This window comes from Papaver somniferum, unplaced genomic scaffold (assembly GCF_003573695.1).
Source record: "Papaver somniferum cultivar HN1 unplaced genomic scaffold, ASM357369v1 unplaced-scaffold_133, whole genome shotgun sequence".
Classification (NCBI taxonomy): Eukaryota; Viridiplantae; Streptophyta; class Magnoliopsida; order Ranunculales; family Papaveraceae; genus Papaver; species Papaver somniferum.
The window spans coordinates 19,575,339-19,647,427 of NW_020622492.1; positions in this window are offsets into that span (position 1 = coordinate 19,575,339).

Genomic DNA, 72,089 nt, shown 5'->3' on the forward strand with positions numbered 1-72,089 from the left:
TATTTTCTTGAATCAACGTACATAGAAATGCAATTTTTACTAGACGTATTGCCTTATAACATTTTAATTGTAATTACAATACATTTTTCAAACTTTTTATGTTAAAGATGAGTTTATCTAGTTTACAATTTAGTCTCAGAAATCAATTTCCGACTTATAACGAAATGTGTAGACTTTTTTGAGTTAACGTATATAAAATTCAGCATTTTTATGAACTCTTTCTTTTTGTGTTAGCTTTGTCTTTCTATTTGATTCAAGATAGATGAAATTTGTTAGGATTTGGATTAGTTCTGCATGGTCTTTCATCCTTCTTCTATTGTGAAATTTGACTTCCTTCATATTTTCTTGAATCAACGTACATAGAAAATGCAATTTTTACTAGACGTATTGCCTTAGAACATATTAATTGTAATTACAATAAATTTTTCAAACTTTTCTGTTAAAGATGAGTTTATCTAGTTTACAATTTAGTCTCAGAAATCAATTTCCGACGTATAACGAAATGTGTAGACTTTTTTGAGTTAACGTATATAAAATTCAACATTTTAATGAACTCTTTATTTTTATATTGGCTTTGTCTTTCTATTTGATTCAAGATAGATGAAATTTGTTAGGATTTAGATTAGTTTTGCATGGTATTTCATCTTTCTTATATTGTGAAATTTGACTTCCTTCATATTTTCTTGAATCAACGTACATAGAAATGCAATTTTTACTAGACGTATTGCCTTATAACATTTTAATTGTAATTACAATACATTTTTCAAACTTTTTCTGTTAAAGATGAGTTTATCTAGTTTACAATTTAGTCTCAGAAATCAATTTCCGACTTATAACGAAATGTGTAGACTTTTTTTAGTTAACGTATATAAAATTCAACATTTTTATGAACTCTTTCTTTTTGTGTTGGCTTTGTCTTTCTATTTGATTCAAGATAGATGAAATTTGTTAGGATTTGGATTAGTTCTGCATGGTCTTTCATCCTTCTTCTATTGTGAAATTTGACTTCGTTCATATTTTCTTGAATCAACGTACATAGAAATGCAATTTTTACTAAACGTATTGCCTAAGAACATATTAATTATAATTACAATACATTTTTCAAACATTTTCTTTTAAAGATGAGTTTATCTAGTTTACAATTTAGCCTCAGAAATCAATTTCCGACTTATAACGAAATGTGTAGACTTTTTTGAGTTAACGTATATAAAATTCAACATTTTTATGAACTCTTTCTTTTTGTGTTGGCTTTGTCTTTCTATTTGATTCAAGATAGATGAAATTTGTTAGGATTTGGATTAGTTCTGCATGGTCTTTCATCCTTCTTCTATTGTGAAATTTGACTTCCTTCATATTTTCCTTAATCAACTTACATAGAAATGCAATTTTTACTAGACGTATTGCCTTAGAATATTTTAATTGTAATTACAATACATTTTTCAAACTTTTTCTGTTAAAGATGAGTTTATCTAGTTTACAATTTAGTCTCAGAAATCAATTTCCGACTTATAACGAAATGTGTAGACTTTTTTGAGTTAACGTATATAAAATTCAACATTTTTATGAACACTTTCTTTTTGTGTTGGCTTTGCCTTTCTATTTGATTCAAGATAGATGAAATTTGTTAGGATTTGGATTAGTTTTGCATGGTCTTTCATCCTTCTTCTATTGTGAAATTTGACTTCCTTCATATTTTCCTTAATCAACTTACATAGAAATGCAATTTTTACTAGACGTATTGCCTTAGAATATTTTAATTGTAATTACAATACATTTTTCAAACTTTTTCTGTTAAAGATGAGTTTATCTAGTTTACAATTTAGTCTCAGAAATCAATTTCCGACTTATAACGAAATGTGTAGACTTTTTTGAGTTAACGTATATAAAATTCAACATTTTTATGAACTCTTTCTTTTTGTGTTAGCTTTGTCTTTCTATTTGATTCAAGATAGATGAAATTTGTTAGGATTTGGATTAGTTGTGCATGGTCTTTCATCCTTCTTCTATTGTGAAATTTGACTTCCTTCATATTTTCTTGAATCAACGTACATAGAAATGCAATTTTTACTAGACATATTGCCTTATAACATATTAATTGTAATTACAATACATTTTTCAAACTTTTTCTGTTAAAGATGAGTTTATCTAGTTTACAATTTAGTCTCAGAAATCAATTTCCGACTTATAACGAAATGTGTATACTTTTTTGAGTTAAAGTATATAAAATTCAACATATTTATGAACTCTTTCTTTTTGTGGTGGCTTTGTCTTTCTATTTGATTCAAGATAGATGAAATTTGTTAGGATTTGGATTAGTAGTGCATGATCTTTCATCCTTCTTCTATTGTGAATTTTGACTTCCTTCATATTTTCTTGAATCAACGTACATAGAAATGCAATTTTTACTAGACATATTGCCTTATAACATATTAATTGTAATTACAATACATTTTTCAAACTTTTTCTGTTAAATATGAGTTTATATAATTTACAATTTAGTCTCAGAAATCAATTTCCGGCGTATAACGAAATGTGTAGACTTTTTTGAGTTAACGTATATAAAATTCAACATATTTATGAACTCTTTCTTTTTGTGTTGTCTTTGTCTTTCTATTTGATTCAAGATAGATGAAATTTGTTAGGATTTGGATTAGTTGTGCATGGTCTTTCATCCTTCTTCTATTGTGAATTTTTACTTCCTTCATATTTTCTTGAATCAACGTACATAGAAATGCAATTTTTACTAGACGTATTGCCTTAGAACATATTAATTGTAATAACAATACATTTTTCAAACTTTTTCTGTTAAACATGAGTTTATCTAGTTTAGAATTTAGTCTCAGAAATCAATTTCCGACTTATAACGAAATGTGTAGACTTTTTTGAGTTAACGTATATAAAATTCAACATTTTTATGAACTCTTTCTTTTTGTGTTAGCTTTGTCTTTCTATTTGATTCAAGATAGATGAAATTTGTTAGGATTTGGATTAGTTATGCATGATATTTCATCCTTCTTCTATTGTGAATTTTTACTTCCTTCATATTTTCTTGAATCAACGTACATAGAAATGCAATTTTTACTAGACGTATTGCCTTAGAACATATTAATTGTAATTACAATACATTTTTCAAACTTTTTCTGTTAAACATGAGTTTATCTAGTTTAGAATTTAGTCTCAGAAATAAATTTCCGACTTATAACGAAATGTGTAGACTTTTTTGAGTTAACGTATATAAAATTCAACATTTTTATGAACTCTTTCTTTTTGTGTTGTCTTTGTCTTTCTATTTGATTCAAGATAGATGAATTTTGTTAGGATTTGGATTAGTTCTGCATGGTCTTTCATCCTTCTTCTATTGTGAAATTTGACTTCCTTCATATTTTCTTGAATCAACGTACATAGAAATGCAATTTTCACTAGACGTATTGCCTTAGAACATATTAATTGTAATTACAATACATTTTCAAACTTTTTCTGTTAAAGATGAGTTTATCTAGTTTATAATTTAGTCTCAGAAATCAATTTCCGACTTATAACGAAATGTATAGACTTTTTTGAGTTAACGTATATAAAATTTAACATTTTTATGAACTCTTTCTTTTTGTGTTGGATTTGTCTTTCTATTTGATTCAAGATAGATGAAATTTGTTAGGATTTGGATTAGTTCTGCATGGTCTTTCATCCTTCTTCTATTGTGAAATTTGACTTCCTTCATATTCTCTTGAATCAACCTACATAAAAATGCAATTTTTACTAGACGTATTGCCTTAGAACATATTAATTGTAATTTCAAAACATTTATCAAACTTTTTCTGTTAAAGATGAGTTTATCTAGTTTACAATTTAGTCTCAGAAATCAATTTCCGACTTATAACCAAATGTGTAGACTTTTTTGAGTTAACGTATATAAAATTCAACATTTTTATGAACTCTTTCTTTTTGTGTTGGCTTTGTCTTTCTATTTGATTCAATATAGATGAAATTTGTTAGGATTTGGATTAGTTTTGCATTGTCATTCATCCTTCTTCTATTGTGAAATTAAACTTCCTTTTATATTTTCTTAAATCAACGTACATAGAAATGCAATTTTTACTAGACGTATTGCCTTAGAACATATTAATTGTAATTACAATACATTTTTCAAACTTTTTCTGTTAAATATGAGTTTATCTAGTTTACAATTTAGTCTCAGAAATCAATTTCCAACTTATAACGAAATGTGTAGACTTTTTTGAGTTAACGTATATAAAATTCAACATTTTAATGAACTCTTTCTTATTATATAGGCTTTGTCTTTCTATTTGATTCAAGATAGATGAAATTTGTTAGGATTTGGATTAGTTTTGCATGGTATTTCATCTTTCTTATATTGTGAAATTTGACATCCTTCATATTTTCTTGAATCAACGTACATAGTGCAATTTTTACTAGACGTATTGCCTTATAACATTTTAATTGTAATTACAATACATTTTTCAAACTTTTTCTGTTAAAGATGAGTTTATCTAGTTTACAATTTAGTCTCAGAAATCAATTTCCGACTTATAACGAAATGTGTAGACTTTTTTGAGTTAACGTATATAAAATTCAACATATTTATGAACTCTTTCTTTTTGTGGTGGCTTTGTCTTTCTATTTGATTCAAGATAGATGAAATTTGTTAGGATTTGGATTAGTTGTGCATGGTCTTTCATCCTTCTTCTATTGTGAATTTTGACTTCCTTCATATTTTCTTGAATCAACGTACATAGAAATGCAATTTTTACTAGACGTATTGCCTTAGAACATATTAATTCCAATTACAATACATTTTTCAAACTTTTTCTGTTAAATATGAGTTTATCTAGTTTACAATTTAGTCTCAGAAATCAATTTCCGACTAATAACGAAATGTGTAGACTTTTTTGAGTTAAGGTAAATTCAAAATTTTTATGAACTCTTTCTTTTTATGTTAGCTTTGTCTTTCTATTTGATTCAAGATAGATGAAATTTGTTAGGATTTGGATTAGTTCTGCATGGTCTTTCATCTTTCTTCTATTGTGAAATTTGACTTCGTTCATATTTTCTTGAATCAAAGTACATGGAAATGCAATTTTTACTAGACATATTGCCTTATAACATATTAATTGTAATTACAATACATTTTTCAAACTTTTTCTGTTAAAGATGAGTTTATCTAGTTTACAATTTAGTCTCAGAAATCAATTTCCGACTTATAAGGAAATGTGTAGACTTTTTTGAGTTAACGTATATAAAATTCAACATATTTATGAACTCTTTCTTTTTGTGGTGGCTTTGTCTTTCTATTTGATTCAAGATAGATGAAATTTGGTAGGATTTGGATTAGTTGTGCATGGTCTTTCATCCTTCTTCTATTGTGAATTTTGACTTCCTTCATATTTTCTTGAATCAACGTACATAGAAAAGCAATTTTTACTAGACATATTGCCTTAGAACATATTAATTGTAATTACAATACATTTTTCAAACTTTTTCTGTTAAAGATGAGTTTATCTAGTTTACAATTTAGTCTCAGAAATCAATTTCCGACTTATAACGAAATGTGTAGACTTTTTTGAGTTAACGTATATAAAATTCAACATTTTTATGAACTCTTTCTTTTTGTGCTAGCTTTGTCTTTCTATTTGATTCAAGATAGATGAAATTTGTTAGGATTTGGATTAGTTCTGCATGGTCTTTCATCTTTCTTCTATTGTGAAATTTGACTTCCTTCATATTTTCTTGAATCAAAGTACATAGAAATGCAATTTTTACTAGACATATTGCCTTATAACATATTAATTGTAATTACAATACATTTTTCAAACTTTTTCTGTTAAAGATGAGTTTATCTAGTTTACAATTTAGTCTCAGAAATCAATTTCCGACTTATAACGAAATGTGTAGACTTTTTTGAGTTAACGTATATAAAATTCAACATTTTAATGAACTCTTTCTTTTTATATTGGCTTTGTCTTTCTATTTGATTCAAGATAGATGAAATTTGTTAGGATTTAGATTAGTTTTGCATGGTATTTCATCTTTCTTATATTGTGAAATTTGACTTCCTTCATATTTTCTTGAATCAACGTACATTGAAATGCAATTTTTACTAGACGTATTGCCTTATAACATATTAATTGTAATTACAATACATTTTTCAAACTTTTTCTGTTAAAGATGATTTTATCTAGTTTACAATTTAGTCTCAAAAATCAATTTCCGACTTATAACGAAATGTTTAGACTTTTTTTGAGTTAAAGTATATAAAATTCAACATATTTATGAACTCTTTCTTTTTGTGGTGGCTTTGTCTTTCTATTTGATTCAAGATAGATGAAATTTGTTAGGATTTGGATTAGTTGTACATGGTCTTTCTTCCTTCTTCTATTGTGAATTTTGACTTCCTTCATATTTTCTTGAATCAACGTACATAGAAATGCAATTTTTACTAGACGTATTGCCTTAGAACATATTAATTGTAATTACAATACATTTTTCAAACTTTTTCTGTTAAATATGAGTTTATCTAGTTTACAATTTAGTCTCAGAAATCAATTCCCGACTTATAACGAAATGTGTAGACTTTTTTGAGTTAACGTATATAAAATTCAACATTTTAATGAACTCTTTCTTTTTATATAGGCTTTGTCTTTCTATTTGATTCAAGATAGATGAAATTTGTTAGGATTTGGATTAGTTTTGCATGGTATTTCATCTTTCTTATATTGTGAAATTTGACATCCTTCATATTTTCTTGAATCAACGTACATAGAAATGCAATTTTTACTAGACGTATTGCCTTATAACATTTTAATTGTAATTACAATACATTTTTCAAACTTTTTCTGTTAAAGATGAGTTTATCTAGTTTACAATTTAGTCTCAGAAATCAATTTCCGACTTGTAACGAAATGTGTAGACTTTTTTGAGTTAATGTATATAAAATTCAACATTTTTATGAACTCTTTCTTTTTGTGTTAGCTTTGTCTTTCTATTTGATTCAAGATAGATGAAATTTGTTAGGATTTGGATTAGTTCTGCATGGTCTTTCATCCTTCTTCTATTGTGAAATTTGACTTCCTTCATATTTTCTTGAATCAACGTACATAGAAAATGCAATTTTTACTAGACGTATTGCCTTAGAACATATTAATTGTAATTACAATAAATTTTTCAAACTTTTTCTGTTAAAGATGAGTTTATCGAGTTTACAATTTAGTCTCAGAAATCAATTTCCGACGTATAACGAAATGTGTAGACTTTTTTGAGTTAACGTATATAAAATTCAACATTTTAATGAACTCTTTCTTTTTATATTGGCTTTGTCTTTCTATTTGATTCAAGATAGATGAAATTTGTTAGGATTTAGATTAGTTTTGCATGGTATTTCATCTTTCTTATATTGTGAAATTTGACTTCCTTCATATTTTCTTGAATCAACGTACATAGAAATGCAATTTTTACTAGACGTATTGCCTTATAACATTTTAATTGTAATTACAATACATTTTTCAAACTTTTTCTGTTAAAGATGAGTTTATCTAGTTTACAATTTAGTCTCAGAAATCAATTTCCGACTTATAACGAAATGTGTAGACTTTTTTAGTTAACGTATATAAAATTCACATTTTAATGAACTCTTATTGTTTTTATATTGGCTTTGCCTTTCTATTTGATTCAAGATATATGAAATTTGTTAGGATTTGGATTAGTTTTCCATGGTATTTAATCTTTCTTATATTGTGAAATTTGACTTCCTTCATATTTGCTTGAATCAACGTACATAGAAATGCAATTTTTACTAGACGTATTGCCTTATAACATATTAATTGTAATTACAATACATTTTTCAAACTTTTTCTGTTAAAAATGAGTTTATTTAGTTTACAATTTAGTCTCAGAAATCAATTTCCGACTTATAACGAAATGTGTAGACTTTTTCGAGTTAACGTATATAAAATTCAACATTTTAATGAACTCTTTCTTTTTATATTGGCTTTGTCTTTCTATTTGATTCAAGATAGATGAAATTTGTTAGGATTTAGATTAGTTTTGCATGGTATTTCATCTTTCTTATATTGTGAAATTTGACTTCCTTCATATTTTCTTGAATCAACGTACATAGAAATGCAATTTTTACTAGACGTATTGCCTTATAACATATTAATTGTAATTACAATACATTTTTCAAACTTTTTCTGTTAAAAATGAGTTTATCTAGTTTACAATTTAGTCTCAGAAATCAATTTCCGACTTATAACGAAATGTGTAGACTTTTTTGAGTTAACGTATATAAAATTCAACATATTTATGAACTCTTTCTTTTTGTGGTGGCTTTGTCTTTCTATTTGATTCAAGATAGATGAAATTTGTTAGGATTTGGATTAGTTTTGCATGGTATTTCATCTTTCTTATATTGTGAAATTCGACTTCCTACATATTTTCTTGAATCAACGTACATAGAAATGCAATTTTTACTAGACGTATTGCCTTATAACATATTAATTGTAATTAAAATACATTTTTCAAACTTTTTCTGTTAAAGATGAGTTTATCTAGTTTACAATTTAGTCTTAGAAATCAATTTCTGACTTATAACGAAATGTGTAGACTTTTTTTAGTTAACTTATATAAAATTCACATTTTAATGAACTCTTTTTGTTTTTATATTGGCTTTGCCTTTCTATTTGATTCAAGATATATGAAATTTGTTAGGATTTGGATTAGTTTTGCATGGTATTTAATCTTTCTTATATTGTGAAATTTGACTTCCTTCATATTTGCTTGAATCAACGTACATAGAAATTCAATTTTTACTAGACGTATTGCCTTAGAACATATTAATTGTAATTACAATACATTTATCAAACTTTTTCTGTTAAAGATGAGTTTATCTAGTTTACAATTTAGTCTCAGAAATCAATTTCCGACTTATAACGAAATGTGTAGACTTTTTTGAGTTAACGTATATAAAATTCAACATATTTATGAACACTTTCTTTTTGTGGTGGCTTTGTCTTTCTATTTGATTCAAGATAGATGAAATTTGTTAGGGTTTGGATTAGTTGTGCATGGTCTTTCATCCTTCTTCTATTGTGAATTTTTACTTCCTTCATATTTTCTTGAATCAACGTACATAGAAATGCAATTTTTACTAGACGTATTGCCTTAGAACATATTAATTGCAATTACAATACATTTTTCAAACTTTTTCTGTTAAATATGAGTTTATCTAGTATACAATTTAGTCTCAGAAATCAATTTCCGACTTATAACGAAATGTGTAGACTTTTTTGAGTTAACGTATATAAAATTCAACATTTTTATGAACTCTTTCTTTTTGTGTTAGCTTTGTCTTTCTATTTGATTCAAGATAGATGAAATTTGTTAGGATTTGGATTAGTTCTGCATGGTCTTTCATCCTTCTTCTATTGTGAAATTTGACTTCCTTCATATTTTCTTGAATCAAAGTACATAGAAATGCAATTTTTACTAGACATATTGCCTTATAACATATTAATTGTAATTACAATACATTTTTCAAACTTTTTCTGTTAAAGATGAGTTTATCTAGTTTACAATTTAGTCTCAGAAATCAATTTCCGACTTATAACGAAATGTGTAGACTTTTTTGAGTTAACGTATATAAAATTCAACATTTTTATGAACACTTTCTTTTTGTGTTGGCTTTGCCTTTCTATTTGATTCAAGATATATGAAATTTGTTAGTATTTGGATTAGTTCTGCATGGTCTTTCATCCTTCTTCTATTGTGAAATTTGACTTCCTTCATATTTTCTTGAATCAACGTACATAGAAATGCAATTTTTACTAGACGCGTTGCCTTAGAACATATTATTTGTGATTACAATACATTTTTCAAACTTTTTCTGTTAAAGATGAGTTTATCTAGTTTACAATTTAGTCTCAGAAATCAATTTCCGACTTATAACGAAATGTGTAGACTTTTTTGAGTTAACGTATATAAAATTCAACATTTTTATGAACTCTTTCTTTTTGTGTTGGCTCTGTCTTTCTATTTGATTCAAGATAGATGAAATTTGTTAGGATTTGGATTAGTTCTGCATGGTCTTTCATCCTTCTTCTATTGTGAAATTTGACTTCCTTCATATTTTCCTTAATCAACTTACATAGAAATGCAATTTTTACTAGACGTATTGCCTTAGAACATATTAATTGTAATTACAATACATTTTTCAAACTTTTTCTGTTAAATATGAGTTTATCTAGTTTACAATTTAGTCTCAGAAATCAATTTCCGACTTATAACGAAATGTGTAGACTTTTTTGAGTTAACGTATATAAAATTCAACATATTTATGAACTCTTTCTTTTTGTGGTGGCTTTGTCTTTCTATTTGATTCAAGATAGATGAAATTTGTTAGGATTTGGATTAGTTTTGCATGGTATTTCATCTTTCTTATATTGTGAAATTTGACTTCCTTCATATTTTCTTGAATCAACGTACATAGAAATGCAATTTTTACTAGACGTATTGCCTTATAACATATTAATAGTAATTAAAATACATTTTCAAACTTTTTCTGTTAAAGATGAGTTTATCTAGTTTACAATTTAGTCTGAGAAATCAATTTCCAACTTATAACGAAATGTGTAGACTTTTTGAGTTAACGTATATAAAATTCAACATTTTAATGAACTCTTTCTTTTTATATTGGCTTTGTCTTTCTATTTAATTCAAGATATATGAAATTTGTTAGGATTCGGATTAGTTTTGCATGGTATTTAATCTTTCTTATATTGTGAAATTTGACTTCCTTCATATTTGCTTGAATCAACGTACATAGAAATGCAATTTTTACTAGACGTATTTCCTTATAACATATTAATTGTAATTACAATACATTTTTCAAACTTTTTCTGTTAAAAATGAGTTTATCTAGTTTACAATTTAGTCTCAGAAATCAATTTCCGACTTATAACGAAATGTGTAGACTTTTTTGAGTTAACGTATATAAAATTCAACATATTTATGAACTCTTTCTTTTTGTGGTGGCTTTGTCTTTCTATTTGATTCAAGATAGATGAAATTTGTTAGGATTTGGATTAGTTGTGCATGGTCTTTCATCCTTCTTCTATTGTGAATTTTGACTTCCTTCATATTTTCTTGAATCAACGTACATAGAAATGCAATTTTTACTAGACGTATTGCCTTATAACATATTAATTGTAATTACATCACATTTTTCAAACTTTTTCTGTTAAATATGAGTTTATCTAGTTTACAATTTAGTCTCAGAAATCAATTTCCGACTTATAACGAAATGTGTAGACTTTTTTGAGTTAACGTATATAAAATTCAACATATTTATGAACTCTTTCTTTGTGTGGTGGCTTTGTCTTTCTATTTAATTCAAGATAGATGAAATTTGTTAGGATTTGGATTAGTTGTGCATGGTCTTTCATCCTTCTTATATTGTGAATTTTGACTTCCTTCATATTTTCTTGAATCAACGTACATAGAAATGAAATTTTTACTAGACATATTGCCTTAGAACATATTAATTGTAATTACAATACATTTTTCAACCTTTTTCTGTTAAAGATGAGTTTATCTAGTTTACAATTTAGTCTCAGAAATCAATTTCCGACTTATAACGAAATGTGTAGACTTTTTTGAGTTAACGTATATAAAATTCGACATATTTATGAACTCTTTATTTTTGTGGTGGCTTTGTCTTTCTATTTGATTCAAGATAGATGAAATTTGGTAGGATTTGGATTAGTTGTGCATGGTTTTTCATCCTTCTTCTATTGTGAATTTTGACTTCCTTCATATTTTCTTGAATCAACATACATAGAAATGCAATTTTTACTAGACATATTGCCTTAGAACATATTAATTGTAATTACAATACATTTTTCAAACTTTTTGTGTTAAATATGAGTTTATCTAGTTTACAATTTAGTCTCAGAAATCAATTTCCGACTTATAACGAAATGTGTAGACTTTTTTGAGTTAACGTATATAAAATTCAACATTTTAATGAACTCTTTCTTTTTATATTGGCTTTGTCTTTCTATTTGATTCAAGATAGATGAAATTTGTTAGGATTTGGATTAGTTTTGCATGGTATTTCACCTTTCTTATATTGTGAAATTTGACTTCCTTCATATTTTCTTGAATCAACGTACATAGAAATGCAATTTTTACTAGACGTATTGCCTTATAAAATATTAATTGTAATTACAATACATTTTTCAAACTTTTTATGTTAAAGATGAGTTTATCTAGTTTACAATTTAATTTCAGAAATCAATTTCCGACTTATAACGAAATGTGTAGACTTTTTTGAGTTAACGTATATAAAATTCAACATTTTAATGAACTCTTTCTTTTTATATTGCCTTTGTCTTTCTATTTGATTCAAGATAGATGAAATTTGTTAGGATTTGGATTAGTTTTGCATGGTATTTCATCTTTCTTATATTGTGAAATTTGACTTCCTTCATATTTTCTTGAATCAAAGTACATAGAAATGCAATTTTTACTAGACGTATTGCCTTATAACATATTAATTTTAATTACAATACATTTTTCAAACTTTTTCTGTTAAAGATGAGTTTATCTAATTTACAATTTAGTCTCAGAAATCAATTTCCGACTTATAACGAAATGTGTAGACTTTTTTGAGTTAACGTATATAAAATTCAACATTTTTATGAACTCTTTCTTTTTGTGTTAGCTTTGTCTTTCTATTTGATTCAAGATAGATGAAATTTGTTAGGATTTGGATTAGTTCTGCATGGTCTTTCATCTTTCTTCTATTGTGAAATTTTACTTCCTTCATATTTTCTTGAATCAACGTACATAGAAATGCAATTTTTACTAGACGTATTGCCTTATAACATATTAATTGTAATTACAATACATTTTTCAAACATTTTCTGTTAAAAATGAGTTTATTTAGTTTACAATTTAGTCTCAGAAATCAATTTCCGACTTATAACGAAATGTGTAGACTTTTTCGAGTTAACGTATATAAAATTCAACATTTTAATGAACTCTTTCTTCTTATATTGGCTTTGTCTTTCTATTTGATTCAAGATAGATGAAATTTGTTAGGATTTAGATTAGTTTTGCATGGTATTTCATCTTTCTTATATTGTGAAATTTGACTTCCTTCATATTTTCTTGAATCAACGTACATAGAAATGCAATTTTTACTAGACGTATTGCCTTATAACATATTAATTGTAGTTACAATACATTTTTCAAACTTTTTCTGTTAAAGATGAGTTTATCTAGTTTACAATTTAGTCTCAAAAATCAATTTCCAACTTATAACGAAATGTGTAGACTTTTTTTGAGTTAAAGTATATAAAATTCAACATATTTATGAACTCTTTCTTTTTGTGGTGGCTTTGTCTTTCTATTTGATTCAAGATAGATGAAATTTGTTAGGATTTGGATTAGTTGTGCATGGTCTTTCATCCTTCTTCTATTGTGAATTTTGACTTCCTTCATATTTTCTTGAATCAACGTACATAGAAATGCAATTTTTACTAGACGTATTGCCTTAGAACATATTAATTGTAATTACAATACATTTTTCAAACTTTTTCTGTTAAATATGAGTTTATCTAGTTTACAATTTAGTCTCAGAAATCAATTTCCGACTTATAACGAAATGTGTAGACTTTTTTGAGTTAACGTATATAAAATTCAACATATTTATGAACTCTTTCTTTTTGTGGTGGCTTTGTCTTTCTATTTGATTCAAGATAGATGAAATTTGGTAGGATTTGGATTAGTTGTGCATGGTCTTTCATCCTTCTTCTATTGTGAATTTTGACTTCCTTCATATTTTCTTGAATCAACGTACATAGAATGCAATTTTTACTAGACATATTGCCTTAGAACATATTAATTGTAACTATAATACATTTTTCAAACTTTTTCTGTTAAAGATGAGTTTATCTAGTTTACAATTTAGTCTCAGAAATCAATTTCCGACTTATAACGAAATGTGTAGACTTTTTTGAGTTAACGTATATAAAATTCAACATTTTTATGAACTCTTTCTTTTTGTGTTAGCTTTGTCTTTCTATTTGATTCAAGATAGATGAAATTTGTTAGGATTTGGATTAGTTGTGCATGGTCTTTCATCCTTCTTCTATTGTGAAATTTGACTTCCTTCATATTTTCTTGAATCAACGTACATAGAAATGCAATTTTTACTAGACATATTGCCTTATAACATATTAATTGTAATTACAATACATTTTTCAAACTTTTTCTGTTAAAGATGAGTTTATCTAGTTTACAATTTAGTCTCAGAAATCAATTTCCGACTTATAACGAAATGTGTATACTTTTTTGAGTTAAAGTATATAAAATTCAACATATTTATGAACTCTTTCTTTTTGTGGTGGCTTTGTCTTTCTATTTGATTCAAGATAGATGAAATTTGTTAGGATTTGGATTAGTAGTGCATGATCTTTCATCCTTCTTCTATTGTGAATTTTGACTTCCTTCATATTTTCTTGAATCAACGTACATAGAAATGCAATTTTTACTAGACATATTGCCTTATAACATATTAATTGTAATTACAATACATTTTTCAAACTTTTTCTGTTAAATATGAGTTTATATAATTTACAATTTAGTCTCAGAAATCAATTTCCGGCGTATAACGAAATGTGTAGACTTTTTTGAGTTAACGTATATAAAATTCAACATATTTATGAACTCTTTCTTTTTGTGTTGGCTTTGTCTTTCTATTTGATTCAAGATAGATGAAATTTGTTAGGATTTGGATTAGTTGTGCATGGTCTTTCATCCTTCTTCTATTGTGAATTTTTACTTCCTTCATATTTTCTTGAATCAACGTACATAGAAATGCAATTTTTACTAGACGTATTTCCTTAGAATAAATTAATTGTAATTACAATACATTTTTCAAACTTTTTATGTTAAAGATGAGTTTATCTAGTTTACAATTTAGTCTCAGAAATCAATTTCCGACTTATAACGAAATGTGTAGACTTTTTTGAGTTAACGTATATAAAATTCAACATTTTTATGAACTCTTTCTTCTTGTGTTGGCTTTGTCTTTCTATTTGATTCAAGATAGATAAAAATGTTAGGATTTGGATTAGTTTTGCATGGTCTTTCATCTTTCTTCTATGTGAAATTTGACTTCCTTCATATTTTCTTGAATCAACATACATAGAAATGCAATTTTTACTAGACATATTGCCTTAGAACACGTTAATTGGAATTACAATACATTTTTCAAATTTTTTCTGTTAAAGATGAGTTTATCTAGTTTACACTTTAGTCTCAGAAATCAATTTCCGACTTATAACGAAATGTGTAGACTTTTTGAGTTAACGTATATAAAATTCAGCATTTTAATGAACTCTTTCTTTTTGTGTTAACTTTGTCTTTCTATTTGATTCAAGATAGATGAAATTTGTTAGGATTTAGATTAGTTCTGCATGGTTTTTCATCCTTCTTCTATTGTGAAATTTGACTTCCTTCATATTTTCTTGAATCAACGTACATAGAAATGCAATTTTTAATAGACGTATTGCCTTAGAACATATTAATTGTAATTACAATACATTTTTCAAACTTTTTCTGTTAAAGATGAGTTTATCTAGTTTACAATTTAGTCTCAGAAATCAATTTCCGACTTATAACGAAATGTGTAGACTTTTTTGAGTTAACGTATATAAAATTCAGCATTTTAATGAACTCGTTCTTTTTATATTGGCTTTGTCTTTCTATTTGATTCAAGATAGATGAAATTTGTTAGGATTTGGATTAGTTCTGCATGGTCTTTCATCTTTCTTCTATTGTGAAATTTGACTTCCTTCATATTTTCTTGAATCAACGTACATGGAAATGCAATTTTTACTAGACGTATTGCCTTAGAACATATTAATTGTAATTACAATACATTTTTAAAACTTTTTCTGTTAAAGATGATTTTATCTAGTTTACAATTTAGTCTCAGAAATCAATTTCCGACTTATAACGAAATGTGTAGACTTTTTTGAGTTAATGTATATAAAATTCAGCATTTTAATGAACTCTTTCTTTTTATATTGTCTTTGTCTTTCTATTTGATTCAAGATAGATGAAATTTGTTAGGATTTGGATTAGTTCTGCATGGTCTTTCATCTTTCTTCTATTGTGAAATTTGACTTCCTTCATATTTTCTTGAATCAACGTACATGGAAATGCAATTTTTACTAGACGTATTGCCTTAGAACATATTAATTGTAATTACAATACATTTTTTCAAACTTTTTCTGTTAAAGATGAGTTTATCTAGTTTACAATTTAGTCTCAGAAATCAATTTCCGACTTATAACGAAATGTGTAGACTTTTTTGAGTTAACGTATATAAAATTCAGCATTTTAATGAACTCTTTCTTTTTATATTGGCTTTGTCTTTCTATTTGATTCAAGATAGATGAAATTTGTTAGGATTTGGATTAGTTCTGCATGGTCTTTCATCTTTCTTCTATTGTGAAATTTGACTTCCTTCATATTTTCTTGAATCAACGTACATAGAAATGCAATTTTTACTAGACGTATTGCCATAGAACACATTAATTGTAATTACAATACATTTTTCGAACTTTTTATGTTATAGATTAGTTTATCTAGTTTACAATTTAGTCTCAGAAATCAATTTCCGACTTATAACGAAATGTGTAGACTTTTTTGAGTTAATGTATATAAAATTCAGCATTTTAATGAACTCTTTCTTTTTATATTGGCTTTGTCTTTCTATTTGATTCAAGATAGATGAAATTTGTTAGGATTTGGATTAGTTCTGCATGGTCTTTCATCTTTCTTCTATTGTGAAATTTGACTTCCTTCATATTTTCTTGAATCAACGTACATAGAAATGCAATTTTTACTAGACGTATTGCCTTAGAACATATTAATTGTAATTACAATACATTTTTCAAACTTTTTCTGTTAAATATGAGTTTATCTAGTTTACAATTTAGTCTCAGAAATAAATTTCCGACTTATAACGAAGTGTGTAGACTTTTTCGAGTTAACGTATATAAAATTCAACATTTTTATGAACTCTTTCTTTTTGTGTTAACTTTGTCTTTCTATTTGATTCAAGATAGATTAAATTTGTTAGGATTTGGATTAGTTCTGCATGGTCTTTCATCCTTCTTCTATTGTGAAATTTGACTTCCTTCATATTTTCTTGAATCAACGTACATAGAAATGCAATTTTTACTAGACATATTGCCTTAGAACACGTTAATTGGAATTACAATACATTTTTCAAATTTTTTCTGTTAAAGATGAGTTTATCTAGTTTACACTTTAGTCTCAGAAATCAATTTCCGACTTATAATGAAATGTGTAGACTTTTTTGAGTTAACGTATATAAAATTCAGCATTTTAATGAACTCTTTCTATTTATATTGGCTTTGTATTTCTATTTGATTCAAGATAGATGAAATTTGTTAGGATTTGGATTAGTTCTGCATGGTCTTTCATCTTTCTTCTATTGTGAAATTTGACTTCCTTCATATTTTCTTGAATCAACGTACATAGAAATGCAATTTTTACTAGACGTATTGCCTTAGAACATATTAATTGTAATTACAACACATTTTTCAAACTTTTTCTGTTAAAGATGAGTTTATCTAGTTTACAATTTAGTCTCAGAAATCAATTAACGACTTATAACGAAATGTGTAGACTTTTTCGAGTTAACGTATATAAAATTCAACATTTTTATGAACTCTTTCTTTTTGTGTTAGCTTTGTCTTTCTATTTGATTCAAGATAGATGAAATTTGTTAGGATTTGGATTAGTTCTGCATGGTCTTTCATCTTTCTTCTATTGTGAAATTTGACTTCCTTCATATTTTCTTGAATCAAAGTACATAGAAATGCAATTTTTACTAGACATATTGCCTTATAACATATTAATTGTAATTACAATACATTTTTCAAACTTTTTCTATTAAAGATGAGTTTATCTAGTTTACAATTTAGTCACAGAAATCAATTTCCGACTTATAACGAAATGTGTAAACTTTTTTTGAGTTAACGTATATAAAATTCAACATATTTATGAACTCTTTCTTTTTGTGGTGGCTTTGTCTTTCTATTTGATTCAAGATAGATGAAATTTGTTAGGATTTGGATTAGTTTTGCATGGTATTTCATCTTTCTTATATTGTGAAATTCGACTTCCTACATATTTTCTAGAATCAACGTACATAGAAATGCAATTTTTACTAGACGTATTGCCTTATAACATATTAATTGTAATTAAAATACATTTTTCAAACTTTTTCTGTTAAAGATGAGTTTATCTAGTTTACAATTTAGTCTCAGAAATCAATTTCTGACTTATAACGAAATGTGTAGACTTTTTTTAGTTAACGTATATAAAATTCACATTTTAATGAACTCTTTTTGTTTTTATATTGGCTTTGCCTTTCTATTTGATTCAAGATATATGAAATTTGTTAGGATTTGGATTAGTTTTGCATGGTATTTAATCTTTGTTATATTGTGAAATTTGACTTCCTTCATATTTGCTTGAATCAACGTACATAGAAATGCAATTTTTACTAGACGTATTGCCTTATAACATATTAATTGTAATTACAATACATTTTTCAAACTTTTTCTGTTAAAAATGAGTTTATTTAGTTTAAAATTTAGTCTCAGAAATCAATTTCCGACTTATAACGAAATGTGTAGACTTTTTCGAGTTAACGTATATAAAATTCAACATTTTAATGAACTCTTTCTTTTTATATTGGTTTTGTCTTTCTATTTGATTCAAGATAGATGAAATTTGTTAGGATTTAGATTAGTTTTTCATGGTATTTCATCTTTCTTATATTGTGAAATTTGACTTCCTTCATATTTTCTTGAATCAACGTACATAGAAATGCAATTTTTACTAGACGTATTGCCTTATAACATATTAATTGTAATTACAATACATTTTTCAAACTTTTTCTGTTAAAAATGAGTTATCTAGTTTACAATTTAGTCTCAGAAATCAATTTCCGACTTATAACGAAATGTGTAGACTTTTTTGAGTTAACGTATATAAAATTCAACATATTTATGAACTCTTTCTTTTTGTGGTGGCTTTGTCTTTCTATTTGATTCAAGATAGATGAAATTTGTTAGGATTTGGATTAGTTTTGCATGGTATTTCATCTTTCTTATATTGTGAAATTCGACTTCCTACATATTTTCTTGAATCAACGTACATAGAAATGCAATTTTTACTAGACGTATTGCCTTATAACATATTAATTGTAATTAAAATACATTTTTCAAACTTTTTCTGTTAAAGATGAGTTTATCTAGTTTACAATTTAGTCTCAGAAATCAATTTCCGACTTATAACGAAATGTGTAGACTTTTTTGAGTTAACGTATATAAAATTCAACATATTTATGAACTCTTTCTTTTTGTGGTGGCTTTGTCTTTCTATTTGATTCAAGATAGATGAAATTTGTTAGGATTTGGATTAGTTCTGCATGGTCTTTCATCCTTCTTCTATTGTGAATTTTGACTTCCTTCATATTTTCTTGAATCAACGTACATAGAAATGCAATTTTTACTAGACGTATTGCCTTAGAACATATTACTTGAAATTACAATACATTTTTCAAACTTTTTCTGTTAAAGATGAGTTTATCAAATTTACAATTTAGTCTCAGAAATCAATTTCCGACTTATAACGAAATGTGTAGACTTTTTTGAGTTAACGTATATAAAATTCAACATTTTTATGAACTATTTCTTTTTGGGTTGGCTTTGTCTTTCTATTTGATTCAAGATAGATGAAATTTGTTAGGATTTGGATTAGTTCTGCATGGTCTTTCATCCTTCTTCTATTGTGAATTTTGACTTGCTTCATATTTTCTTGAATCAACGTACATAGAAATGCAATTTTTACTAGACGTATTGCCTTAGAACATATTAATTGTAATTACAATACATTTTTAAAACTTTTTCTGTTAAAGATGAGTTTATCTAGTTTAGAATTTAGTCTCAGAAAACAATTTCCGACTTATAACGAAATGTGTAGACTTTATTGAGTTAACGTATATAAAATTCAACAGATTTATGAACTCTTTCTTTTTGTGTTGGCTTTGTCTTTCTATTTGATTCAAGATAGATGAAATTTGTTAGGATTTGGATTAGTTCTGCATGGTCTTTCATCCTTCTTCTATTGTGAATTTTGACTTCCTTCATATTTTCTTGAATCAACGTACATAGAAATGCAATTTTTACTAGACGTATTGCCTTAGAACATATTAATTGTAATTACAATACATTTTTCAAACTTTTTCTGTTAAAGATGAGTTTATCTAGTTTACAATTTAGTCTCAGAAATCAATTTCCGACTTATAACGAAATGTGTAGACTTTTTTGAGTTAACGTATATAAAATTCAACATTTTTATGAACTCTTTATTTTTGTGTTGGCTTTGTTTTTCTATTTGATTCAAGATAGATGAAATTTGTTAGGATTTGGATTAGTTCTGCATGGTCTTTCATCCTTCTTCTATTGTGAAATTTGACTTCCTTCATATTTTCTTGAATCAACGTACATAGAAATGCAATTTTTACTAGACATATTGCCTTAGAACACGTTAATTGGAATTACAATACATTTTTCAAATTTTTTCTGTTAAAGATGAGTTTATCTATTTTACACTTTAGTCTCAGAAATCAATTTCCGACTTATAACGAAATGTGTAGACTTTTTGAGTTAACGTATATAAAATTCAGCATTTTAATGAACCCTTTCTTTTTATATTGGCTTTGTTTTTCTATTTGATTCAAGATAGATGAAATTTATTAGGATTTGGATTAGTTCTGTATGGTCTTTCATCTTTCTTCTATTGTGAAATTTGACTTCCTTCATATTTTCTTGAATCAACGTACATAGAAATGCAATTTTTACTAGACATATTGCCTTAGAACACGTTAATAGGAATTACAATACATTTTTCAAATTTTTTCTGTTAAAGATGAGTTTATCTAGTTTACAATTTAGTCTCAGAAATCAATTTCCGACTTATAACGAAATGTGTAGACTTTTTTGAGTTAACGTATATAAAATTCAGCATTTTAATGAACTCTTTCTTTTTGTGTTAACTTTGTCTTTCTATTTGATTCAAGATAGATGAAATTTGTTAGGATTTGGATTAGTTCTGCATGGTCTTTCATCCTTCTTCTATTGTGAAATTTGACTTCCTTCATATTTTCTTGAATCAACGTACATAGAAATGCAATTTTTACTAGACGTATTGCCTTAGAACATATTAATTGTAATTACAATACATTTTTCAAACTTTTTCTATTAAAGATGAGTTTATCTAGTTTACAATTTAGTCTCAGAAATCAATTTCCGACTAATAACGAAGTGTGTAAAATTTTTCGAGTTAACGTATATAAAATTCAACATTTTTATGAACTCTTTCTTTTTGTGTTAACTTTGTCTTTCTATTTGATTCAAGATAGATGAAATTTGTTAGGATTTGGATTAGTTCTGCATGGTCTTTCATCCTTCTTCTATTGTGAAATTTGACTTCCTTCATATTTTCTTGAATCAACGTACATAGAAATGTAATTTTTACTAGACATATTGCCTTAGAACACGTTAATTGGAATTACAATACATTTTTCAAATTTTTTCTGTTAAATATGAGTTTATCTAGTTTACACTTTAGTCTCAGAAATCAATTTCCGACTTATAACGAAATGTGTAGACTTTTTGAGTTAACGTATATAAAATTCAGCATTTTAATGAACTCTTTCTTTTTATATTGGCTTTGTTTTTCTATTTGATTCAAGATAGATGAAATTTGTTAGGATTTGGATTAGTTCTGCATGGTCTTTCATCTTTCTTCTATTGTGAAATTTGACTTCCTTCATATTTTCTTGAATCAACGTACATAGAAATGCAATTTTTACTAGACGTATTGCCTTAGAACATATTAATTGTAATTACAATACATTTTTTAAACTTTTTCTATTAAAGATGAGTTTATCTAGTTTACAATTTAGTCTCAGAAATCAATTTCCGACTAATAACGAAGTGTGTAAAAGTTTTCGAGTTAACGTATATAAAATTCAACATTTTTATGAACTCTTTCTTTTTGTGTTAACTTTGTCTTTCTATTTGATTCAAGATAGATGAAATTTGTTAGGATTTGGATTAGTTCTGCATGGTCTTTCATCCTTCTTCTATTGTGAAATTTGACTTCCTTCATATTTTCTTGAATCAACGTACATAGAAATGCAATTTTTACTAGACATATTGCCTTAGAACACGTTAATTGGAATTACAATACATTTTTCAAATTTTTTCTGTTAAAGATGAGGTTATCTAGTTTTCACTTTAGTCTCAGAAATCAATTTCCGACTTATAACGAAATGTGTAGACTTTTTTGAGTTAATGTATATAAAATTCAGCATTTTAATGAACTCTTTCTTTTTATATTGGCTTTGTTTTTCTATTTGATTCAAGATAGATGAAATTTGTTAGGATTTGGATTAGTTCTGCATGGTCTTTCATCTTTCTTCTATTGTGAAATTTGACTTCCTTCATATTTTCTTGAATCAACGTACATAGAAATGCAATTTTTACTAGACGTATTGCCTTATAACATATTAATTGTAATTACAATACATTTTTCAAACTTTTTCTGTTAAAGATGAGTTTATCTAGTTTACAATTTAGTCTCAGAAATCAATTTCCGACTTATAACGAAATGTGTAGACTTTTTTGAGTTAACGTATATAAAATTCAACATTTTTATGAACTCTTTCTTCTTGTGTTGGCTTTGTCTTTCTATTTTATTCAAGATAGATGAAAATTGTTAGGATTTGGATTAGTTCTGCATGGTCTTTCATCTTTCTTCTATTGTGAAATTTGACTTCCTTCATATTTTCTTGAATCAACGTACATAGAAATGCAATTTTTACTAGACGTATTGCCTTAGAACACATTAATTGTAATTACAATACATTTTTCGAACTTTTTCTGTTAAAGATGAGTTTATCTAGTTTACAATTTAGTCTCAGAAATCAATTTCCGACTTATAACGAAATGTGTAGACTTTTTTGAGTTAACGTATATAAAATTCAGCATTTTAATGAACTCTTTCTTTTTATATTGGCTTTGTATTTCTATTTGATTCAAGATATATGAAATTTGTTAGGATTTGGATTAGTTCTGCATGGTCTTTCATCTTTCTTCTATTGTGAAATTTGACTTCCTTCATATTTTCTTGAATCAACGTACATAGAAATGCAATTTTTACTAGACATATTGCCTTAGAACACGTTAATTGGAATTACAATACATTTTTCAAATTTTTTCTGTTAAAGATGAGTTTATCTAGTTTACAATTTAGTCTCAGAAATCAATTTCCGACTTATAACGAAATGTGTAGACTTTTTTGAGTTGACGTATATAAAATTCAGCATTTTTATGAACTCTTTCTTTTTGTGTTGGCTTTGTCTTTTTATTTGATTCAAGATAGATGGAATTTGTTAGGATTTGGATTAGTTCTACATGGTCTTTCATCCTTCTTCTATTGTGAAATTTGACTTCCTTCATATTTTCTTGAATCAAATGTACATAGAAATGCAATTTTTACTAGACATATTGCCTTAGAACCTATTAATTGTAATTACAATACATTTTTCAAACTTTTTCTGTTAAAGATGAGTTTATCTAGTTTACAATTTAGTCTCAGAAATCAATTTCCGACTTATAACGAAATGTGTAGACTTTTTTGAGTTAACGTATATAAAATTCAACATTTTTATGAACTCTTTCTTTTTGTGTTGGCTTTGTCTTTCTATTTGATTCAAGATAGATGAAATTTGTTAGGATTTGGATTAGTTCTGCATGGTCTTTCATCCTTCTTATATAGTGAAATTTGACTTCCTTCATATTTTCTTGAATCAACTTACATAGAAATGCAATTTTTACTAGACGTATTGCCTTAGAACATATTAATTGTAATTACAATACATTTTTCAAACTTTTTCTGTTAAATATGAGTTTATCTAGTTTACAATTTAGTCTCAGAAATCAATTTCCGACTTATAACGAAATGTGTAGACTTTTTTGAGTTAACGTATATAAAATTCAACATTTTTATGAACTCTTTCTTTTTGTGTTAGCTTTGTCTTTCTATTTGATTCAAGATAGATGAAATTTGTTAGGATTTGGATTAGTTCTGCATGGTCTTTCATCCTTCTTCTATTGTGAAATTTGACTTCCTTCATATTTTCTTGAATCAAAGTACATAGAAATGCAATTTTTACTAGACATATTGCCTTATTACATATTAATTGTAATTACAATACATTTTTCAAACTTTTTCTGTTAAAGATGAGTTTATCTAGTTTACAATTTAGTCTCAGAAATCAATTTCCGACTTATAACGAAATGTGTAGACTTTTTTGAGTTAACGTATATAAAATTCAACATATTTATGAACTCTTTCTTTTTGTGGTGGCTTTGTCTTTCTATTTGATTCAAGATAGATGGAATTTGGTAGGATTTGGATTAGTTGTGCATGGTCTTTCATCCTTCTTCTATTGTGAATTTTGACTTCCTTCATATTTTCTTGAATCAACGTACATAGAAATGCAATTTTTACTAGACATATTGCCTTAGAACATATTAGATGTAATTACAATACATTTTTCAAACTTTTTGTGTTAAATATGAGTTTATCTAGTTTACAATTTAGTCTCAGAAATCAATTTCCGACTTATAACGAAATGTGTAGACTTTTTTGAGTTAACGTATATAAAATTCAACATTTTAATGAACTCTTTCTTTTTATATTGGATTTGTCTTTCTATTTGATTCAAGATAGATGAAATTTGTTAGGATTTGGATTAGTTTTGCATGGTCTTTCATCTTTCTTATATTTTGAAATTTGACTTCCTTCATATTTTCTTGAATCAAAGTACATAGAAATGCAATTTTTACAAGACGTATTGCCTTATAACATATTAATTTTAATTACAATACATTTTTCAAACTTTTTCTGTTAAAGATGAGTTTATCTAGTTTACAATTTAGTCTCAGAAATCAATTTCCTACTTATAACGAAATGTGTAGACTTTTTTGAGTTAACGTATATAAAATTCAACATTTTTATGAACTCTTTCTTTTTGTGTTGGCTTTGTCTTTCTATTTGATTCAAGATAGATGAAATTTGTTAGGATTTGGATTAGTTCTGCATGGTGTTTCATCCTTCTTCTATTGTGAAATTTGACTTGCTTCATATTTTCTTCAATCAACGTACATAGAAATGCAATTTTTACTAGACTTATTGCCTTAGAACATATAAATTGTAATTACAGTACATTTTTCAAACTTTTTATGTTAAAGATGAGTCTATCTAGTTTACAATTTAGTCTCAGAAATCAATTTCCGACTTATAACGAAATGTGTAGACTTTTTTGAGTTAACGTATATAAAATTCAACATTTTTATGAACTCTTTCTTTTTGTGTTGGCTTTGTCTTTCTATTTTATTCAAGATAGATGAAATTTGTTAGGATTTGGATTAGTTCTGCATGGTCTTTCATCCTTCTTCTATTGTGAAATTTGACTTCCTTCATATTTTCTTGAATCAACGTACATAGAAATACAATTTTTACTAGACGTATTGCCTTAGAACATATTAATTGTAATTAAAATACATTTCTCAAACTTTTTCTGTTAAAGATGAGTTTATCTAGTTTACAATTTAGTCTCAGAAATCAATTTTCGACTTATAACGAAATGTGTAGAATTTTTTGAGTTAACGTATATAAAATTCAACATTTTTATGAACTCTTTCTTTTTGTGTTGGCTTTGTCTTTCTATTTGATTCAAGATAGATGAAATTTTTTAGGATTTGGATTAGTTCTGCATGGTCTTTCATCCTTCTTCTATTGTGAAATTTGACTTCCTTCATATTTTCTTGAATCAACGTACATAGAAATACAATTTTTACTAGACGTATTGCCTTAGAACATATTAATTGTAATTACAATACATTTTTCAAACTTTTTCTGTTAAAGATGAGTTTATCTAGTTTACAATTTAGTCTCAGAAATCAATTTCCGACTTATAACGAAATGTGTAGACTTTTTTGAGTTAACGTATATAAAATTCAACATTTTAATGAACTCTTTCTTTTTATATTGGCTTTGTCTTTTTATTTGATTCAAGATAGATGAAATTTGTTAGGAATTGGATTAGTTCTGCATGGTATTTAATCTTTCTTATATTGTGAAATTTGACTTGCTTCATATTTTCTTGAATCAACGTACATAGAAATGCAATTTTTACTAGACATATTGCCTTATAACATATTAATTGTAATTACAATACATTTTTCAAACTTTTTCTGTTAAAGATGAGTTTATCTAGTTTACAATTTAGTCTCAGAAATCAATTTCCGACTTATAAAGAAATGTGTAGATTTTTTTGAGTTAACGTATATTGAATTCAACATTTTTATGAACTCTTTCTTTTTGTGGTGGCTTTGTCTTTCTATTTGATTCAAGATAGATGAAATTTGTTAGGATTTGGATTAGTTGTGCATGGTCTTTCATCCTTCTTCTATTGTGAATTTTGACTTCCTTCATATTTTCTTGAATCAACGTACATAGAAATGCAATTTTTACTAGACATATTGCCTTAGAACATATTAATTGTAATTACAATACTTTTTTCAAACTTTTTGTGTTTAATATGAGTTTATCTAGTTTACAATTTAGTCTCAGAAATCAATTTCCGACTTATAACGAAATGTGTAGACTTTTTTGAGTTAACGTATATAAAATTCAACATTTTAATGAACTCTTTCTTTTTATATTGGCTTTGCCTTTCTATTTGATTCAAGATAGATGAAATTTGTTAGGGTTTGGATTAGTTGTGCATGGTCTTTCATCCTTCTTCTATTGTGAATTTTGACTTCCTTCATATTTTCTTGAATCAACGTACATAGAAATGCAATTTTTACTAGACGTATTGCCTTAGAACATATTAATTGCAATTACAATACATTTTTCAAACTTTTTCTGTTAAATATGAGTTTATCTAGTATACAATTTAGTCTCAGAAATCAATTTCCGACTTATAACGAAATGTGTAGACTTTTTTGAGTTAACGTATATAAAATTCAACATATTTATGAACACTTTCTTTTTGTGGTGGCTTTGTCTTTCTATTTGATTCAAGATAGATGAAATTTGTTAGGGTTTGGATTAGTTGTGCATGGTCTTTCATCCTTCTTCTATTGTGAATTTTTACTTCCTTCATATTTTCTTGAATCAACGTACATAGAAATGCAATTTTTACTAGACGTATTGCCTTAGAACATATTAATTGCAATTACAATACATTTATCAAACTTTTTCTGTTAAATATGAGTTCATCTAGTATACAATTTAGTCTCAGAAATCAATTTCCGACTTATAACGAAATGTGTAGACTTTTTTGAGTTAACGTATATAAAATTCAACATTTTAATGAACTCTTTCTTTTTATATAGGCTTTGTCTTTCTATTTGATTCAATAGATGAAATTTGTTAGGATTTGGATTAGTTTTGCATGGTATTTCATCTTTCTTATATTGTGAAATTTGACATCCTTCATATTTTCTTGAATCAACGTACATAGAAATGCAATTTTTACTAGACGTATTGCCTTATAACATTTTAATTGTAATTACAATACATTTTTCAAACTTTTTCTGTTAAAGATGAGTTTATCTAGTTTACAATTTAGTCTCAGAAATCAATTTCCGACTTGTAACGAAATGTGTAGACTTTTTTGAGTTAATGTATATAAAATTCAACATTTTTATGAACTCTTTCTTTTTGTGTTAGCTTTGTCTTTCTATTTGATTCAAGATAGATGAAATTTGTTAGGATTTGGATTAGTTCTGCATGGTCTTTCATCCTTCTTCTATTGTGAAATTTGACTTCCTTCATATTTTCTTGAATCAACGTACATAGAAAATGCAATTTTTACTAGACGTATTGCCTTAGAACATATTAATTGTAATTACTATAAATTTTTCAAACTTTTTCTGTTAAAGATGAGTTTATCGAGTTTACAATTTAGTCTCAGAAATCAATTTCCGACGTATAACGAAATGTGTAGACTTTTTTGAGTTAACGTATATAAAATTCAACATTTTAATGAACTCTTTCTTTTTATATTGGCTTTGTCTTTCTATTTGATTCAAGATAGATGAAATTTTTTAGGATTTGGATTAGTTTTGCATGGTATTTCATCTTTCTTATATTGTGAAATTTGACTTCCTTCATATTTTCTTGAATCAACGTACATAGAAATGCAATTTTTACTAGACGTATTGCCTTATAACATTTTAATTGTAATTACAATACATTTTTCAAACTTTTTCTGTTAAAGATGAGTTTATCTAGTTTACAATTTAGTCTCAGAAATCAATTTCCGACTTATAACGAAATGTGTAGACTTTTTTGAGTTAACGTATATAAAATTCAACATATTTATGAACTCTTTATTTTTGTGGTGGCTTTGTCTTTCTATTTGATTCAAGATAGATGAAATTTGTTAGGATTTGGATTAGTTGTGCATGGTCTTTCATTCTTCTTTTATTGTGAATTTTGACTTCCTTCATATTTTCTTGAATCAACGTACATAGAAATGCAATTTTTACTAGACGTATTGCCTTAGAACATATTAATTGCAATTACAATACATCAAACTTTTTCTGTTAAATATGAGTTTATCTAGTTTACAATTTAGTCTCAGAAATCAATTTCCAACTTATAACGAAATGTGTAGACTTTTTTGAGTTAACGTATATAAAATTCAACATATTTATGAACTCTTTCTTTTTGTGGTGGCTTTGTCTTTCTATTTGATTCAAGATAGATGAAATTTGTTAGGATTTGGATTAGTTGTGCATGGTCTTTCATCCTTCTTCTATTGTGAATTTTGACTTCCTTCATACTTTCTTGAATCAACGTACATAGAAATGCAATTTTTACTAGACGTATTGCCTTAGAACATATTAATTGTAATTACAATACATTTTTCAAACTTTTTCTGTTAAATATGAGTTTATCTAGTTTACAATTTAGTCTCAGAAATCAATTTCCGACTTATAACGAAATGTGTAGACTTTTTTGAGTTAACGTATATAAAATTCAACATTTTAATGAACTCTTTCTTTTTATATTGGCTTTGTCTTTCTATTTGATTCAAGATAGATGAAATTTGTTAGGATTTAGATTAGTTTTGCATGGTATTTCATCTTTCTTATATTGTGAAATTTGACTTCCTTCATATTTTCTTGAATCAACGTACATTGAAATGCAATTTTTACTAGACGTATTGCCTTATAACATATTAATTGTAATTACAATACATTTTTCAAACTTTTTCTGTTAAAGATGATTTTATCTAGTTTACAATTTAGTCTCAAAAATCAATTTCCGACTTATAACGAAATGTTTAGACTTTTTTTGAGTTAAAGTATATAAAATTCAACATATTTATGAACTCTTTCTTTTTGTGGTGGCTTTGTCTTTCTATTTGATTCAAGATAGATGAAATTTGTTAGGATTTGGATTAGTTGTACATGGTCTTTCTTCCTTCTTCTATTGTGAATTTTGACTTCCTTCATATTTTCTTGAATCAACGTACATAGAAATGCAATTTTTACTAGACGTATTGCCTTAGAACATATTAATTGTAATTACAATACATTTTTCAAACTTTTTCTGTTAAATATGAGTTTATCTAGTTTACAATTTAGTCTCAGAAATCAATTCCCGACTTATAACGAAATGTGTAGACTTTTTTGAGTTAACGTATATAAAATTCAACATTTTAATGAACTCTTTCTTTTTATATAGGCTTTGTCTTTCTATTTGATTCAAGATAGATGAAATTTGTTAGGATTTGGATTAGTTTTGCATGGTATTTCATCTTTCTTATATTGTGAAATTTGACATCCTTCATATTTTCTTGAATCAACGTACATAGAAATGCAATTTTTACTAGACGTATTGCCTTATAACATTTTAATTGTAATTACAATACATTTTTCAAACTTTTTATGTTAAAGATGAGTTTATCTAGTTTACAATTTAGTCTCAGAAATCAATTTCCGACTTATAACGAAATGTGTAGACTTTTTTGAGTTAACGTATATAAAATTCAACATTTTAATGAACTCTTTCTTTTTATATTGGTTTTGTCTTTCTATTTGATTCAAGATAGATGAAATTTGTTAGGATTTGGATTAGTTTTGCATGGTATTTCATCTTTCTTATATTATGAAATTTGACTTCCTTCATATTTTCTTGAATCAAAGTACATAGAAATGCAATTTTTACTAGACGTATTGCCGTAGAACATATTAATTGTAATTACAATACATTTTTCAAACTTTTTCTGTTAAAGATGAGTTTATCTAGTTTACAATTTAGTCTTAGAAATCAATTTCCGACTTATAACGAAATGTGTAGACTTTTTCGAGTGAACGTATATAAAATTCAACATTTTTATGAACTCTTTATTTTTATATTGGCTTTGTCTTTCTATTTGATTCAAGATAGATGAAATTTGTTAGGATTTGGATTAGTTCTGCATGGTCTTTCATCCTTCTTCTATTGTGAAATTTGACTTCCATCATATTTTCTTGAATCAACGTACATAGAAATGCAATTTTTACTTGCGTATTGCCTTACAAGACATTAATTGTAATTGCAATATATTTTTCTAACTTTTTTTTGTTAAAGATGAGTTTATAAAGTTTACAATTTAGTCTCGGAAATCAATTTCTGACTTTTAACTAAATGTGTATACTTTTTTGAGTTAACGTATAAAAAATTCAATATTTTTATGAACTCTGTATTTTTGTATTTGCTTTGTCTTTCTTTTTGATTCAAGATTGGTGAAATTTGTTAGGATTTGGATTAGTTCTGCATGATCTTTCATCCTTCTTCTATTGTGAAATTCTGCTTCCTTCATATTTTCTTGAATCAACGTACATATAAATGAAATTTTTACTAGACGTATTGCCTTAGAACATATTAATTGTAATTACAATAAATTTTTCAAATTTTTTCTGTTAAAGATGAGTTTATCTAGTTTAAAATTTAGTCTCAGAAATCAATTTCTGACTTATAACGAAATGTGTAGACTTTTTTTGAGTTAACGTATATAAAATTCAGCATTTTAATGAACTCTTTCTTTTTATATTGGCTTTGTCTTTCTATTTGATTCAAGATAGATGAAATTCGTTAGGATTTGGATTAGTTCTGCAAGGTCTTTCATCTTTCTTCTATTGTGAAATTTGACTTCCTTCATATTTTCTTGAACCAACGTACATAGAAATGCAATTTTTACTAGACGTATTGCCTTAGACCATATTAATTGTAATTACAATAAATTTTTCAAACTTTTTCTATTAAAGATGAGTTTATCTAGTTTACAATTTAGTATCAGAAATCAATTTCCGACTTATAACGAAGGGTGTAGACTTTTTCGAGTTAACGTATATAAAATTCAACATTTTTATGAACTCTTTTTTTTGTGTTAACTTTGTCTTTCTATTTGATTCAAGATAGATGAAATTTGTTAGGATTTGGATTAGTTCTGCATGGTCTTTCATCCTTCTTCTATTGTGAAATTTGACTTCCTTCATATTTTCTTGAATCAACGTACATAGAAATGCAATTTTTACTTGCGTATTGCCTTAGAACACATTAGTTGTAATTACAACACATTTTTCAAACTTTTTCTGTTAAAGATGAGTTTATCTAGTTTACAATTTAGTCTCGGAAATCAATTTCCGACTTATAACCAAATGTGTAGACTTTTTTGAGTTAACGTATATAAAATTCAACATTTTTATGAACTCTTTCTTTTTGTGTTGGCTTTATCTTTCTAATTGTTTCAAGATAGATGAAATTTGTTAGGATTTGGATTAGTTCTGCATGATCTTTCATCCTTCTTCTTTTGTGAAATTCTGCTTCCTTCATATTTTCTTGAATCAACGTACATAGAAATGAAATTTTTACTAGACGTATTGCCTTAGAACATATTAATTGTAATTCCATTATATTTTTCAAACTTTTTTTTGTTAAAGTTGATTTTATCTAGTTTACAATTTAGTCTCGGAAATCAATTTCTGACTTTTAACGAAATGTGTACACTTTTTTGAGTTAACGTATAAAAAATTCAATATTTATATGAACTCTGTATTTTTGTATTGGCTTTGTCTTTCTTTTTGATTCACGATAGGTGAAATTTGTTAGGATTTGGATTAGTTCTGCATGATCTTTCATCCTTCTTCTATTGTGAAATTCTGCTTCCTTCATATTTTCTTGAATCAACGTACATAAAAATGAAATTTTTACTAGACGTATTGCCTTAGAACATATTAATTGTAATTACAATACATTTTTCAAACTTTTTCTGTTTAATTTGAGTTTATCTACTTTACAATTTAGTCTCAGAAATCAATTTCCGACTTATAACGAAGAGTGTAGATTTTTTTGAGTTAAGGTATATTAAATTCAACATTTCTATGAACTCTTTGTTTTTGTGTTGGCTTTGTCTTTCTATTTAATTCAAGATAGATGAAATTTGTTAGGATTTGAATTAAATCTGGATGGTCTTTCATCCTTCTTCTATTGTGATATTTGACTTCCTTCATACTTTCTTGAATCAACGTACATAGAAATGAAATTTTTACAAGACGTATTGCCTTAGAACATATTAATTGTAATTCCAATATATTTTTCAAACTTTTTTTTGTTAAAGATGAGTTTATCTAGTTTACAATTTAGTCTCGGAAATCAATTTCTGACTTTTAACGAAATGTGTACACTTTTTTGAGTTAACGCATAAAAAATTCAATATTTTTATGAACTCAGTATTTTTGTATTGGCTTTGTCTTTCTTTTTGATTCAAGATAGGTGAAATTTGTTAGGATTTGGATTAGTTCTGCATGATCTTTCATCCTTCTTCTATTGTGAAATTCTGCTTCCTTCATATTTTCTTGAATCAACGTACATAGAAATGAAATTTTTACTAGACGTATTGCCTTTGAACATATTAATTGTAATTACAATACATTTTTCAAACTTTTTCTGTTAAATTTGGGTTTATCTACTTTACAATTTAGTCTCAGAAATCAATTTCCGACTTATAACGAATAGTGTAGATTTTTTTGAGTTAACGTATATTAAATTCAACATTTCTATGAACTCTTTCTTTTTGTGTTAACTTTGTCTTTCTATTTGATTCAAGATAGATGAAATTTGTTAGGATTTGGATTAGTTCTGCATGGTCTTTCATCCTTCTTCTATTGTGAATTTTGACTAACTTCATATTTTCTTGAATCAACGTACATAGAAATGAAATTTTTACTAGACGTATTTCCTTAGAACATATTAATTGTAATTCCAATATATTTTTCAAACTTTTTTTTGTTAAAGATGAGTTTATCTAGTTTACAATTTAGTATCAGAAATCAATTTCCGACTTATAACGAAGGGTGTAGACTTTTTCGAGTTAACGTATATAAAATTCAACATTTTTATGAACTCTTTTTTTTGTGTTAACTTTGTCTTTCTATTTGATTCAAGATAGATGAAATTTGTTAGGATTTGGATTAGTTCTGCATGGTCTTTCATCCTCCTTCTATTGTGAAATTTGACTTCCTTCATATTTTCTTGAATCAACGTACATAAAAATGCAATTTTTACTAGACGTATTGCCTTAGACCATATTAATTGTAATTACAATACATTTTTCAAACTTTTTCTATTAAAGATGAGTTTATCTAGTTTACAATTTAGTCTCAGAAATCAATTTCTGACTTATAACGAAATGTGTAGACTTTTTTGAGTTAACGTATATAAAATTCAACATTTTAATGAACTCATTCTTATTATATTGGCTTTGTCTTTCTATTTGATTCAAGATAGATGAAATTCGTTAGGATTTGGATTAGTTCTGCAAGGTCTTTCGTCTTTCTTCTATTGTGAAATTTGACTTCCTTCATATTTTCTTGAATCAACGTACATAAAAATGCAATTTTTACTAGACGTATTGCCTTAGACCATATTAATTGTAATTACAATACATTTTTCAAACCTTTTCTATTAAAGATGAGTTTATCTAGTTTACAATTTAGTCTCAGAAATCAATTTCTGACTTATAACGAAATGTGTAGACTTTTTTGAGTTAACGTATATAAAATTCAGCATTTTAATGAACTCTTTCTTATTATATTGGCTTTGTCTTTCTATTTGATTCAAGATAGATGAAATTCGTTAGGATTTGGATTAGTTCTGCATGATCTTTCATCCTTCTTCTATTGTAAAATTCTGCTTCCTTCATATTTTCTTGAATCAACATACATAGAAATGAAATTTTTACTAGACGTATTGCCTTAGAACATATTAATTATAATTCCAATATATTTTTCTAACTTTTTTTTGTTAAAGATGAGTTTATCTAGTTTACAACTTAGTCTCGAAAATCAATTTCTGAATTTTAACTAAATGTGTACACTTTTTTTAGTTAACGTATACAAAATTCAATATTTTTATGAACTCTGTATTTTTGTATTGGCTTTGTCTTTCTTTTTGATTCAAGATAGGTGGAATTTGTTAGGATTTGGATTAGTTCTGCATGATCTTTCATCCTTCTTCTATGGTGAAATTCTGCTTCCTTCATATTTTCTTGAATCAACGTACATAGAAATGAAATTTGTACTAGACGTATTGCCTTAGAACATATTAATTGTAATTCCAATATATTTTTCAAACTTTTTTTTGTTAAAGATGAGTTTATCTAGTTTACAATTTGGTCTCGGAAATCAATTTCTGACTTTTAACTAAATGTGTACACTTTTTTGAGTTAACGTATAAAAAATTCAATATTTTTATGAACTCTGTATTTTTGTATTGGCTTTGTCTTTCTTTTTGATTCAAGATAGGTGAAATTTGGTAGGATTTGGATTAGTTCTGCATGATCTTTCATCCTTCTTCTATTGTGAAATTCTGCTTCCTTCATATTTTCTTGAATCACCGTACATAGAAATGAAATTCTTACTAGACGTATTGCCTTAGAACATATTAATTATAATTCCAATATATTTTTCAAACTTTTTTTTGTTAAAGATGAGTTTATCTAGTTTACAATTTAGTCTCGAAAATCAATTTCTGACTTTTATCTAAATGTGTACACTTTTTTGAGTTAACGTATAAAAAATTCAATATTTTTATGAACTCTGTATTTTTGTATTGGCTTTGTCTTTCTTTTTGATTCAAGATAGGTGAAATTTGTTAGGATTTGGATTAGTTCTGCATGATCTTTCATCCTTCTTCTATGGTGAAATTCTGCTTCCTTCATATTTTCTTGAATCAACGTACATAGAAATGAAATTTTTACTAGACGTATTGCCTTAGAACATATTAATTGTAATTACAATACATTTTTCAAACTTTTTCTGTTAAATTTGAGTTTATCTAGTTTACAATTTAGTCTCAGAAATCAATTTCCGACTTATAACGTAATGTGTAGACTTTTTTGAGTTAACGTATATAAAATTCAACATTTTTATGAACTCATTCTTTTTGTGTTGGCTTTGTCTTTCTATTTGATTCAAGATAGATGAAATTTTTTAGGATTTGGATTAGTTCTGCGTGATCTTTCATCCTTCTTCTATTGTGAAATTCTGCTTCCTTCATATTTTCTTGAATTAACGTACATAGAAATGAAATTTTTACTAGACGTATTGCCTTAGAACATATTAATTGTAATTCCAATATATTTTTCAAACTTTTTTTTTGTTAAAGATGAGTTTATCTAGTTTACAATTTAGTCTCGTAAATCAATTTCTGACTTTTATCAAAATGTGTACACTTTTTTTAGTTAACGTATAAAAAATTCAATATTTTTATGAACTCTGTATTTTTGTATTGGCTTTGTCTTTCTTTTTGATTCAAGATAGGTGAAATTTGTTAGGATTTGGATTAGTTCTGCATGATCTTTCATCCTTCTTCTATGGTGAAATTCTGCTTCATTCATATTTTCTTGAATCAACGTACATAGAAATGAAATTTGTACTAGACGTATTGCCTTAGAACATATTAATTGTAATTACAATACATTTTTCAATTTTTTCTGTTAAATTTGAGTTTATCTACTTTACAATTTAGTCTCAGAAATCAATTTCCGACTTATAACGAAGTGTGTAGACTTTTTCGAGTTAACGTTTATAAAATTCAACATTTTTATGAACTCTTTCTTTTTGTGTTAGCATTGTCTTTCTATTTGATTCAAGATAGATGAAATTTGTTAGGATTTGGATGAGTTCTGCGTGATCTTTCATCCTTCTTCTATTGTGAAATTCTGCTTCCTTCATATTTTCTTGAATCAAAGTACATAGAAATGAAATTTTTACTACACGTATTGCCTTAGAACATATTAATTGTAATTCCAATATATATTTCAAACTTTTTTTTGTTAAAGATGAGTTTATCTAGTTTACAATTTAGTCTCGGAAATCAATTTCTGAATTTTAACGAAATGTGTTCACTTTTTTGAGTTAACGTATATAAATTCAACATTTTTATGAACTCTTTCTTTTTGTGTTAACTTTGTCTTTCTATTTGATTCAAGATAGATGAAATTTGTTAGGATTTGGATTAGTTCTGCATGGTCTTTCATCCTTCTTCTATTGTTAAATTTGACTTCCTTCATATTTTCTTGAATCAACGTACATAGAAATGCAATTTTTACTAGACGTATTGCCTTAGAACATATTAATTTTAATTACAATACATTTTTCAAACTTTTTCTGTTAAAGATGAGTTTATGTAGTTTACAATTTAGTCTCAGAAATCAATTTCCGACTTATAACGAAATGTGTATACTTTTTTGAGTTAACGTATATAAAATTCAGCATTTTAATGAACTCTTTCTTTTTATCTTGGCTTTGTCTTTCTATTTGATTCAAGATAGATGAAATTTGTTAGGATTTGGATTAGTTCTGCAAGGTCTTTTATCTTTCTTCTATTGTGAAATTTGACTTCCTTCATCTTTTCTTGAATCAACGTACATAGAAATGCAATTTTCACTAGACGTATTGCCTTAGAACATATTAATTGTAATTACAATACATTTTTCAAACTTTTTCTATTAAAGATGAGTTTATCTAGTTTACAATTTAGTCTCAGAAATCAATTTCCGACTTATAACGAAGTGTGTAGACTTTTTCGAGTTAACGTATATAAAATTCAACATTTTTATGAACTCTTTCTTTTTGTGTTAACTTTGTCTTTCTATTTGATTCAAGATAGATGAAATTTGTTAGGATTTGGATTAGTTCTGCATGGTCTTTCATCCTACTTCTATTGTGAAATTTGACTTCATTCATATTTTATTGAATCAACGTACATAGAAATGCAATTTTTACTAGACGTATTGCCTTAGAACACGTTAATTGGAATTACAATATATTTTTCAAATTTTTTCTGTTAAAGATGAGTTTATCTAGTTTACACTTTAGTCTCAGAAATCAATTTCCGACTTATAACGAAATGTGTAGACTTTTTTGAGTTGACGGATATAAAATTCAGCATTTTAATGAACTCTTTCTTTTTATATTGGCTTTGTCTTACTATTTGATTCAAGATAGATGAAATTTGTTAGGATTTGGATTAGTTCTGCATGGTCTTTCATCTTTCTTCTATTGTGAAATTTGACTTCCTTCATATTTTCTTGAATCAACGTACATAGAAATGCAATTTTTACTAGACGTATTGCCCTAGAACATATTAATTGTAATTACAACACATTTTTCAAACTTTTTCTGTTAAAGATGAGTTTATCTAGTTTACAATTTAGTCTCAGAAATCAATTTCCGACTTATAACGAAATGTGTAGACTTTTTTGAGTTAACGTATATAAAATTCAACATTTTTATGAACTCTTTCTTCTTGTGTTGGCTTTGTCTTTCTATTTGATTCAAGATAGATGAAATTTGTTAGGATTTGGATTAGTTCTGTATGGTCTTTCATCTTTCTTCTATTGTGAAATTTGACTTCCTTCATATTTTCTTGAATCAACGTACATAGAAATGCAATTTTAAATAGACGAATTGCCTTAGAACATATTAATTGTAATTACAATACATTTTTCAAACTTTTTCTGTTAAAGATGAGTTTATCTAGTTTACAATTTAGTCTCAGAAATCAATTTCCGACTTATAATGAAATGTGTAGACTTTTTCGAGTTAACGTATATAAAATTCAACATTTTTATGAACTCTTTCTTTTTGTGTAACTTTGTCTTTCTATTTGATTCAAGATAGAAGAAATTTGTTAGGATTTGGATTAGTTCTGCATGGTCTTTCATCCTTCTTCTATTGTTAAATTTGACTTCCTTCATATTTTCTTGAATCAACGTACATAGAAATGCAATTTTTACTAGACGTATTGCCTTAGAACACATTAATTGTAATTACAATACATTTTTCGAACTTTTTCTGTTAAAGATGAGTTCATCTAGTTTACAATTTAGTCTCAGAAATCAATTTCCGACTTATAACGAAATGTGTAGACTTTTTTGAGTTAACGTATATAAAATTCAGCATTTTAATGAACTCTTTCTTTTTATATTGGCTTTGTCTTTCTATTTGATTCAAGATAGATGAAATTTGTTAGGATTTGGATTAGTTCTGCATGGTCTTTCATCTTTCTTCTATTGTGAAATTTGACTTCCTTCATATTTTCTTGAATCAACGTACATAGAAATGCAATTTTCACTAGACGTATTGCCTTAGAATATATTAATTGTAATTACAATACATTTTTCAAACTTTTTCTGTTAAAGATGAGTTTATCTAGTTTACAATTTAGTCTCAGAAATCAATTTCCGACTTATAACGAAATGTGTAGACTTTTTTTAGTTAATGTATATAAAATTCAGCATTTTAATGAACTCTTTCTTTTTATATTGGATTTGTCTTTCTATTTGATTCAAGATAGATGAAATTTGTTAGGATTTGGATTAGTTCTGCATGGTCTTTCATCTTTCTTCTATTGTGAAATTTGACTTCCTTCATATTTTCTTGAATCAACGTACATAGAAATGCAATTTTTACTAGACGTATTGCCATAGAACACATTAATTGTATTTACAATACATTTTTCGAACTTTTTATGTTAAAGATTAGTTTATCTAGTTTACAATTTAGTCTCAGAAATCAATTTCCGACTTATAACGAAATGTGTAGACTTTTTTGAGTTAACGTATATAAAATTCAGCATTTTAATGAACTCTTTCTTTTTATATTGGCTTTGTCTTTCTATTTGATTCAAGATAGATGAAATTTGTTAGGATTTGGATTAGTTCTGCATGGTCTTTCATCCTTCTTCTATTGTTAAATTTGACTTCCTTCATATTTTCTTGAATCAACGTACATAGAAATGCAATTTTTACTAGACGTATTGCCTTAGAATACATTAATTGTAATTACAATACATTTTTCGAACTTTTTCTGTTAAAGATGAGTTTATCTAGTTTACAATTTAGTCTCAGAAATCAATTTCCGACTTATAACGAAATGTGTAGACTTTTTTGAGTTAACGTATATAAAATTCAGCATTTTAATGAACTCTTTCTTTTTATATTGGCTTTGTCTTTCTATTTGATTCAAGATAGATGAAATTTGTTAGGATTTGGATTAGTTCTGCATGGTCTTTCATCTTTCTTCTATTGTGAAATTTGACTTCCTTCATATTTTCTTGAATCAACGTACATAGAAATGCAATTTTTACTAGACGTATTGCCTTAGAACATATTAATTGTAATTACAACACATTTTTCAAACTTTTTCTGTTAAAGATGAGTTTATCTAGTTTACAATTTAGTCTCAGAAATCAATTAACGACTTATAACGAAATATGTAGACTTTTTCGAGTTAACGTATACAAAATTCAACATTTTTATGAACTCTTTCTTTTTGTGTAACTTTGTCTTTCTATTTGATTCAAGATAGATGAAATTTGTTAGGATTTGGATTACTTCTGCATGGTCTTTCATCCTTCTTCTATTGTTAAATTTGACTTCCTTCATATTTTCTTGAATCAACGTACATAGAAATGCAAATTTTACTAGACGTATTGCCTTAGAACACATTAATTGTAATTACAATACATTTTTCGAACTTTTTCTGTTAAAGATGAGTTTATCTAGTTTACAATTTAGTCTCAGAAATCAATTTCCGACTTATAACGAAATGTGTAGACTTTTTTGAGTTAACGTATATAAAATTCAGCATTTTAATGAACTCTTTCTTTTTATATTGGCTTTGTCTTTCTATTTGATTCAAGATAGATGAAATTTGTTAGGATTTGGATTAGTTCTGCATAGTCTTTCATCTTTCTTCTATTGTGAAATTTGACTTCCTTCATATTTTCTTGAATCAACGTACATAGAAATGCAATTTTTACTAGACGTATTGCCTCAGAACATATTAATTGTAATTACAATACATTTTTCAAACTTTTTCTGTTAAAGATGAGTTTATCTAGTTTACAATTTAGTCTCAGAAATCAATTTCCGACTTATAACGAAATGTGTAGACTTTTTTGAGTTAACGTATATAAAATTCAGCATTTTAATGAACTCTTTCTTTTTATATTGGCTTTGTCTTTCTATTTGATTCAAGATAGATGAAATTTGTTAGGATTTGGATTAGTTCTGCATTGTCTTTCATCTTTCTTCTATTGTGAAATTTGACTTCCTTCATATTTTCTTGAATCAACGTACATGGAAATGCAATTTTTACTAGACGTATTGCCTTAGAACATATTAATTGTAATTACAATAAATTTTTGAAATTTTTTCCGTTAAAGATGAGTTTATCTAGTTTACAATTTAGTCTCAGAAATCAATTTCCGACTTATAACGAAATGTGTAGACTTTTTTGAGTTAACGTATATAAAAATCAGCATTTTAATGAACTCTTTCTTTTTATATTGGCTTTGTCTTTCTATTTGATTCAAGATAGATGAAATTTGTTAGGATTTGGATTAGTTCTGCATGGTCTTTCATCTTTCTTCTATTGTGAAATTTGACTTCCTTCATATTTTCTTGAATCAACGTACATGGAAATGCAATTTTTACTAGACGTATTACCTTGGAACATATTAATTTTAATTACAATACATTTTTCAAACTTTTTTTGTTAAAGATGATTTTATCTAGTTTACAATTTAGTCTCAGAAATCAATTTCCGACTTATAACGAAATGTGTAGACTTTTTTGAGTTAATGTATATAAAATTCAGCATTTTAATGAACTCTTTCTTTTTATATTGGCTTTGTCTTTCTATTTGATTCAAGATAGATGAAATTTGTTAGGATTTGGATTAGTTCTGCATGGTCTTTCATCTTTCTTCTATTGTGAAATTTGACTTCCTTCATATTTTCTTGAATCAACGTACATAGAAATGCAATTTTTACTAGACGTATTGCCTTAGAACATATTAATTGTAATTACAATACATTTTTCAAACTTTTTCTGTTAAAGATGAGTTTATCTAGTTTACAATTTAGTCTCAGTAATCAATTTCCAACTTATAACGAAATGTGTAGACTTTTTTGAGTTAACATATATAAAATTCAACATTTTTATGAACTCTTTCTTTTTGTGTTGGCTTTGTCTTTCTATTTGATTCAAGATAGATGAAATTTATTAGGATTTGGATTAGTTCTACATGGTTTTTCATCCTTCTTCTATTGTGAAATTTGACTTCCTTCATATTTTCATGAATCAACGTACATAGAAATGCAATTTTTACTAGACGTATTGCCTTAGATCATATTAATTGTAATTACAATACATTTTTCAAACTTTTTCTCTTAAAGATGAGTTTATCTAGTTTATAATTTAGTCTCAGAAATCAATTTCCGACTTATAACGAAATGTGTAGACTTTTTTGAGTTAACATATATAAAATTCAACATTTTTATGAACTCTTTCTTTTTGTGTTGGCTTTGTCTTTCTATTTGATTCAAGATAGATGAAATTTGTTAGGATTTGGATTAGTTCTACATGGTCTTTCATCCTTCTTCTATTGTGAAATTTGACTTCCTTCATATTTTCTTGAATCAACGTACATAGAAATGCAATTTTTACTAGACGTATTGCCTTAGATCATATTAATTGTAATTACAATACATTTTTCAAACTTTTTCTCTTAAAGATGAGTTTATCTAGTTTATAATTTAGTCTCAGAAATCAATTTCCGACTTATAACGAAATGTGTAGACTTTTTTGAGTTAACATATATAAAATTCAACATTTTTATGAACTCTTTCTTTTTGTGTTGGCTTTGTCTTTCTATTTGATTCAAGATAGATGAAATTTGTTAGGATTTGGATTAGTTCTACATGGTCTTTCATCCTTCTTCTATTGTGAAATTTGACTTCCTTCATATTTTCTTGAATCAACGTACATAGAAATGCAATTTCTAGTAGACGTAATGCCTTAGAACATATTATTTGTGATTACAATACATTTTTCAAACTTTTTCTGTTTAAGAGGAGTTTATCTAGTTTACAATTTAGTCTCAGAAATTCTGACTTATAACGAAGTGTGTAGACTTTTTTGAGTTAACGTATATTAAATTCAACATTTTTATGAACTCTTTCTTTTTGTGTTGGCTTTGTCTTTCTATTTGATTCAAGATAGATGAAATTTGTTAGGATTTGGATTAGTTTTGCATGGTCTTTCATCCTTTTCTATTGTGAAATTTGACTTCCTTCATATTTTCTTGAATCAACGTACATAGAAATGCAATTTTTACTAGACGTAATGCCTTAGAACATATTAATTGTAATTACAATACATTTTTCAAACTTTTTCTGTTAAAGATGAGTTTATCTAGTTTACAATTTAGTCTCAGAAATCAATTTCCGACTTATAACGAAATGTGTAGACTTTTTTAAGTTAACGTATATAAAATTCAACATTTTTATGAACTCTTGCTTTTTGTGTTGGATTTGAATTTCTATTTGATTAAAGATAGATGAAGTTTGTTAGGATTTGGGTTAGTTCTGCATGGTCTTTAATCCTTCTTCTGTTGTGAAATTTGACTTCCTTCATGTTTTCTTGAATCAACGTACATAGAAATGCAATTTTTAGTAGACGTAATGCCTTAGAACATATTATTTGTGATTACAATACATTTTTCAAACTTTTTCAGTTAAAGATGAGTTTATGTAGTTTACAATTTAGTCTCAGAAATCAATTTCCGACTTATAACGAAGTGTGTAGGCTTTTTTGAGTTAACATATATTAAATTCAACATTTTTATGAACTCTTTCTTTTTGTGTTGGCTTTGTCTTTCTATTTGATTCAAGATAGATGAAATTTGTTAGGATTTGGATTAGTTTTGCATGGTCTTTCATCCTTCTTCTATTGTGAAATTTGACTTCCTTCATATTTACTTGAATCAACGTACATAGAAATTCAATTTTTACTAGACGTATTGCCTTAGAACATATTAATTGTAATTACAATACATTTTTCAAACTTTTTCTGTTAAAGATGAGTTTATCTAGTTTACAATTTAGTCTCAGAAATCAATTTCCGACTTATAATGAAATGTGTAGACTTTTTCGAGTTAACGTATATAAAATTCAACATTTTTATGAACTCTTTCTTTTTGTGTAACTTTGTCTTTCTATTTGATTCAAGATAGAAGAAATTTGTTAGGATTTGGATTAGTTCTGCATGGTCTTTCATCCTTCTTCTATTGTTAAATTTGACTTCCTTCATATTTTCTTGAATCAACGTACATAGAAATGCAATTTTTACTAGACGTATTGCCTTAGAACACATTAATTGTAATTACAATACATTTTTCGAACTTTTTCTGTTAAAGATGAGTTTATATAGTTTACAATTTTGTCTCAGAAATCAATTTCCGACTTATAACGAAATGTGTAGACTTTTTTGAGTTAACGGATATAAAATTCGGCATTTTAATGAACTCTTTCTTTTTATATTGGCTTTGTCTTACTATTTGATTCAAGATAGATGAAATTTGTTAGGATTTGGATTAGTTCTGCTTGGTCTTTCATCTTTCTTCTATTGTGAAATTTGACTTCCTTCATATTTTCTTGAATCAACGTACATAGAAATGCAATTTTTACTAGACGTATTGCCCTAGAACATATTAATTGTAATTACAACACATTTTTCAAACTTTTTCTGTTAAAGATGAGTTTATCTAGTTTACAATTTAGTCTCAGAAATCAATTTCCGAATTATAACGAAATGTGTAGACTTTTTTGAGTTAACGTATAAAAAATTCAACATTTTTATGAACTCTTTCTTCTTGTGTTGGCTTTGTCTTTCTATTTGATTCAAGATAGATGAAATTTGTTAGGATTTGTATTAGTTCTGTATGGTCTTTCATCTTTCTTCTATTGTGAAATTTGACTTCCTTCATATTTTCTTGAATCAACGTACATAGAAATGCAATTTTAAATAGACGAATTGCCTTAGAACATATTAATTGTAATTACAATACATTTTTCAAACTTTTTCTGTTAAAGATGAGTTTATCTAGTTTACAATTTAGTCACAGAAATCAATTTCCGACTTATAATGAAATGTGTAGACTTTTTCGAGTTAACGTATATAAAATTCAACATTTTTATGAACTCTTTCTTTTTGTGTAACTTTGTCTTTCTATTTGATTCAAGATAGAAGAAATTTGTTAGGATTTGGATTAGTTCTGCATGGTCTTTCATCCTTCTTCTATTGTTAAATTTGACTTCCTTCATATTTTCTTGAATCAACGTACATAGAAATGCAATTTTTACTAGACGTATTGCCTTAGAACACATTAATTGTAATTACAATACATTTTTCGAACTTTTTCTGTTAAAGATGAGTTCATCTAGTTTACAATTTAGTCTCAGAAATCAATTTCCGACTTATAACGAAATGTGTAGACTTTTTTGAGTTAACGTATATAAAATTCAGCATTTTAATGAACTCTTTCTTTTTATATTGGCTTTGTCTTTCTATTTGATTCAAGATAGATGAAATTTGTTAGGATTTGGATTAGTTCTGCATGGTCTTTCATCTTTCTTCTATTGTGAAATTTGACTTCCTTCATATTTTCTTGAATCAACGTACATAGAAATGCAATTTTTACTAGACGTATTGCCTTAGAACATATTAATTGTAATTACAACACATTTTTCAAACTTTTTCTGTTAAAGATGAGTTTATCTAGTTTACAATTTAGTCTCAGAAATCAATTAACGACTTATAACACAATGTGTAGACTTTTTCGAGTTAACGTATACAAAATTCAACATTTTTATGAACTCTTTCTTTTTGTGTAACTTTGTCTTTCTATTTGATTCAAGATAGAAGAAATTTGTTAGGATTTGGATTAGTTATGCATGGTCTTTCATCCTTCTTCTATTGTTAAATTTGACTTCCTTCATATTTTCTTGAATCAAAGTACATAGAAATGCAAATTTTACTAGACGTATTGCCTTAGAACACATTAATTGTAATTACAATACATTTTTCGAACTTTTTCTGTTAAAGATGAGTTTATCTAGTTTACAATTTAGTCTCAGAAATCAATTTCCGACTTATAACGAAAAGTGTAGACTATTTTGAGTTAACGTATATAAAATTCAGCATTTTAATGAATTCTTTCTTTTTATATTGGCTTTGTCTTTCTATTTGATTCAAGATAGATGAAATTTGTTAGGATTTGGATTAGTTCTGCATGGTCTTTCATCTTTCTTCTATTGTGAAATTTGACTTCCTTCATATTTTCTTGAATCAACGTACATAGAAATGCAATTTTTAATAGACGTATTGCCTTAGAACATATTAATTGTAATTACAATACATTTTTCAAACTTTTTCTGTTAAAGATGAGTTTATCTAGTTTACAATTTAGTCTCAGAAATCAATTTCCGACTTATAACGAAATGTGTAGACTTTTTCGAGTTAACGTATATAAAATTCAACATTTTTATGAACTCTTTCTTTTTGTGTAACTTTGTATTTCTATTTGATTCAAGATAGAAGAAATTTTTTAGGATTTGGATTAGTTCTGCATGGTCTTTCATCCTTCTTCTATTGTTAAATTTGACTTCCTTCATATTTTCTTGAATCAACGTACATAGAAATGCAATTTTTACTAGACGTATTGCCTTAGAACACATTAATTGTAATTGCAATACATTTTTCGAACTTTTTCTGTTAAAGATGAGTTTATCTAGTTTACAATTTAGTCTCAGAAATCAATTTCCGAATTATAACGAAATGTATAGACTTTTTTGAGTTAACGTATATAAAATTCAGCATTTTAATGAACTCTTTCTTTTTATATTGGCTTTGTCTTTCTATTTGATTCAAGATAGATGAAATTTGTTAGGATTTGGATTAGTTCTGCATGGTCTTTCATCTTTCTTCTATTGTGAAATTTGACTTCCTTCATATTTTCTTGAATCAACGTACATGGAAATGCAATTTTTACTAGACGTGTTGCCTTAGAACATATTAATTTTAATTACAATACATTTTTCAAACTTTTTCTGTTAAAGATGAGTTCATCTAGTTTACAATTTAGTCTCAGAAATCAATTTCCGACTTATAACGAAATGTGTAGACTTTTTTGAGTTAACGTATATAAAATTCAGCATTTTAATGAACTCTTTCTTTTTATATTGGCTTTGTCTTTCTATTTGATTCAAGATAGATGAAATTTGTTAGGATTTGGATTAGTTCTGCATAGTCTTTCATCTTTCTTCTATTGTGAAATTTGACTTCCTTCATATTTTCTTGAATCAACGTACATAGAAATGCAATTTTTACTAGACGTATTGCCTCAGAACATATTAATTGTAATTACAATACATTTTTCAAACTTTTTCTGTTAAAGATGAGTTTATCTAGTTTACAATTTAGTCTCAGAAATCAATTTCCGACTTATAACGAAATGTGTAGACTTTTTTGAGTTAACGTATATAAAATTCAGCATTTTAATGAACTCTTTCTTTTTATATTGGCTTTGTCTTTCTATTTGATTCAAGATAGATGAAATTTGTTAGGATTTGGATTAGTTCTGCATGGTCTTTCATCTTTCTTCTATTGTGAAATTTGACTTCCTTCATATTTTCTTGAATCAACGTACATAGAAATGCAATTTTTACTAGACGTATTGCCTTAGAACATATTAATTGTAATTACAACACATTTTTCAAACTTTTTCTGTTAAAGATGAGTTTATCTAGTTTACAATTTAGTCTCAGAAATCAATTAACGACTTATAACGAAATATGTAGACTTTTTCGAGTTAACGTATACAAAATTCAACATTTTTATGAACTCTTTCTTTTTGTGTAACTTTGTCTTTCTATTTGATTCAAGATAGATGAAATTTGTTAGGATTTGGATTACTTCTGCATGGTCTTTCCTCCTTCTTCTATTGTTAAATTTGACTTCCTTCATATTTTCTTGAATCAACGTACATAGAAATGCAAATTTTACTAGACGTATTGCCTTAGAACACAATAATTGTAATTACAATACATTTTTCGAACTTTTTCTGTTAAAGATGAGTTTATCTAGTTTACAATTTAGTCTCAGAAATCAATTTCCGACTTATAACGAAAAGTGTAGACTTTTTTGAGTTAACGTATATAAAATTCAGCATTTTAATGAACTCTTTCTTTTTATATTGGCTTTGTCTTTCTATTTGATTCAAGATAGATGAAATTTGTTAGGATTTGGATTAGTTCTGCATGGTCTTTCATCTTTCTTCTATTGTGAAATTTGACTTCCTTCATATTTTCTTGAATCAACGTACATAAAAATGCAATTTTTTCTAGACGTATTGCCTTAGAACATATTAATTGTAATTACAATACATTTTTCAAACTTTTTCTGTTAAAGATGAGTTTATCTAGTTTACAATTTAGTCTCAGAAATTAATTTCCGACTTATAACGAAATGTGTAGACTTTTTTGAGTTAACGTATATAAAATTCAACATTTTTATGAACTCTTTCTTCTTGTGTTGGCTTTGTCTTTCTATTTGATTCAAGAGAGATGAAATTTGTGAGGATTTGGATTAGTTTTGCATGGTCTTTCATCTTTCTTCTATTGTGAAATTTGACTTCCTTCATATTTTCTTGAATCAACATACATAGAATTTTAATAGACGTATTGCCGTAGAACATATTAATTGTAATTACAATACATTTTTCATACTTTTTCTGTTAAAGATGAGTTTATCTAGTTTACAATTTAGTCTCAGAAATCAATTTCCGACTTATATAAAATTCAGCATTTTAATGAACTCTTTCTTTTTATATTGGCTTTGTCTTTCTATTTGATTCAAGATAGATGAAATTTGTTAGGATTTGGATTAGTTCTGCATGGTCTTTCATCTTTCTTCTATTGTGAAATTTGACTTCCTTCATATTTTCTTGAATCAACGTACATAGAAATGCAATATTTTCTAGACGTATTGCCTTAGAACATATTAATTGTAATTACAATACATTTTTCAAACTTTTTCTGTTAAAGATGAGTTTATCTAGTTTACAATTTAGTCTCAGAAATTAATTTCCGACTTATAACGAAATGTGTAGACTTTTTTGAGTTAACGTATATAAAATTCAACATTTTTATGAACTCTTTCTTCTTGTGTTGGCTTTGTCTTTCTATTTGATTCAAGATAGATGAAATTTGTTAGGATTTGGATTAGTTTTGCATGGTCTTTCATCTTTCTTCTATTGTGAAATTTGACTTCCTTCATATTTTCTTGAATCAACATACATAGAAATGCAATTTTAATAGACGTATTGCCTTAGAACATATTAATTGTAATTACAACACATTTTTCAAACTTTTTCTGTTAAAGATGATTTTATCTAGTTTACAATTTAGTCTCAGAAAACAATTAACGACTTATAAAGAAATGTGTAGACTTTTTCGAGTTAACGTATACAAAATTCAACATTTTTATGAACTCTTTCTTTTTGTGTAACTTTGTCTTTCTATTTGATTCAAGATAGAAGAAATTTGTTAGGATTTGGATTAGTTCTGCATGGTCTTTCATCCTTCTTCGATTGTTAAAGTTGACTTCCTTCATATTTTCTTGAATCAACGTACATAGAAATGCAAATTTTACTAGACGTATTTCCTTAGAACACATTAATTGTAATTACAATACATTTTTCGAACTTTTTATGTTAAAGATAAGTTTATCTAGTTTACAATTTAGTCTCAGAAATCAATTTCCGACTTATAACGAAATGCGTAGACTTTTTTGAGTTAACGTATATAAATTCAGCATTTTAATGAACTCTTTCTTTTTATATTGGCTTTGTCTTTCTATTTGATTCAAGATAGATGAAATTTGTTAGGATTTGGATTAGTTCTGCATGGTCTTTCATCTTTCTTCTATTGTGAAATTTGACTTCCTTCATATTTTCTTGAATCAACGTACATAGAAATGCAATTTTTACTAGACGTATTGCCCTAGAACATATTAATTGTAATTACAACACATTTTTCAAACTTTTTCTGTTAAAGATGAGTTTATCTAGTTTACAATTTAGTCTCAGAAATCAATTTCCGACTTATAACGAAATGTGTAGACTTTTTTGAGTTAACGTATATAAAATTCAACATTTTATGAACTCTTTCTTCTTGTGTTGGCTTTGTCTTTCTATTTGAGTCAAGATAGATGAAATTTGTTAGGATTTGGATTAGTTCTACATGGTCTTTCATCTTTCTTCTATTGTGAAATTTGACTTCCTTCATATTTTCTTGAATCAACGTACATAGAAATGCAATTTTTAATAGACGTATTGCCTTAGAACATATTAATTGTAATTACAATACATTTTTCAAACTTTTTCTTTTAAAGATGAGTTTATCTAGTTTACAATTTAGCCTCAGAAATCAATTTTCGACTTATAACGAAATGTGTAGACTTTTTTGAGTTAACGTATATAAAATTCAGCATTTTAATGAACTCTTTCTTTTTATATTGGCTTTGTCTTACTATTTGATTCAAGATAGATGAAATTTGTTAGGATTTGGATTAGTTCTGCATGGTCTTTCATCTTTCTTCTATTGTGAAATTTGACTTCCTTCATATTTTCTTGAATCAACGTACATAGAAATGCAATTTTTACTAGACGTATTGCCCTAGAACATATTAATTGTAATTACAACACATTTTTCAAACTTTTTCTGTTAAAGATGAGTTTATCTAGTTTACAATTTAGTCTCAGAAATCAATTTCCGACTTATAACGAAATGTGTAGACTTTTTTGAGTTAACGTATATAAAATTCAACATTTTTATGAACTCTTTCTTCTTGTGTTGGCTTTGTCTTTCTATTTGATTCAAGATAGATGAAATTTGTTAGGATTTGGATTAGTTCTGTATGGTCTTTCATCTTTCTTCTATTGTGAAATTTGACTTCCTTCATATTTTCTTGAATCAACGTACATAGAAATGCAATTTTAAATAGACGAATTGCCTTAGAACATATTAATTGTAATTACAATACATTTTTCAAACTTTTTCTGTTAAAGATGAGTTTATCTAGTTTACAATTTAGTCTCAGAAATCAATTTCCGACTTATAATGAAATGTGTAGACTTTTTCGAGTTAACGTATATAAAATTCAACATTTTTATGAACTCTTTCTTTTTGTGTAACTTTGTCTTTCTATTTGATTCAAGATAGAAGAAATTTGTTAGGATTTGGATTAGTTCTGCATGGTCTTTCATCCTTCTTCTATTGTTAAATTTGACTTCCTTCATATTTTCTTGAATCAACGTACATAGAAATGCAATTTTTACTATACGTATTGCCTTAGAACACATTAATTGTAATTACAATACATTTTTCGAACTTTTTCTGTTAAAGATGAGTTTATATAGTTTACAATTTTGTCTCAGAAATCAATTTCCGACTAATAACGAAGTGTGTAGACTTTTTCGAGTTAACGTATATAAAATTCAACATTTTTATGAACTCTTTCTTTTTGTGTTAACTTTGTCTTTCTATTTGATTCAAGATAGATGAAATTTGTTAGGATTTGGATTTGTTCTGCATGGTCTTTTATCCTTCTTCTATTGTTAAATTTGACTTCCTTCATATTTTCTTGAATCAACGTACATAAAAATGCAATTTTTACTAGACGTATTGCCTTAGAACACATTAATTGCAATTACAATACATTTTTCGAACTTTTTATGTTAAAGATGAGTTTATCTAGTTTACAATTTAGTCTCAGAAATCAATTTCCGACTTATAACGAAATGTGTAGACTTTTTTGAGTTAACGTATATAAAATTCAGCATTTTAATGAACTCTTTCTTTTTATATTGGCTTTGTCTTTCTATTTGATTCAAGATAGATGAAATTTGTTAGGATTTGGATTAGTTCTGCATGGTCTTTCATCTTTCTTCTATTGTGAAATTTGACTTCCTTCATATTTTCTTGAATCAACGTACATGGAAATGCAATTTTTACTAGACGTATTACCTTAGAACATATTAATTGTAATTACAATACATTTTTCAAACTTTTTCTGTTAAAGATGAGTTTATCTAGTTTACAATTTAGTTTCAGAAATCAATTTCCGACTTATAACGAAATGTGTAGACTTTTTTGAGTTAACGTATATAAAATTTAACATTTTTATGAACTCTTTCTTCTTGTGTTGGCTTTGTCTTTCTATTTGATTCAAGATAGATGAAATTTGTTAGGATTTGGATTAGTTCTGCATGGTCTTTCATCTTTCTTCTATTGTGAAATTTGACTTACTTCATATTTTCTTGAATCAACGTACATAGAAATGCAATTTTTACCAGACGTATTGCCTTAGAACACATTAATTGTAATTACAATACATTTTTCGAACTTTTTCTGTTAAAGATGAGTTTATATAGTTTACAATTTAGTCTCAGAAATCAATTTCCGACTTATAACGAAATGTGTAGACTTTTTTGAGTTAACGTATATAAAATTCAGCATTTTAATGAACTCTTTCTTTTTATATTGGCTTTGTCTTTCTATTTGATTCAAGATAGATGAAATTTGTTACGTTTTGGATTAGTTCTGCATGGTCTTTCAGCTTTCTTCTATTGTGAAATTTGACTTCCTTCATATTTTCTTGAATCAACGTACATAGAAATGCAATTTTTACTAGACGTATTGCCTTAGAACATATTAATTGTAATTACAACACATTTTTCAAACTTTTTCTGTTAAATATGAGTTTATCTAGTTTACAATTTAGTCTCAGAAATCAATTTCCGAATTATAACGAAATGTGTAGACTTTTTTGAGTTAACGTATATAAAATTCAACATTTTATGAACTCTTTCTTCTTTTGTTGGCTTTGTCTTTCTATTTGAGTCAAGATAGATGAAATTTGTTAGGATTTGGATTAGTTCTACATGGTCTTTCATCTTTCTTCTATTGTGAAATTTGACTTCCTTCATATTTTCTTGAATCAACGTACATAGAAATGCAATTTTTAATAGACGTATTGCCTTAGAACATATTAATTGTAATTACAATACATTTTTCAAACTTTTTCTGTTAAAGATGAGTTTATCTAGTTTACAATTTAGTCTCAGAAATCAATTTCCGACTTATAACGAAATGTGTAGACTTTTTCGAGTTAACGTATATAAAATTCAACATTTTTATGAACTCTTTCTTTTTGTGTAACTTTGTCTTTCTATTTGATTCAAGATAGAAGAAATTTGTTAGGATTTGGATTAGTTCTGCATGGTCTTTCATCCTTCTTCTATTGTTAAATTTGACTTCCTTCATATTTTTTTGAATCAACGTACATAGAAATGCAATTTTTACTAGACGTATTGCCTTAGAACACATTAATTGTAATTACAATACATTTTTCGAACTTTTTCTGTTAAAGATGAGTTTATCTAGTTTACAATTTAGTCTCAGAAATCAATTTCCGACTTATAACGAAATGTGTAGACTTTTTTGAGTTAACGTATATAAAATTCAGCATTTTAATGAACTCTTTCTTTTTATATTGGCTTTGTCTTTCTATTTGATTCAAGATAGATGAAATTTGTTAGGATTTGGATTAGTTCTGCATGGTCTTTCATCTTTCTTCTATTGTGAAATTTGACTTCCTTCATATTTTCTTGAATCAACGTACATAGAAATGCAATTTTTACTAGACGTATTGCCTTAGAACATATTAATTGTAATTACAACACATTTTTCAAACTTTTTCTGTTAAAGATGAGTTTATCTAGTTTACAATTTAGTCTCAGAAATCAATTAACGACTTATAACGAAATATGTAGACTTTTTCGAGTTAACGTATACAAAATTCAACATTTTTATGAACTCTTTCTTTTTGTGTAACTTTGTCTTTCTATTTGATTCAAGATAGATGAAATTTGTTAGGATTTGGATTACTTCTGCATGGTCTTTCATCCTTCTTCTATTGTTAAATTTGACTTCCTTCATATTTTCTTGAATCAACGTACATAGAAATGCAAATTTTACTAGACGTATTGCCTTAGAACACATTAATTGTAATTACAATACATTTTTCGAACTTTTTCTGTTAAAGATGAGTTTATCTAGTTTACAATTTAGTCTCAGAAATCAATTTCCGACTTATAACGAAATGTGTAGACTTTTTTGAGTTAACGTATATAAAATTCAGCATTTTAATGAACTCTTTCTTTTTATATTGGCTTTGTCTTTCTATTTGATTCAAGATAGATGAAATTTGTTAGGATTTGGATTATTTCTGCATGGTCTTTCATCTTTCTTATATTGTGAAATTTGACTTCCTTCATATTTTCTTGAATCAACGTACATAGAAATGCAATTTTTACTAGACGTATTGCCTTAGAACATATTAATTGTAATTACAATACATTTTTCAAACTTTTTCTGTTAAATTTGAGTTTATCTAGTTTACAATTTAGTCTCAGAAATCAATTTCCGACTTATACCGAAGAGTGTAGATTTTTTTTTAGTTAACGTATATTAAATTCAACATTTCTATGAACTCTTTGTTTTTGTGTTGGCTTTGTCTTTCTATTTAATTCCAGATAGATGAAATTTGTTAGGATTTGAATTAGTTATGCATGGTATTTCATCCTTCTTCTATTGTGAAATTTGACTTGCTTCATATTTTCTTGAATCAACGTACATAGAAATGCAATTTTTACAAGACGTATTGCCTTAGAACATATTAATTGTAACTACAATACATTTTTCAAACTTTTTCAGTTAAAGATGAGTTTATCTAGTTTATAATTTAGTCTCAGAAATCAATTTCCGACTTATAACGAAATGTGTAGACTTTTTTGAGTTAATGTATGTAAAATTCAACATTTTTATGAACTCTTTGTTTTTGTGTTGGCTTTGTCTTTCTAATTCATTCAAGATAGATGAAATTTGTTACGATTTGGATTAGTTCTGCATGGTCTTTCATCCTTCTTCTATTGTGAAATTTGACTTCCTTCATATTTTCTTGAATCAACGTACATAGAAATGCAATTTTAACTAGACGTATTTCCTTTGAACATATTAATTGTAATTACAATACATTTTTCAAACTTTTTCTGTTAAAGATAAGTTTATCTAGTTTACAATTTAGTCTCAGAAATCAATTTCCGACTTATAACGAAATGTGTAGACTTTTTCGAGTTAACGTATATAAAATTCAACATTTTTATGAACTCTTTCTTTTTATATTGACTTTGTCTTTCTATTTGATTCAAGATAGATGAAATTTGTTAGGATTTGGATTAGTTCTGCATGGTCTTTCATCTTTCTTCTATTGTGAAATTTGACTTCCTTCATATTTTCTTGAATCAACGTACATAGAAATGCAATTTTTACTAGACGTATTGCCCTAGAACATATTAATTGTAATTACAACACATTTTTCAAACTTTTTCTGTTAAAGATGAGTTTATCTAGTTTACAATTTAGTCTCAGAAATCAATTTCCGACTTATAACGAAATGTGTAGACTTTTTTGAGTTAACGTATATAAAATTCAACATTTTTATGAACTCTTTCTTCTTGTGTTGGCTTTGTCTTTCTATTTGATTCAAGATAGATGAAATTTGTTAGGATTTGGATTAGTTCTGCATGGTCTTTCATCTTTCTTATATTGTGAAATTTGACTTCCTTCATATTTTCTTGAATCAACGTACATAGAAATGCAATTTTTAATAGACATATTGCCTTAGAACATATTAGTTGTAATTACAATACATTATTCAAACTTTTTCTGTTAAAGATGAGTTTATCTAGTTTACAATTTAGTCTCAGAAATCAATTTCCGACTTATAACGAAATGTGTAGACTTTTTCGAGTTAACGTATATAAAATTCAACGTTTTTATGAACTCTTTCTTTTTGTGTAACTTTGTCTTTCTATTTGATTCAAGATAGAAGAAATTTGTTAGGATTTGGATTAGTTCTGCATGGTCTTTCATCTTTCTTCTATTGTGAAATTTGACTTCCTTCATATTTTCTTGAATCAACGTACATAGAAATGCAATTTTTTCTAGACGTATTGCCTTAGAACATATTAATTGTAATTACAATACATTTTTCAAACTTTTTCTGTTAAAGATGAGTTTATCTAGTTTACAATTTAGTCTCAGAAATTAATTTCCGACTTATAACGAAATGTGTAGACTTTTTTGAGTTAACGTATATAAAATTCAACATTTTTATGAACTCTTTCTTCTTGTGTTGGCTTTGTCTTTCTATTTGATTCAAGATAGATGAAATTTGTGAGGATTTGGATTATTTTTGCATGGTCTTTCATCTTTCTTCTATTGTGAAATTTGACTTCCTTCATATTTTCTTGAATCAACATACATAGAAATGCAATTTTAATAGACGTATTGCCGTAGAACATATTAATTGTAATTACAATAAATTTTTCATACTTTTTCTGTTAAAGATGAGTTTATCTAGTTTACAATTTAGTCTCAGAAATCAATTTCCGACTTATAACGAAATGTGTAGACTTTTTTGAGTTAACGTATATAAAATTCAGCATTTTAATGAACTCTTTCTATTTATACTGGCTTTGTTTTTCTATTTGATTCAAGATAGATGAAATTTGTTAGGATTTGGATTAGTTCTGCATGGTCTTTCATCTTTCTTCTATTGTGAAATTTGACTTCCTTCATATTTTCTTGAATCAACGTACATAGAAATGCAATTTTTACTAGACGTATTGCCTTAGAACACATTAATTGTAATTACAATACATTTTTCAAACTTTTTCTGTTAAAGATGAGTTTATCTAGTTTACAATTTAGTCTCAGAAATCAATTTCCGACTTATAACGAAATGTGTAGACTTTTTTGAGTTAATGTATATAAAATTCAGCATTTTAATGAACTCTTTCTTTTTATATTGGCTTTGTCTTTCTATTTGATTCAAGATAGATGAAATTTGTTAGGATTTGGATTAGTTCTGCATGGTCTTTCATCTTTCTTCTAATGTGAAATTTGACTTCCTTCATATTTTCTTGAATCAACGTACATGGAAATGCAATTTTTACTAGACGTATTGCCTTAGAACATATTAATTATAATTACAATACATTTTTCAAACTTTTTCTGTTAAAGATGAGTTTATCTAGTTTACAATTTAGTTTCAGAAATCAATTTCCGACTTATAACGAAATGTGTAGACTTTTTTGAGTTAACGTATATAAAATTCAGCATTTTAATGAACTCTTTCTTTTTATATTGGCTTTGTCTTTCTATTTGATTCAAGATAGATGAAATTTGTTAGGATTTGGATTAGTTCTGCATGGTCTTTCATCTTTCTTCTATTGTGAAATTTGACTTCCTTCATATTTTCTTGAATCAACGTACATGGAAATGTAATTTTTACTAGACGTATTGCCTTAGAACATATTAATTGTAATTACAATACATTTTTCAAACTTTTTCCGTTAAAGATGAGTTTATCTAGTTTACAATTTAGTCTCAGAAATCAATTTCCGACTTATAAAGAATTTTTCGAGTTAACGTATATAAAATTCAACATTTTTATGAACTCTTTCTTTTTGTGTAACTTTGTCTTTCTATTTGATTCCAGATAGAAGAAATTTGTTAGGATTTGGATTAGTTCTACATGGTCTTTCATCCTTCTTCTATTGTTAAATTTGACTTCCTTCATATTTTCTTGAATCAACGTACATAGAAATGCAATTTTTACTAGACGTATTGCCTTAGAACACATTAATTGTAATTACAATACATTTTTCGAACTTTTTCTGTTAAAGATGAGTTTATATAGTTTACAATTTAGTCTCAGAAATCAATTTCCGACTTATAACGAAATGTGTAGACTTTTTTGAGTTAACGTATATAAAATTCAGCATTTTAATGAACTCTTTCTTTTTATATTGGCTTTGTCATTCTATTTGATTCAAGATAGATGAAATTTGTTACGATTTGGATTAGTTCTGCATGGTCTTTCAGCTTTCTTCTATTGTGAAATTTGACTTCCTTCATATTTTCTTGAATCAACGTACATAGAAATGCAATTTTTACTAGACGTATTGCCTTAGAACATATTAATTGTAATTACAATACATTTTTCAAACTTTTTCTATTAAAGATGAGTTTATCTAGTTTACAATTTAGTCTCAGAAATCAATTTCCGACTAATAACGAAGTGTGTAGACTTTTTCGAGTTAACGTATATAAAATTCAACATTTTTATGAACTCTTTCTTTTTGTGTTAACTTTGTCTTTCTATTTGATTCAAGATAGATGAAATTTGTTAGGATTTGGATTAGTTCTGCATGGTCTTTCATCCTTCTTCTATTGTGAAATTTGACTTCATTCATATTTTATTGAATCAACGTACATAGAAATGCAATTTTTACTAGACGTATTGCCTTAGAACACGTTAATTGGAATTACAATACATTTTTCAAATTTTTTCTGTTAAAGATGAGTTTATCTAGTTTACACTTTAGTCTCAGAAATCAATTTCCGACTTATAACGAAATGTGTATACTTTTTTGAGTTAACGGATATAAAATTCAGCATTTTAATGAACTCTTTCTTTTTATATTGGCTTTGTCTTACTATTTGATTCAAGATAGATGAAATTTGTTAGGATTTGGATTAGTTCTGCATGGTCTTTCATCTTTCTTCTATTGTGAAATTTGACTTCCTTCATATTTTCTTGAATCAACGTACATAGAAATGCAATTTTTACTAGACGTATTGCCCTAGAACATATTAATTGTAATTACAACACATTTTTCAAACTTTTTCTGTTAAAGATGAGTTTATCTAGTTTACAATTTAGTCTCAGAAATCAATTTCCGACTTATAACGAAATGTGTAGACTTTTTTGAGTTAACGTATATAAAATTCAACATTTTTATGAACTCTTTCTTCTTGTGTTGGCTTTGTCTTTCTATTTGATTCAAGATAGATGAAATTTGTTAGGATTTGGATTAGTTCTGTATGGTCTTTCATCTTTCTTCTATTGTGAAATTTGACTTCCTTCATATTTTCTTGAATCAACGTACATAGAAATGCAATTTTAAATAGACGAATTGCCTTAGAACATATTAATTGTAATTACAATACATTTTTCAAACTTTTTCTGTTAAAGATGAGTTTATCTAGTTTACAATTTAGTCTCAGAAATCAATTTCCGACTTATAATGAAATGTGTAGACTTTTTCGAGTTAACGTATATAAAATTCAACATTTTTATGAACTCTTTCTTTTTGTGTAACTTTGTCTTTCTATTTGATTCAAGATAGAAGAAATTTGTTAGGATTTGGATTAGTTCTGCATGGTCTTTCATCCTTCTTCTATTGTTAAATTTGACTTCCTTCATATTTTCTTGAATCAACGTACATAGAAATGCAATTTTTACTAGACGTATTGCCTTAGAACACATTAATTGTAATTACAATACATTTTTCGAACTTTTTCTGTTAAAGATGAGTTTATATAGTTTACAATTTTGTCTCAGAAATCAATTTCCGACTTATAACGAAATGTGTAGACTTTTTTGAGTTAACGGATATAAAATTCGGCATTTTAATGAACTCTTTCTTTTTATATTGGCTTTGTCTTACTATTTGATTCAAGATAGATGAAATTTGTTAGGATTTGGATTAGTTCTGCTTGGTCTTTCATCTTTCTTCTATTGTGAAATTTGACTTCCTTCATATTTTCTTGAATCAACGTACATAGAAATGCAATTTTTACTAGACGTATTGCCCTAGAACATATTAATTGTAATTACAACACATTTTTCAAACTTTTTCTGTTAAAGATGAGTTTATCTAGTTTACAATTTAGTCTCAGAAATCAATTTCCGAATTATAACGAAATGTGTAGACTTTTTTGAGTTAACGTATAAAAAATTCAACATTTTTATGAACTCTTTCTTCTTGTGTTGGCTTTGTCTTTCTATTTGATTCAAGATAGATGAAATTTGTTAGGATTTGTATTAGTTCTGTATGGTCTTTCATCTTTCTTCTATTGTGAAATTTGACTTCCTTCATATTTTCTTGAATCAACGTACATAGAAATGCAATTTTAAATAGACGAATTGCCTTAGAACATATTAATTGTAATTACAATACATTTTTCAAACTTTTTCTGTTAAAGATGAGTTTATCTAGTTTACAATTTAGTCTCAGAAATCAATTTCCGACTTATAATGAAATGTGCAGACTTTTTCGAGTTAACGTATATAAAATTCAACATTTTTATGAACTCTTTCTTTTTGTGTAACTTTGTCTTTCTATTTGATTCAAGATAGAAGAAATTTGTTAGGATTTGGATTAGTTCTGCATGGTCTTTCATCCTTCTTCTATTGTTAAATTTGACTTCATTCATATTTTCTTGAATCAACGTACATAGAAATGCAATTTTTACTAGAGTATTGCCTTAGAACACATTAATTGTAATTACAATACATTTTTCGAACTTTTTCTGTTAAAGATGAGTTTATATAGTTTACAATTTTGTCTCAGAAATCAATTTCCGACTAATAACGAAGTGCGTAGACTTTTTCGAGTTAACGTATATAAAATTCAACATTTTTATGAACTCTTTCTTTTTGTGTTAACTTTGTCTTTCTATTTGATTCAAGATAGATGAAATTTGTTAGGATTTGGATTTGTTCTGCATGGTCTTTTATCCTTCTTCTATTGTTAAATTTGATTTCCTTCATATTTTCTTGAATCAACGTACATAAAAATGCAATTTTTACTAGACGTATTGCCTTAGAACACATTAATTGCAATTACAATACATTTTTCGAACTTTTTATGTTAAAGATGAGTTTATCTAGTTTACAATTTAGTCTCAGAAATCAATTTCCGACTTATAACGAAATGTGTAGACTTTTTTGAGTTAACGTATATAAAATTCAGCATTTTAATGAACTCTTTCTTTTTATATTGGCTTTGTCTTTCTATTTGATTCAAGATAGATGAAATTTGTTAGGATTTGGATTAGTTCTGCATGGTCTTTCATCTTTCTTCTATTGTGAAATTTGACTTCCTTCATATTTTCTTGAATCAACGTACATAGAAATGCAATTTTTACTAGACGTATTGCCTTAGAACATATTAATTGTAATTACAACACATTTTTCAAACTTTTTCTGTTAAAGATGAGTTTATCTAGTTTACAATTTAGTCTCAGAAATCAATTAACGACTTATAACGAAATATGTAGACTTTTTCGAGTTAACGTATACAAAATTCAACATTTTTATGAACTCTTTCTTTTTGTGTAACTTTGTCTTTCTATTTGATTCAAGATAGATGAAATTTGTTAGGATTTGGATTACTTCTGCATGGTCTTTCATCCTTCTTCTATTGTTAAATTTGACTTCCTTCATATTTTCTTGAATCAACGTACATAGAAATGCAAATTTTACTAGACGTATTGCCTTAGAACACATTAATTGTAATTACAATACATTTTTCGAACTTTTTCTGTTAAAGATGAGTTTATCTAGTTTACAATTTAGTCTCAGAAATCAATTTCCGACTTATAACGAAATGTGTAGACTTTTTTGAGTTAACGTATATAAAATTCAGCATTTTAATGAACTCTTTCTTTTTATATTGGCTTTGTCTTTCTATTTGATTCAAGATAGATGAAATTCGTTAGGATTTGGATTAGTTCTGCATGGTCTTTCATCTTTCTTCTATTGTGAAATTTGACTTCCTTTATATTTTCTTGAATCAACGTACATAGAAATGCAATTTTTACTAGACGTGTTGCCTTAGAACATATTAATTGTAATTACAATACATTTTTCAAACTTTTTCAGTTAAATATGAGTTTATCTAGTTTACAATTTAGTCTCAGAAATCAATTTCTGACTTATAACGAAATGTGTAGACTTTTTTGAGTTAACGTATATTAAATTCAACATTTTAATGAAATTTTTCTTTTTATATTGGCTTTGTCTTTCTATTTGATTCAAGATAAATGAAATTTGTTAGGATTTGGATTAGTTCTGCATGGTCTTTCATCTTTCTTCTATTGTGAAATTTGACTTCCTTCATATTTTCTTGAATCAACGTACATAGAAATGCAATTTTTACTAGACGTATTGCCTTAGAACATATTAATTGTAATTACAATACATTTTTCAAACTTTTTCAGTTAAAGATGAGTTTATCTAGTTTACAATTTAGTCTCAGAAATCAATTTCCGACTTATAACGAAATGTGTAGACTTTTTTGAGTTAACGTATATAAAATTCAACATTTTTATGAACTCTTTCTTCTTGTGTTGGCTTTGTCTTTCTATTTGATTCAAGATAGATGAAATTTGTTAGGATTTGGATTAGTTTTGCATGGTCTTCCTGTTTCTTCTATTGTGAAATTTGACTTCCTTCATATTTTCTTGAATCAACATACATAGAAATGCAATTTTAATAGACGTATTGCCTTAGAACATATTAATTGTAATTACAATACATTTTTCATACTTTTTCTGTTAAAGATGAGTTTATCTAGTTTACAATTTAGTCTCAGAAATCAATTTCCGACTTATAACGAAGTGTGTAGACTTTTTCGAGTTAACGTATATAAAATTCAACATTTTTATGAACTCTTTCTTTTTGTGTTAATTTTGTCTTTCTATTTGATTCAAGATAGATGAAATCTGTTAGGATTGGGATTAGTTCTGCATGGTCTTTCATCCTTCTTCTATTGTGAAATTTGACTTCCTTCATATTTTCTTGAATCAACGTACATAGAAATGCAATTTTTACTAGACATATTGCCTTAGAACACGTTAATTGGAATTACAATACATTTTTCAAATTTTTTCTGTTAAAGATGAGTTTATCTAGTTTACACTTTAGTCTCAGAAATCAATTTCCGACTTATAACGAAATGTGTAGACTTTTTTGAGTTAACGTATATAAAATTCAGCATTTTAATGAACTCTTTCTATTTATATTGGCTTTGTCTTTCTATTTGATTCAAGATAGATGAAATTTGTTAGGATTTGGATTAGTTCTGCATGGTCTTTCATCTTTCTTCTATTGTGAAATTTGACTTCCTTCATATTTTCTTGAATCAACGTACATAGAAATGCAATTTTTACTAGACGTATTGCCTTAGAACATATTAATTGTAATTACAACACATTTTTCAAACTTTTTCTGTTAAAGATGAGTTTATCTAGTTTACAATTTAGTCTCAGAAATCAATTAACGACTTATAACGAAATGTGTAGACTTTTTCGAGTTAACGTATACAAAATTCAACATTTTTATGAACTCTTTCTTCTTGTGTTGGCTTTGTCTTTCTATTTGATTCAAGATAGATGAAATTTGTTAGGATTTGGATTAGTTTTGCATGGTCTTTCATCTTTCTTCTATTGTGAAATTTGACTTCCTTCATATTTTCTTGAATCAACATACATAGAAATGCAATTTTAATAGACGTATTGCCTTAGAACATATTAATTGTAATTACAATACATTTTTCATACTTTTTCTGTTAAAGATGAGTTTATCTAGTTTACAATTTAGTCTCAGAAATCAATTTCCGACTTATAACGAAATGTGTAGACTTTTTTGAGTTAACGTATATAAAATTCAACATTTTTATGAACTCTTTCTTCTTGTGTTGGCTTTGTCTTTCTATTTGATTCAAGATAGATGAAATTTGTTAGGATTTGGATTAGTTCTGCATGGTCTTTCATCTTTCTTCTATTGTGAAATTTGACTTCCTTCATATTTTCTTGAATCAACGTACATAGAAATGCAATTTTTACTAGACGTATTTCCTTAGAATAAATTAATTGTAATTACAATACATTTTTCAAACTTTTTATGTTAAAGATGAGTTTATCTAGTTTACACTTTAGTCTCAGAAATCAATTTCCGACTTATAACGAAATGTGTAGACTTTTTGAGTTAACGTGTATAAAATTCAGCATTTTAATGAACTCTTTCTTTTTATATTGGCTTTGTATTTCTATTTGATTCAAGATAGATGAAATTTGTTAGGATTTGGATTAGTTCTGCATGGTCTTTCATCTTTCTTCTATTGTGAAATTTGACTTCCTTCATATTTTCTTGAATCAACGTACATAGAAATGCAATTTTTACTAGACGTATTGCCCTAGAACATATTAATTGTAATTACAACACATTTTTCAAACTTTTTCTGTTAAAGATGAGTTTATCTAGTTTACAATTTAGTCTCAGAAATCAATTTCCGACTTATAACGAAATGTGTAGACTTTTTTGAGTTAACGTATATAAAATTCAACATTTTTATGAACTCTTTCTTCTTGTGTTGGCTTTGTCTTTCTATTTGATTCAAGATAGATGAAATTTGTTAGGATTTGGATTAGTTCTGCATGGTCTTTCATCTTTCTTATATTGTGAAATTTGACTTCCTTCATATTTTCTTGAATCAACGTACATAGAAATGCAATTTTTAATAGACATATTGCCTTAGAACATATTAGTTGTAATTACAATACATTATTCAAACTTTTTCTGTTAAAGATGAGTTTATCTAGTTTACAATTTAGTCTCAGAAATCAATTTCCGACTTATAACGAAATGTGTAGACTTTTTCGAGTTAACGTATATAAAATTCAACGTTTTTATGAACTCTTTCTTTTTGTGTAACTTTGTCTTTCTATTTGATTCAAGATAGAAGAAATTTGTTAGGATTTGGATTAGTTCTGCATGGTCTTTCATCCTTCTTCTATTGTTAAATTTGACTTCCTTCATATTTTCTTGAATCAACGTACATAGAAATGCAATTTTTACTAGACGTATTGCCTTAGAACATATTAATTGTAATTACAACACATTTTTCAAACTTTTTCTGTTAAAGATGAGTTTATCTAGTTTACAATTTAGTCTCAGAAATCAATTAACGACTTATAACGAAATGTGTAGACTTTTTCGAGTTAACGTATACAAAATTCAACATTTTTATGAACTCTTTCTTTTTGTGTAACTTTGTCTTTCTATTTGATTCAAGATAGATGAAATTTGTTAGGATTTGGATTAGTTCTGCAAGGTCTTTCATCTTTCTTCTATTGTGAAATTTGACTTCCTTCATATTTTCTTGAATCAACGTACATAGAAATGCAATTTTTACTAGACGTATTGCCTTAGAACATATTAATTGTAATTACAATACATTTTTCAAACTTTTTCTATTAAAGATGAGTTTATCTAGTTTACAATTTAGTCTCAGAAATCAATTTCCGACTAATAACGAAGTGTGTAGACTTTTTCGAGTTAACGTATATAAAATTCAACATTTTTATGAACTCTTTCTTTTTGTGTTAACTTTGTCTTTCTATTTGATTCAAGATAGATGAAATTTGTTAGGATTTGGATTAGTTCTGCATGGTCTTTCATCCTTCTTCTATTGTGAAATTTGACTTCCTTCATATTTTCTTGAATCAACGTACATAGAAATGCAATTTTTACTAGACATATTGCCTTAGAACACGTTAATTGAAATTACAATACATTTTTCAAATTTTTTCTGTTACAGATAAGTTTATCTAGTTTACACTTTAGTCTCAGAAATCAATTTCCGACTTATAACGAAATGTGTAGACTTTTTTGAGTTAACGTATATAAAATTCAGCATTTTAATGAACTCTTTCTTTTTATATTGGCTTTGTCTTTCTATTTGATTCAAGATAGATGAAATTTGTTAGGATTTGGATTAGTTGTGCATGGTCTTTCATCTTTCTTCTATTGTGAAATTTGACTTCCTTCATATTTTCTTGAATCAACGTACATAGAAATGCAATTTTTACTAGACGTATTGCCTTAGAACATATTAATTGTAATTACAACACATTTTTCAAACTTTTTCTGTTAAAGATGAGTTTATCTAGTTTACAATTTAGTCTCAGAAATCAATTTCCGACTTATAACGAAATGTGTAGACTTTTTTGAGTTAACGTATATAAAATTCAACATTTTATGAACTCTTTCTTCTTGTGTTGGCTTTGTCTTTCTATTTGAGTCAAGATAGATGAAATTTGTTAGGATTTGGATTAGTTCTACATGGTCTTTCATCTTTCTTCTATTGTGAAATTTGACTTCCTTCATATTTTCTTGAATCAACGTACATAGAAATGCAATTTTTAATAGACGTATTGCCTTAGAACATATTAATTGTAATTACAATACATTTTTAAAACTTTTTCTTTTAAAGATGAGTTTATCTAGTTTACAATTTAGTCTCAGAAATCAATTTCCGACTTATAACGAAATGTGTAGACTTTTTCGAGTTAACGTATATAAAATTCAACATTTTTATGAACTTTTTCTTTTTGTATAACTTTGTCTTTCTATTTGATTCAAGATAGAAGAAATTTGTTAGGATTTGGATTAGTTCTGCATGGTCTTTCATCCTTCTTCTATTGTTAAATTTGACTTCCTTCGTATTTTCTTGAATCAACGTACATAGAAAAGCAATTTTTACTAGACGTATTGCCTTAGAACACATTAATTGTAATTACAATACATTTTTCGTACTTTTTCTGTTAAAGATGTGTTTATCTAGTTTACAACTCAAATGTCAAGGTCAGTGATATTATTGTTAATAATGCTTGGATGATGCAGGGAGATCATGTTCAGAATTTGGTCCGTGCGGGTGTGGATCTTTCAAATTTGCCTTTGTTACAAGGAGGGAATGATTGTAGAGTTTGGATGCCGGATATGAATGGCCACTTTTCAGTCTCTTCAGCAAAGAATATCATTAGAAGGGCGTATCCAAAATCAGCAATTTATGGTCTTTTGTGGAGGAAAGAAATTCATCCCAAATTGGCTGCTCAGAATTGGAAGATATGTCGTGAGGTTTGTGCAACTCAAGACAAGATCAGGAGTAGATTCAAAGTTGAAATGGCCAACAAATGTTACTTGTGCAACATGGAGGAAGAATCTTTGGAGCATATTATTTGGAGTTGTACGTTTGCAACTCAAATTTGGCAGTGGTGTTCAAGTTTGTTTAATCTAACACCTTATTATGATATTGTGAATTCATATAAATCAGCAAAGGGTAGAAGTAGAATTGTCAAGAATTTATGGCTTTTAGCTATTTTGGTGATTCGCTTTGAATTATGGCAAACAAGAAATATGGCATGTTTTCAGAATTCTTCTGTTAGCATTCATTTTTTTAAGAAGAGAGTGTTCTATTTGATTAGTGAATACGCTGGTCGTTTGAAGGGTTTCATGCATAATACTACAACGAACTTGGATCTTTTGAACTTTTTCCGTGTGATGCATAGGAAGGTTAAGCAGGTTCAGCCAATTGAGTGCTTTTGGAGTCCGCCAAATAGGGATGAAATTTTATTATGTTGTGATGGAGCAGCCAAAGGAAATCCGGGTATAGCTGGAGCTGGTGTTGTTGTTCGTGATGCTGATTGTAATTTTTTGGGTGCTATGAGTATTGGTTTGGGTTCTACTACTAATTTCTTAGCTGAAGTTTATGGTATTATTGTTGGTTTGGAGTGGGCTATGAAGTGGAATGTTAAAAGAGTGGTTATACGTTCTGATTCAATGGGAACAATTAAGACATTGACGGGTACAAATCTTCCTTGGTTTGTCAAGCACAGATGGAGAAGAATACAAAACAATTATGACTCTATTCGCTTTGTTCATACTTATCGTGAGGCTAATTTTGCAGCAGACAAGATGGCTAAAAGGGGATGTTATCTTCGTAATGGTGAAGGTTTAAATTATGATGAAAGACCTGATTTCCTTTTGTCTTTAGAATTTCCTAATGTTGTTTATTTCAGATTCAAGTAGTTTGTAAGTTTTTGGGGTCTTCTGACCTCTTTTCTTATGAACACTTTGTACATATTGGTTATTCATTAATACAACACGGATTTAGCAAAAAAAAAAAATAGTTTACAATTTAGTCTCAGAAATCAATTTCCGACTTATAACGAAATGTGTAGACTTTTTTGAGTTAACGTATATAAAATTCAGCATTTTAATGAACTCTTTCTTTTTATATTGGCTTTGTCTTTCTATTTGATTCAAGATAGATGAAATTTGTTAGGATTTGGATTAGTTCTGCATGGTCTTTCATCTTTCTTCTATTGTGAAATTTGACTTCCTTCATATTTTCTTGAATCAACGTACATGGAAATGCAATTTTTACTAGACGTATTACCTTAGAACATATTAATTGTAATTACAATATATTTTTCAAACTTTTTCTGTTAAAGATGAGTTTATCTAGTTTACAATTTAGTCTCAGAAATCAATTTCCGACTTATAACGAAATGTGTAGACTTTTTTGAGTTAACGTATATAAAATTCAACATTTTATGAACTCTTTCTTCTTGTGTTGGCTTTGTCTTTATATTTGATTCAAGATAGATGAAATTTGTTAGGATTTGGATTAGTTTTGCATGGTCTTTCATCTTTCTTCTATTGTGAAATTTGACTTCCTTCATATTTTCTTGAATCAACGTACATAGAAATGCAATTTTTACTAGACGTATTGCCTTAGAACATATTAATTGTAATTACAATACATTTTTCAAACTTTTTCTGTTAAAGATGAGTTTATCTAGTTTACAATTTAGTCTCAGAAATCAATTTCCGACTTATAACGAAGTGTGTAGACTTTTTCGAGTTAACGTATAGAAAATTCAACATTTTTATGAACTCTTTCTTCTTGTGTTGGCTTTGTCTTTCTATTTGATTCAAGATAGATGAAATTTGTTAGGATTTGGATTAGTTCTGCATGGTCTTTCATCTTTCTTCTATTGTGAAATTTGACTTCCTTCATATTTTCTTGAATCAACGTACATAGAAATGCAATTTTTACTAGACGTATTGCCTTAGCACACATTAATTGTAATTACAATACATCTTTCGAACTTTTTCTGTTAAAGATGAGTTTATCTAGTTTACAATTTAGTCTCAGAAATCAATTTCCGACTTATAAAGAAATGTGTAGACTTTTTCGAGTTAACGTATATAAAATTCAACATTTTTATGAACTCTTTCTTTTTGTGTAACTTTGTCTTTCTATTTGATTCAAGATAGAAGAAATTTGTTAGGATTTGGATTAGTTCTGCATGGTCTTTCATCCTTCTTCTATTGTGAAATTTGACTTCCTTCATATTTTCTTGAATCAACGTACATAAAAATGCAATTTTTACTAGACGTATTGCCTTAGAACACATTAATTGTAATTACAATACATTTTTCGAACTTTTTCTGTTAAAGATTAGTTTATCTAGTATCAATTTAGTCTCAGAAATCAATTTCCAACTTATAACGAAATGTGTAGACTTTTTTGAGTTAACGTATATAAAATTCAGCATTTTAATGAACTCTTTCTTTTTATATTGGCTTTGTCTTTCTATTTGATTCAAGATAGATGAAATTTGTTAGGATTTGGATTAGTTCTGCATGGTCTTTCATCTTTCTTCTATTGTGAAATTTGACTTCCTTCATATTTTCTTGAATCAACGTACATAGAAATGCAATTTTTACTAGACGTATTGCCTTAGAACATATTAATTGTAATTACAATACATTTTTCAAACTTTTTTTGTTAAAGATGAGTTTATCTAGTTTACAATTTAGTCTCAGAAATCAATTTCCGACTTATAACGAAATGTGTAGACTTTTTTGAGTTAACGTATATAAAATTCAGCATTTTAATGAACTCTTTCTTTTTATATTGGCTTTGTCTTTCTATTTGATTCAAGATAGATGAAATTTGTTAGGATTTGGATTAGTTCTGCATGGTCTTTCATCTTTCTTCTATTGTGAAATTTGACTTCCTTCATATTTTCTTGAATCAACGTACATAGAAATGCAATTTTTACTAGACGTATTGCCATAGAACACATTAATTGTAATTACAATACATTTTTCGAACTTTTTATGTTAAAGATTAGTTTATCTAGTTTACAATTTAGTCTCAGAAATCAATTTCCGACTTATAACGAAATGTGTAGACTTTTTTGAGTTAACGTATATAAAATTCAGCATTTTAATGAACTCTTTCTTTTTATATTGGCTTTGTCTTTCTATTTGATTCAAGATAGATGAAATTTGTTAGGATTTGGATTAGTTCTGCATGGTGTTTCATCTTTCTTCTATTGTGAAAATTGACTTCCTTCATATTTTCTTGAATCAACGTACATAGAAATGCAATTTTTACTAGACGTATTGCCTTAGAACACATTAATTGTAATTACAATACATTTTTCGAACTTTTTCTGTTAAAGATGAGTTTATATAGTTTACAATTTAGTCTCAGAAATAAATTTTCGACTTATAACGAAATGTGTAGACTTTTTTGAGTCAACGTATATAAAATTCAGCATTTTAATGAACTATTTCTTTTTATATTGGCTTTGTCTTTCTATTTGATTCAAGATAGATGAAATTTGTTAGGATTTGGATTAGTTCTGCATGGTCTTTCATCTTTCTTCTATTGTGAAATTTGACTTCCTTCATATTTTCTTGAATCAACGTACATAGAAATGCAATTTTTACTAGACGTATTGCCTTAGAACATATTAATTGTAATTACAATACATTTTTAAAACTTTTTCTGTTAAAGATGAGTTTATGTAGTTTACAATTTAGTCTCAGAAATCAATTTCCGACTTATAACGAAATGTGTAGACTTTTTTGAGTTAACGTATATAAAATTCAACATTTTTATGAACTCTTTCTTCTTGTGTTGGCTTTGTCTTTCTGTTTGATTCAAGATAGATGAAATTTGTTAGGATTTGGATTAGTTCTGCATGGTCTTTCATCTTTCTTCTATTGTGAAATTTGACTTCCTTCATATTTTCTTGAATCAACGTACATAGAAATGCAATTTTTACTAGACGTATTGCCTTAGAACATATTATTTGTAATTACAATACATTTTTCAAACTTTTTCTGTTAAAGATGAGTTTATCTAGTTTACAATTTAGTCTCAGAAATCAATTTCCGACTTATAACGAAATGTGTAGACTTTTTTGAGTTAACGTAAATAAAATTCAGCATTTTAATGAACTCTTTCTTTTTATATTGGCTTTGTCTTTCTATTTGATTCAAGATAGATGAAATTCGTTAGGATTTGGATTAGTTCTGCAAGGTATTTCATCTTTCTTCTATTGTGAAATTTGACTTCCTTCATAGTTTCTTGAATTAACGTACATAGAAATGCAATTTTTACTAGACGTATTGCCTTAGAACATATTAATTGTAATTACAATACATTTTTCAAACCTTTTCTATTAAAGATAAGTTTATCTAGTATACAATTTAGTCTCAGAAATCAATTTCCGACTTATAACGAAGTGTGTAGACTTTTTCGAGTTAACGTATATAAAATTCAACATTTTTATGAACTCTTTCTTTTTGTGTTAACTTTGTCTTTCTATTTGATTCAAGATAGATGAAATTTGTTAGGATTTGGATTAGTTCTGCATGGTCTTTCATCCTTCTTCTATTGTGAAATTTGACTTCCTTCATATTTTCTTGAATCAACGTACATAGAAATGCAATTTTTATAGACGTATTTCCTTAGAACATATTAATTGTAATTACATTACATTTTTGATACTTTTTCTGTTAAAGATGAGTTTCTCTAGTTTACAATTTAGTCTCAGAAATCAATTTCCGACTTATAACGAAGTGTGTAGACTTTTTCGAGTTAACGTATATAAAATTCAACATTTTTATGAACTCTTTCTTTTTGTGTTAACTTTGTCTTTCTATTTGATTCAAGATAGATGAAATTTGTTAGGATTTGGATTAGTTCTGCATGGTCTTTCATCCTTCTTCTATTGTGAAATTTGACTTCCTTCATATTTTCTTGAATCAACGTACATAGAAATGCAATTTTTACTAGACGTATTGCCTTAGAACATATTAATTGTAATTACAATACATTTTCGAACTTTTTCTGTTAAAGATGAGTTTATCTAGTTTACAATTTAGTCTCAGAAATCAATTTCCGACTTATAACGAAAAGTGTAGACTTTTTTGAGTTAACGTATATCAAATTCAGCATTTTAATGAACTCTTTCTTTTTATATTGGCTTTGTCTTCTATCTGATTCAAGATAGATGAAATTTGTTAGGATTTGGATTAGTTCTGCATGGTCTTTAATCCTTCTTCTATTGTAAAATTTGACTACCTTCATATTTTCTTGAATCAACGTACATAGAAATGCAATTTTTACTAGACGTATTGCCTTAGAACACATTAATTGTAATTACAATACATTTTTCAAACTTTTTCTGTTAAAATGAGTTTATCTAGTTTACAATTTAGTCTCAGAAATCAATTTCCGACTTATAACGAAATGTGTAGACTTTTTTGAGTTAACGTATCAACATTTTAA